Below are 72,089 nucleotides of genomic sequence, written 5' to 3'. Positions count from 1 at the left end.
CTAAACATGTATTTAATATTTATACACTAAACATGTAGTTATTATTTATACACTAAACATGTATTAAATATTAATACAGTAAACATGTATTTAATATTAATACACTAAACATATATTTAATATTAATACAAAAACATGTATTTAATTTTAATAAACTAAATATATATTTAATATTAATACACAAAACATGTATTTAATATTCATAAACTAAACATGTATTTAATATTCATACAAAAACATGTATTTAATATTAATACACTAATCATGTATTTAATATTTATACACTAAATATGTATTTAATATTCATACACTTAACATGTATTTAATATTTATACACGAAACATGTATTTAATATTCGTACACGAAACATGTATTTAATATTTATACACTAAAAATGTATTTAATATTTATACACTAAACATGTATTTAATATTCATACACTAAACATGTATTTAATATTTATACAAAAACATGTATTTAATTTCAATAAACTAAACATATATTTAATATCAATACACTAAACATGTATTTAATATTTATACACTAAACATGTATTTAATATTCATACACTAAACATGTAGTTATTATTTATACACTAAACATGTATTTAATTTTAATAAACTAAATATATATTTAATATTCATACACTAAACATGTATTTAATATTCATACAGTAAACATGTATTTATTATCCTCTAAATAAGGCACACTTGGAAATAATGAATTTCTTTATGAGTGCAGTTGCGGCAGAAGTCCACAGGAGGGCGCACGTTCCCTCTTAATAAGTCCGGTCCTCTCCGTCTCTCTATCTCTATTTTTCCTTTTTTTTTTGTTTCTTTTATTTTTTTTTTACATAAGTTTGGTTTCTCATACACTTATATTTATACACTAAACATGTATTTAATATTAATACACTAAACATGTATTTAATATTTTTACACTAAACATGTATTTAATATTAGTACAAAAACATGTATTGAATTTTAATAAACTAAACATATATTTAATATTAATACACTAAACATGTATTTAATATTTTTACACTAAACGTGTATTTAATATTTATACACTAAAAGTGTATTTAATATTAATACACTAAACATGTATTTAATATTAATACACTAAACATGTATTTAATATATATACACTAAACATGTATTTAATATTTATACACTAAACATGTATTTAATATTTATACACTAAACATGTATTTAATATTAATACACTAAACATGTATTTAATATTCATACACTAAACATGTATTTAATATTTATACACTAAACATGTATTTAATATTCATACACTAAACATGTAGTTATTATTTATACACTAAACATGTATTTAATATTAATACACTAAACATGTATTTAATATTTATACACTAAACATGTATTTAATATTAATACACTAATATGTAATTATTATATATCCACTAAACATGTATTTAATATTCATAAACTAAACATGTATTTAATATTCATACACTAAACGTGTATTTAATATTCATACACTAAATGTGTATTTAATATTCATACACTTAACATGTATTTAATATTCATACACGAAACATGTATTTAATATTTGTACACTAAACATGTATTTAATATTCATACATTAAAAATGTATTTAATATTCATACACTTAACATGTATTTAATATTCATACATTAAACACATATTTAATATTTATACACTAAGCATGTATTTAATATTCGTACACGAAACATGTATTTAATATTTATACACTAAACATGTATTTAATATTCATACATTAAACATGTATTTAATATTCATACACTAAACATGTATTTAATATTAATACACTAAACATGTATTTAATATTCATACATTAAACATGTATTTAATATTCATACACTAAACATGTATTTAATATTTATACACTAAACATGTATTTAATATTTATACACTAAACATGTATTTAATATTCATACACTAAACATGTAGTTATTATTCATACACTAAACATGTAGTTATTATTCATACACTAAACATGTATTTAATATTAATACAGTAAACATGTATTAAATATTTATACACTAAACATGTATTTAATATTCATTCAATAAACATGTAGTTATTATTCTTACACATAATATGTATTTAATATTAATACAAAAACATGTATTTAATTTTAATAAACTAAACATATATTTAATATTAATACACTAAACATGTATTTAATATTTATACACTAAACATGTATTTAATATTCATACACTAAACATGTAGTTATTATTTATACACTAAACATGTATTTAATATTAATACAGTAAACATGTATTAAATATTTATACACTAAACACGTATTTAATATTAATACAAAACATGTATTTAATTTTAATAAACTAAATATATATTTAATATTAATACACTAAACATGTATTTAATATTTTTACACTAAACATGTATTTAATATTCATACGCTAAAAGTGTATGTAATATTCATACACTAAAAATGTGTTTAATATTAATACACTAAACATGTATTTAACATTAATACACTAAACATGTATTTAATTTTTAATAAACTAAACATATATTTAATATTAATACACTAAACATGTATTTAATATTTATACACTAAACATGTATTTAATATTCATACACTAAACATGTAGTTATTATTCATACACTAAACATGTATTTAATATTAATACAGTAAACATGTATTAAATATTTATACACTAAACATGTATTTAATATTCATTCAATAAACATGTAGTCATTATTCGTACACATAATATGTATTTAATATTAATACAAAAACATGTATTTAATTTTAATAAACTAAACATATATTTAATATTAATACACTAAACATGTATTTAATATTTATACACTAAACATGTATTTAATATTCATACACTAAACATGTAGTTATTATTCATACACTAAACATGTAGTTATTATTCATACACTAAACATGTATTTAATATTAATACAGTAAACATGTATTAAATATTTATACACTAAACATGTATTTAATATTCATTCAATAAACATGTAGTTATTATTCTTACACATAATATGTATTTAATATTAATACAAAAACATGTATTTAATTTTAATAAACTAAACATATATTTAATATTAATACACTAAACATGTATTTAATATTTATACACTAAACATGTATTTAATATTCATACACTAAACATGTAGTTATTATTTATACACTAAACATGTATTTAATATTAATACACTAAACATGTATTTAATATTCATAAACTAAACATGTATTTAACATTCATACACTAAACATGTATTTAATTTTTAATAAACTAAACATATATTTAATATTAATACACTAAACATGTATTTAATATTTATACACTAAACATGTATTTAATATTCATACACTAAACATGTAGTTATTATTCATACACTAAACATGTGTTTAATATTCATACACTAAACATGTATTTAATATTAATACACTAAACATGTATTTAATATTTATACACTAGACATGTATTTAATATTAATACAAAAACATGTATTTAATTTTAATAAACTAAACATTTAATTATTATTTATACACTAAACATGTAATTAATATTAATACACTAAACATGTATTTAATATTAATACACTAAACATGTATTTAATATTAATACACTAATCCTGTAGTTATTATTTATACACTAAAAATGTATTTAATATTTATACACTTAACATGTATTTAATATTTTTACAATAATCATGTATTTAATATTCATACACGAAACATGTATTTAATATTTATACACTAAACATGTATCTAATATTCATACATTAAACATGTATTTAATATTTATACACTAAACATGTATTTAATATTTATACACTAAACATGTATTTAATATTCATACACTAATCTTGTATTTTTTATATCAATACACTAATCATGTATTTAATATTTATACACTAAATATGTATTTAATATTCATACACTAAACATGTATTTAACATTTATACAATAAACATGTATTTAATATTCATACACGAAACATGTATTTAATATTAATACACTAAACATGTATTTAATATTTATACACTAAACATGTAGTTATTATTTATACACTAAACATGTATTTAATATTAATACAGTAAACATGTATTAAATATTCATACACTAAACATGTATTTAATAATCATATATTAAATGTATATTTAATTATATACTAATCATGTATTTAATATTCATACATTAAACATATATTTAATATTTATACAAAAACATGTATTTAATATTTATACAAAAACATGTATTTAATATTAATACAAAAACATGTATTTAATTTTAATAAACCAAACACATATTTAATATTAATACACTAAACATATATTTAATATTTATACACTAAAAATGTATTTAATATTTATACAAAAAACATGCATTTAATATTAATACACTAAACATGTATTTATTATTTATACACTAAACATGTATTTAATATTAATACAAAAAACATGTATTTAATTTTAATAAACCAAACACATATTTAATATTAATACACTAAACATGTATTTAATATTTATACACTAAACATGTCTTTAATATTTATACAGTAAACATTTATTTAATATTAATTCACTAAACATGTATTTAATATTCCTACACTGAACATGTATTCAATAATCATATATTAAACATATATTTAATTATATACTAATCATATATTTAATATTCATACAGTAAACATGTATTTATTATCCTCTAAATAAGGCACACTCGGAAATAATTAATTTATTTGTGTGCAGTTGCGGCAGAAGTCCACTGGAGGGCGCACGTTCCCTCTTCATAAGTCTGGTCATTCATACACTAAACATAGTTTTTAATATTAATACACTAAACACATTTTTACTATTTGTACACTAAACATATATTTAATATTTATACACTAACCATATGTTTAATATTAATACAAAAAACATGTATTTAATATTAATACAAAAAACATGTATTTAATATTAATACAAAAACACGTATTTAATTTTAATACACTAAACATATATTTAATATTAATACACTAAACATGTCTTTAATATTTATATAGTAAACATTTATTTAATATTAATACACTAAACATGTATTTAATATTAATACACTAAACATGCATTTAATATTCATACACTAAATATGTATTTATTATTTATACACTAAACTTGTATTTATTATTTATACACTAAACATGTATTTAATATTCATACACTAAACTTGTATTTAATATTTATACACTAAACATGTATTTTATATTCATACACTAAACATGTAGTTATTATTCATACACAAAACATGTATTTAATATTCATACACGAAACATGTATTTAATATTTATACACTAAACATGTCTTTAATATTTATACAGTAAACATTTATTTAATATTAATACACTAAACATGTATGTAACTGTTGCGACTAATAATTATAATTTGTTTTATTTCTCTAAAAACAGAATAAGTTAAGTTCACAAAAGGGAATTTAAATCAAAACGTATAAAAGCTCATAAGAAGGCTTTATTTAAGTTACTATGGTTAAAAATGTAATTTCATGCCTTTTTGTTGGGTTTGTGGGCATGTGTTTGTTTTGAAGTGTCTCGATTGGTCTGTGAACGGATATAAAGAAGCTACTTCCGGGTATGAGGAAAATCTGTTTGATGCAATGAGAAGGGATAAAGAGAGCGACTGATGGTTACAAGGACTAAAAAGTGTCACAAGGACTTTCAGCGTTTGGGCCACAAGAGCCAGAAGATCACAATTTCCTCCTAAAAGAAGCATGCAGGCCAACGAGGTATTTGTCATTTGTGTTTGTATTTTACTTCGGTAAATGTTTGAGCCACATGCTGTGCATGTTATTTTTACATTTGTAACGTGCTTTATTTTATTAACAGTTTTCACGGTGAATTGAAGGGAAAGAAAGCCTTCAATAAATCAGTTCAAGAAAGCCATTGTGTCAGTGCTATGTGGAGGGAGTTACAATGTATTTAATATTCATACACTAAACATGCATTTAATATTTATACACTAAACTTGTATTTATTATTTATACACTAAACATGTATTTAATATTCATACACCCAACATGTATTTAATATTCATACACTAAACATGCATTTAATATTCATACACTAAATATGTATTTATTATTTATACACTAAACTTGTATTTATTATTTATACACTAAACATGTATTTAATATTCATACACTGAACATGTATTTATTATTCATACACTAAACTTGTATTTAATATTTATACACTAAACATGTATTTAATATTAATACACTAAACATGTATTTAATATTCATACACTAAACATGTATTTAATATTCATACACTAAACTTGTATTTAATATTTATACACTAAACATGTATTTAATATTAATACACTAAACATGTATTTAATATTAATACACTAAACATGCATTTAATATTCATACACTAAATATGTATTTATTATTTATACACTAAACTTGTATTTATTATTTATACACTAAACATGTATTTAATATTCATACACTAAACTTGTATTTAATATTTATACACTAAACATGTATTTTATATTCGTACACTAAACATGTAGTTATTATTCATACACAAAACATGTATTTAATATTCATACACGAAACATGTATTTAATATTTATACACTAAACATGTCTTTAATATTTATACAGTAAACATTTATTTAATATTAATACACTAAACATGTATGTAACTGTTGCGACTAATAATTATAATTTGTTTTATTTCTCTAAAAACAGAATAAGTTAAGTTCACAAAAGGGAATTTAAATCAAAATGTATAAAAGCTCATAAGAAGGCTTTATTTAAGTTACTATGGTTAAAAATGTAATTTCATGCCTTTTTGTTGGGTTTGTGGGCATGTGTTTGTTTTGAAGTGTCTCGATTGGTCTGTGAACGGATATAAAGAAGCTACTTCCGGGTATGAGGAAAATCTGTTTGATGCAATGAGAAGGGATAAAGAGAGCGACTGATGGTTACAAGGACTAAAAAGTGTCACAAGGACTTTCAGCGTTTGGGCCACAAGAGCCAGAAGATCACAATTTCCTCCTAAAAGAAGCATGCAGGCCAACGAGGTATTTGTCATTTGTGTTTGTATTTTACTTCGGTAAATGTTTGAGCCACATGCTGTGCATGTTATTTTTACATTTGTAACGTGCTTTATTTTATTAACAGTTTTCACGGTGAATTGAAGGGAAAGAAAGCCTTCAATAAATCAGTTCAAGAAAGCCATTGTGTCAGTGCTATGTGGAGGGAGTTACAATGTATTTAATATTCATACACTAAACATGCATTTAATATTTATACACTAAACTTGTATTTATTATTTATACACTAAACATGTATTTAATATTCATACACCCAACATGTATTTAATATTCATACACTAAACATGCATTTAATATTCATACACTAAATATGTATTTATTATTTATACACTAAACTTGTATTTATTATTTATACACTAAACATGTATTTAATATTCATACACTAAACATGTATTTATTATTCATACACTAAACTTGTATTTAATATTTATACACTAAACATGTATTTAATATTAATACACTAAACATGTATTTAATATTCATACACTAAACATGTATTTAATATTCATACACTAAACTTGTATTTAATATTTATACACTAAACATGTATTTAATATTTACACACTGAAATATTCGTACACTAAACATGTATTTAATATTCATACACTGAACATGTATTTAATAATCATATACTAAACACATTTAATATTCATATAATAATCATATATTTAATATTCATACAGTAAACATGTATTTATTATTCTCTAAATAAGGCACACTCGGAAATAATTAATTTATTTGTGTGCAGTTGCGGCAAAAGTCCACTGGATGGCGCACATTCCCTCTTAATAAGTCTGGTCATTCATACACTAAACATAGTTTTTAATATTAATACACTAAACATATTTTTACTATTTGTACACTAAACATGTGTACATTAAATACATTAAAAAACATGTATTTAATTTTAATAAACCAAACCCATATTTAATATATTTAATATTAATACACCAAACATGTATTTAATATTTATACAGCAAACATGTATTTAATATTAATACAAAAACATTTATTTAATTTTAATAAACTAAACATGTATTTAATATTCATACACTAAACATGTATTTAATATCCATACACTAAACATGTCTTTAATATTTATACAGTAAACATGTATTTAATATTAATACACTAAACTTGTATTTAATATTTATACACTAAACATGTATTTAATAATCATATACTAAACACATTTAATATTCATATAATAATCATATATTTAATATTCATACTGTAAACATATATTTAATATTCTCTAAATAAGGCACACTCGGAAATAATTAATTTATTTGTGTGCAGTTGCGGCAGAAGTCCACTGGAGGGCGCACGTTCCCGTTCCATAAGTCTGGTCATTCATACACTAAACATAGTTTTTAATATCAATACACTAAACATATTTTTACTATTTGTACACTAAACATATATTTAATATTTATACACTAAACATCTATTTAATATTCATACACTAAACATATATTTAATATTCATACACTAAACATGTATTTAATAATCATACACTAAACATGTATTTAATATTTATACACTAAACATGTATTTAATATTTATACACTAAACATGTATTTAATATTCATACACTAAACATGTATTTAATATTAATACAAAAACATGTATTTAATTTTAATAAACTAAACATATATTTACTATAAATACACTAAACATGAATGAATGAATGAATGAATGAATGAATGAATGAATGAATGGGTTTATTTTGAGCCATGCAAACAAAACAAGAGAATGACATAAAATACAAAAGAAATATATAGATACGTTATTTGTACACCTACATTGAAAACATTACATGTGACTAATCTTTTGTAGATGTCAAGATTGGCTCAAAAGGGAGTGGGAAGAAGTAAACTTATTAGGTCCCACCCCTATACATATACAATATATATATATATATACAATATATAATACAATAATATATATAATATAATTCAATTCAGTGGTTGCTGCTATATATTGTCTATATAAAATACATTTAAATTCACACACACTTACATAGATACACACACATATACACACACACATATATACAATTTATATATATATATACATATATATATCCATATATATATGTATATATATATATATATATATACAATCTATATATATACATATACACATACACACACAATCACATACATACACATGCATATACCCAAAATACATACATATCCATCACACACACACACACACACACACGCACACACACACACACACACACACACTTATATAAATACTATACATATAATAGTATATATAATATACACTTTTGTCTAAACATTATTAACAGTTTATGGTGCCTATGGGAACAAGCTTTCATTTTGACTGTGATATTAGTGGTTAATAGTGGATCTGTGGCTGTGGAGCTACTTCCCCTGATCAACAGGACCTGAGGACCACCCTTATTATGTGTCCTATGCTGTGCATTAAAAGAGACGAGGGGAGCCCCCTGCCAGAGGAGTTATCCACCAACATAAGATCCCCCACTCGCCTGCCCTGTACTCCAGATAGTGTACCCAAATCCCTTTTCTTAGTTTCCATCGGCACCAATTCTTTAGTCAGAATTCATATTTGTTTTTACATTTGCAGAATATTAGTATTACTCAAATTGCATATAGCATTGTTTTTACACACACACACACACACACACACACACACACACACACACACACACACACACACACACACACACACACACACACACACACACACACACACACACACACACACACACACACACAATTCAATGTATTCCTCTCGTTGATACTAATTCATATAGTTTAACTAGTTGGGTGATGTCATAGAAGTAATAATAATAATGGTAATATCAACAATGACTAAACAATAATAATATCGATAATGATAACAATAATAATAACAATATGAACAATAGCAATAGCAATGACAATAAATGATGACAATAATACATATAAAATAATGAAGATGATGATGATGATAATAACAACAATAATAATAATAATAACAATAATCCTTATTAGCCAGTGATGGAGTTTAACACTTAGGCATCCATGTTCACATTCATATACATTGCACATACCATTTTTTTGTATCTTGTTTTGAACTGATGGACATTTGAACATTGCTTGAGCTCCACATCCAATCCCTTCCAAAGTTTCACTCCACACACGGACACACACAAACTTTCCCTGGTAGTTCTTACTGTTGGAATAGTAAAGATACTACACCCTCTTAGATTATCAACTCCTTCTCTGTGTTTGAAATGTATTTGAATAATGGCAAGTAGAACCTTTTTGTTGGTTTTAAATAGTAATTGAGCTGTATTAAAATCAACTAGATCAGGCAGTTTTAATAATTTAGATTGTAAAAATAAAATATTTGTGTGGTCACAATATCCCACCTTGTGTAGAATTCTTATTGCAGGTTTTTGGAGTGTAACCAGGGGATGTAGTGAAGTTTTGTAGTTGTTTTGGAGTGTAACCAGGGGATGTAGTGAAGTTTTGTAGTTGTTTTGGAGTGTAACCAGGGGATGTAGTGAAGTTTTGTAGTTGTTTTGGAGTGTAACCAGGGGATGTAGTGAAGTTTTGTAGTTGTTTTGGAGTGTAACCAGGGGATGTAGTGAAGTTTTGTAGTTGTTTTGGAGTGTAACCAGGGGATGTAGTGAAGTTTTGTAGTGGTTTTGGAGTGTAACCAGGGGATGTAGTGAAGTTTTGTAGTTGTTTTGGAGTGTAACCAGGGGATGTAGTGAAGTTTTGTAGTTGTTTTGGAGTGTAACCAGGGGATGTAGTGAAGTTTTGTAGTTGTTTTGGAGTGTAACCAGGGGATGTAGTGAAGTTTTGTAGTTGTTTTGGAGTGTAACCAGGGGATGTAGTGAAGTTTTGTAGTTGTTGCCCTAGATTTCTATGCAGTAATTTAGATATGGCAAGACCAATGAACAATATAATAAATGCAGAGCTGTGTCATTTAAGAAGAATTTGGATTTATTGATAATAGAGATGGTTTTGGAGATTTTGCTTTGTATATGTCTTCTTATGTGTGGTTTCCAGCTTCATTTATTATCAATAGTGACTCCTAAGAATTTAATTTCTGACACCGTTTCTAGAATGACGCCATCTATATTTATTGCTGGTCCTGGATTGGAATAGCCGAATAACATAACTTTTGTTTTCTTTAAATTAAGGGATCATTTGTTTATATCTAACCATGTTTTTAATTTTGCAAGTTCATTATTTAGGGTGGGTACAAAATTTGTATAATTATCGTTAGATTAGAAAATATTAGTGTCGTCTGAGAATATGACTAATTTTAATACATTTGATACTGTAAATATGTCATTAATATATAAGTTAAATAACTTGGGACCAAGAACAGCTCCCTGTGGAACCCCACAAGCAATGTCCAAATGCCCAGATGTAAATATGTCATTAATATATAAGTTAAATAACTTGGGACCAAGAATGGCTCCCTGTGGAACCCCACAAGCAATGTCCAAATGCCCAGATGTAAATATGTCATTAATATATAAGTTAAATAACTTGGGACCAAGAACGGCTCCCTGTGGAACCCCACAAGCAATGTCCAAATGCCCGGATGTAAATATGTCATTAATATATAAGTTAAATAACTTGGGACCAAGAACGGCTCCCTGTGGAACCCCACAAGCAATGTCCAAATGCCCAGATGTAAATATGTCATTAATATATAAGTTTAATAACTTGGGACCAAGAATGGCTCCCTGTGGAACCCCACAAGCAATGTCCAAATGCCCAGATGTAAATATGTCATTAATATATAAGTTAAATAACTTGGGACCAAGAACGGCTCCCTGTGGAACCCCACAAGCAATGTCCAAATGCCCGGATGTAAATATGTCATTAATATATAAGTTAAATAACTTGGGACCAAGAACGGCTCCCTGTGGAACCCCACAAGCAATGTCCAAATGCCCAGATGTAAATATGTCATTAATATATAAGTTAAATAACAAGAACGGCTCCCTGTGGAACCCCACAAGCAATGTCCAAATGCCCAGATGTAAATATGTCATTAATATATAAGTTAAATAACTTGGGACCAAGAACGGCTCCCTGTGGAACCCCACAAGCAATGTCCAAATGCCCAGATGTAAATATGTCATTAATATATAAGTTTGATATTTACACACCAACATCTCCTTCTGTGGTCAGGTGGTGTTGTTTAGCTTTAGCGCACACCCAGACAGTGAAAGAAGGAACATAGAAAACGATGCTTTGGCTTCTCCAGGAGAGGAGTCCTCCATATCTGACCTGACCTCCTCCCAGGAACTGCAGTCCTGTGTAAATCACGCTCTCTGGTAATTAAGCGACTTTTGTTTCAGTAAAGCGTCTCCGACGTCTGTTTGGATCCAGTCGCTCTGCCGTGTCGCCCTTCTGGCCGCACGAGGATGACAAGACCAGAAATACACTTCAAAAGCTCCAGAGTTTTACCTCAAAAATAGAGAGATAAGACAAAGTCAGAGTCAGTTGCACAAAACACCGAAAGGGATTGGCGCGGTTGGGAGAGTGGCCGTGCCAGCAACCTGAGGGTTCCTGGTTCGATCCCCACCTTCTACCAACCTCGTCACGTCCGTTGTGTCCTTGGGCAAGACACTTCACCCTTGCTCCTGATGAGTCGTGGTTATTGCCTTGCATGGCAGCTCCCGCCATCAATGTGTGAATGTGTGTGTGAATGGGTGAATGTGGAAATAGTGTCAAAGCCCTTTGAGTACCTTGAAGGTATAGCAGTATGAACCTTTCAAGTCATGGCTGCAAACTGCCAGTAAGAAGAAGAAGTAATAGAGCTGGTTGCTTGTTTCTCTCGTGAGATCTGACAACATTAATAGTTTAAATTGAACAATTGACAGGTTGACAACATCCAAACAAACCAAGTCATCTCCAATACATCTCAACATTACACACATCCTCCAGGCTGAGTTAGTCTACATGATGAAGTAAGCTGGAAACTACATGTAAGTCATATAAAGAAAACATTTAAAAATTGACTGCGATAACAAATAGAATAAAAAACATCCCCACAAATATTAACTACATTTATTGTACCCAATTGTATTTGAATCATACATTGTTTATTGCATAAAGGTCCAGGGACATACAAACCCTGTTTCCATATGAGTTGGGAAATTGTGTTAGAGGTAAATAAAAACAGAATACAATGATTTGCAAATCCTTTTCAACCCATATTCAATTGAATGCACTACAAAGACAAGATATTTGATGTTCAAACTCATAATTTTTATTATTTTTTTGAAGATAATTAACTTAAAATTTCATGGCTGCAACACGTGCCAAAGTAGTTGGGAAAGGGCATGTTCACCACTGTGTTACATCACCTTTTCTTTTAACAACACTCAATAAACGTTAAGGAACTGAGGAAACTAATTGTTGAAGCTTTGAAAGTGGAATTCTTTCCCATTCTTGTTTTATGTAGAGTTTGAGTCGTTCAACAGTCCAGGGTCTCCGCTGTTGTATTTTACGCTTCATAATGCGCCACACATTTTCCATGGGAGACAGGTCTGGACTGCAGGTAGGCCAGGAAAGTACCCGCACTCTTTGTTTTACGAAGCCACGCTGTTGTAACATATGTTGAATGTGGCTTGGCATTGTCTTGCTGAAATAAACAGGGGTGTCCATGAAAAAGATGGCGCTTAAATGGCAGCATATGTTGTTCCAAATTATTATGTCACACATGTTACTTGTGCTGATGTTACTTAAACTTAAAGTTTTTACAGTTTATTTCAAATCCTGCAGTTTCATTTGCTGCTGCTGTTCTCACCAGCACACTTGTGTTTCTTACACTGGTACTTAGAAGACAATCTTTCACCACACACACTGCAACTCAACACTTTCTCACCTGGGTGTCTTCTCATGTGTACTTTTAAACTTCGATTTATGACATAACTTTTACCACATTCTGAGCAGGAAAAAGGTTTCTCTCCCGTGTGTATTCTCATGTGTGCTTTGAATTGGTACCTTTGAGTAAAATCTTTACCGCAGATTGAACATGTAAAAGGTTTTTCTCCAGTGTGTGTTCTCATGTGTGCTTTAAAATTGTGCTTTTGAGTAAAATCTTTACCGCAAATTGAACATGAAAAAGGTTTTTCTCCAGTGTGTGTTGTCATGTGTAGTTTTAAACTTTGATTTAATACAAATCTTTTACCACATACTGAGCAGGAAAAAGGTTGTTCTCCAGTATGTATTCTCATGTGTACTTTGAAATTGTGCTTTAAAGTAAAACATTTACGACAGATTGAACATGAAAAAGGTTTTTTCTCCAGTGTGTGTTCTCATGTGTCTTACCAGACGACAATGGTACTTAAAAGTTTTGTGACAGTGAGAACATGCGAAGTGAGTGTTGTCCGTGTGACATGTCTTATCATCTTTAGAGTCTTCATCATCAGTGTCAGGAGAGTGTGACGTTGTGTCCTCACTATCTGATAGTGGAGCTAAGAGCTTGTCTGCTTGTGATCCTCCACAGTGGTCTCCATCAGCTTCTGTTGTCATGTGTTGTGTTGAGCTGCTGCTTGGAGGCTCCCCCCCTCCCCTCTCCTCACTTTCACCTTTCACCTCATCATCTTCACTCTTCACAATCAAATGGAACTTCTCCAACCATTCTTGACTGATGCTGTGTTCCTCCTCTTCCTCTTTAAAATGCGGGGTCAGTGGGTTATTTTCTTCCCTTTGCATTTGCAATGTATGTGGCGCCTTCTCTTCCTCCTTAATGTGGAAGGGCTGTGGCTCCTCCTTGCCCATCCTGAAGCTCCACTTCTGTTGCTCAGAGAGAAGATGTTCTTCACAGACGTCTGCAGGACACAGGAAGACAAACATGGTCGAGAGGAGTCCATCTTTTTTTCAGTCACATGTCAGGAGCGATATTGATAAGATTTTACCAATTCAGATTTCATTTTCAATTCTGCTTTACGATTCGGTTATTTGTGGACTCTTTTGCTTTCAAATTCGGTAAAAAGGTGAAGAAACAGGTCGATTAGCACCTACAGTGAGGTCTTAAGAGGCCCAGACCTTACGGGTCCCCTATGGGGTGCCAGAGGACCCTAAGGAAATGTTTCTGCTTTGAAAATATCTATAAAATAAAAACATTTTTGGCTATAAATTAACAAGACACTACAAGTTATTTTGGGGTATTTCACAGAACTTTCCTCCAGAAGATCTTAGCTCCGTCCATGTCAGATGAATATCAAATTGAGCTGTTTGGCCACAATACCCAGGAATATGTTTGGAGGAGAAAAGGTGAGGCCTTTAATCCCAGGACCACCATTCCCACCATCAAGCATGGTGGTGGTAGTATTATTCTCTGGGTCCGTTTTGCTGCCAATGGAACTGCTGCTTTAAATGGGACAATGTAAAAGGAGGATTATCTCCAAATTCTTCAGGACAAGCTAAAATCATCAGCCTGGAGGTTGGGTCTTGGATGCTGTTGGGCGTTCCAACAGGGCAATGACCCCAAACACGTCAAAAGTGGTCAAGGAATGTCTAAATCAGGCTAGAATGAAGGTTTTAGAATGGCCTTCCCAAAGTCCTGACTTAAACGTGTGGACAATGCTGAAGAAACAAGTCTATGTCAGAAAACCAACACATTTAGCTGAACTGCACCAATTTTGTCAAGAGGGGTGGTCAACAACCAAAAGCGCCTTATTGCAGTGAAACTTGCCAATGGACATGCAACCAAACTGCCTTCTGTGGGTCAAAACTCCAGTTTGCTTGTTTTTTTTTTTAACGAATATCACTTTCCGCCAGTGTTTTGTTTTGTTTATTGTGACGGTGCGTTCTTATCACGCCGTCACTTGAAGACCGGCATGTCAGCGGGAGCGAGCGCTCTGTCGGTTGGAAGTGTGGCCGTGCCAGTAACTTGAGGGTTCCAGGTTCGATCCCCGCTTCTGCCATCCTAGTCACTGCCATTGTGTCCTTGGGCAAGACTCTTTACCCACCTGCTCCGTAACTGTCCGGCTTGCCCCTGACAGTTTGGTTGTGTTTTAGTTTTTCCTCTGTGTGTAGTATTTCCTGTCAGCGCCATTATTTATCTGTTTCCTGGTTGTTTCCCTGAGTGCTTTGTCTCCCCAGCTGTGGCTGATTGGCACCTGGCCACACCTGGTGTCAATCAGCCAGATACTATTTAAAGCTGCCTTCCCCACCAGTCAGTGCTGGATTATTGTCGTGTCGTGTGGATGTCACCACTACCTGTCAATGTCATTTATACTAATCGTTGTAGCTGTGTCTACTTCTGTTCACTCTGCTCATGTCATAGTTCCTTCGTGTCACAGTAAGTGTTTTTGCTTTTAGTCCCCAGTTAGCCTTTGTGCTAGTTTTGTTCATAGCCAAGTTTGTTCTCCGCCTTGTGCGCGCCTTTTGTTTGTACCCTTTTGTTTGTTCAGTTTTAGTGTTAAATTAAATCATGTTTTCCTGCACAATGCCTGCCGCCATCTCTGCATCTTGGGGTTCAGCAACAACACCCCCTGACAGTAATTCAGATATTAGGTTTCACTATGTAAAAACGCTTTGAGTCACTAGAGAAAAGCGCTATATAAACATAATTCACATGATTGATAAGCATTCGTTTTTAAATGGTGGTGTTAAAGGCCTACTGAAAGCCACTACTAGCGACCACGCAGTCTGATAGTTTATATATCAATGATGAAATATTAACATTGCAACACATGCCAATACGGCCGCTTTAGTTTACTAAATTGCAATTTTAAATTTACCGGGAGTTTCGTCTTCAAAACGTCGTGTATTGATGACGTGTACGCAAGACGTCACGGGTTTTTAGGAAGTATGAGCGCTGCACACACACACAGCTAAAAGTCGTCTGCTTTAACCGCATAATTACACAGTATTTTGGACATCTGTGTTGCTGAATCTTTTGCAATTTGTTCACTTAATATTGGAGAAGTCACAGTAGAAAGATGGAATTGGGAAGCTCTAGCCTTTAGCCACACAAACACACGATGAGTCCTTGTTTAGAATTCCCGGAAGTGAAACTTTCCTATGGATCACAGCGAACATGGATCCCAACCGAATGTCAACCAACAGGTTTCTCTGAGAAAATTGTGGTAAAAAGTTGCTTCTTACCTGGAGAAATGCTGAGCTTGTGCCATCCATAAAGCTGCCGTCGACTCCCCTTAGACACAGCGCGTCAAGACACCCGTGGACGTACACCTCCGACTATCAGGTACTATTTAACTCACTAAAACACTAGCAACACAATAGAAAGATAAGGGATTTCCCAGAATTATCCTAATAAATATCTCTAAAAACATAACTTTTTTTTAAAATTATTATTATTTTTCTAGTCCGTCGCTATTAATATCCTCAAACACAAATCTTTCATCCTCGCTCAAATTAATGGGGAAATTGTCGTTTTCTCGGTCCAAATAGCTGTTTTTGTTGGAGGCTCCCATTAAAATCAATGTGAATATTTGAGGAGCCCCCACACTTGTGATGTCATCGTCTGCACCAAAAGTTGCAAACTTTATCGTGGATGTTCTCTACTAAATCCTTTCAGCAAAAATATGGCAATATCATGAAATTATCAAGTATGACACATAGAATCTAATTTTAGCAGGCCTTTAAAAAGCAAGTATATCTCCATCTTTAGTGATAAATGTGTCCCCCGGATGAACATGTGTCACAAACATTGTATTAGATGATATGTGGATGTTGTGCTTACTTGGACTGTGATGAAGCTGTGAGGACTCAGGTGGTTTGTCTTCATGCTCTTCAGTCTTCACAGAGACAACAGTCAGTGGAAACTTGCTGACATCAGCCTCCTCCTGCCCTAGAAGACACTCTCCCCCCTGACTGATCCACACTTCCTCCTATTCCTCTTTAATGTGGGGGGGCTGTGGATCCTCCTGCTGCTGAAGGGGACGTTCTTCTTGACGAGCGTTCATCTGTTGGACGTCCGCAAGACAACACAAACAAACTTCAGCTCAGATGTGTCAAATATGTTTTGTCTATCAAATATAATATTTTCCAAGTGGACTGACACCACTTTGTGGTGATGTTCTTCTACACATGGAATAATCATCAGTTATTGATTATTATGAATTGTGTTATTGATCCTGTTTCCTGCATTTACATTAATTATTGATTAAAAAGTAACAACTTATAGAAAACCTCCTGCTGGGATTTTAATACCGTCATGACTGCATGAAGTCAGTCTGCACGTATAAAAGTGTCATTGTGCTGCAGCATCAAGTGACGCCAACTGGCTCCTCCCACTACCAACCTACCAGCCAACCTTGACGTGCACCTCCAAAATAGTCCCACCTCACGTCAACGGTGACCAGGACTACAGAGCTGTGGTCGGTTGGCTTTACTTTTACGCGCAATATCCTCTCCTTGTTCTTCCTTCTGCGAAAGCAACATTCTTAAAACCAACGGAAAAAAAACAGAAGTGCAGTGAAGCACGTGTAACAATTGCCAGCAAGTATATATATATATATATAGATATATACAAATTTATAAATATCAACATATTTTTAGAATATTTGGGTACCTCATGATTCGACTACAAACAAAATATTGATGCAAATTCATTTTGTGTGCAGTATATTAAAGCTATTTTTAATATTTAACATTTATTTAATTAAATATTTATTTTAGTCTGACTGAATAAGCATTATCAATCAATCAATCAATGTTCACTTATATAGCCCTAAATCACTAGTGTCTCAAAGGGCTGCACAAACCACCACGACATCCTCGGTAGGCCCACATAAGGGCAAGGAAAACTCACACCCAGTGGGACATCGGTGACAATGATGACTATGAGAACCTTAGAGAGGAGGAAAGCAATGGATGTCGAGCGGATTAATCACTTACAATTGTGCAAATAGTGTATTCGTAATAACAAACATCAGTTGATTTAATTTCCATGATATGTCCACCCAATGCAGCTGAGCTATAGGCTCCAACACCCCCCACCCCCTCTCGCAACCTCAAATAGGGACAAGCGGTAGAAAAGGTATGGATGGATGTTATCAAGGGAATAGAAGTGCGTGCAAATATCATTTGTATTTATTGCTAATAAAGTTGACACCAATATAAAGCAGACCACTGCAATAATACATTATATTACACTGTCATTACAATAACAATAATATTTTTTGTTCATCCTGTAAAGCATCTTTGAGTACACTGAAAAGCGCTATACCAAATAAAATGTATTATTATTATTATTATTATTATTATACCATGTGACTTATTCCAGACTTAAATTTCGAGACGTTCGTTTCTTTCTAGTAACAAATATTCAATGATGTTAAGCGTGACTGTAATATACAACAAAAAAACAGTTAAAGTATTAAATAAGTCAATATAATTCTCATAGAGAACATATAAAATACACTCCTAAAAAAAACAAAAAACAGTTAAAGTATTAAATAAGTCAATATAATTCTCATAGAGAACATATAAAATACACTCCTCAAAAAAAAAAACGCTCGCATTTGCTACAAAGGCCTGCTAGCGGGCTATAGCTAGCACGTTAGCTTCGAACAACATATGAGGTAAATAAGATAAATAATATGAAAATATATCATGTATATTACCTCATAAGCCGCGTGTACAAGAGAGGAGTGGAATATATTCTTCCTATTGTTACACCAGCAACTCTTTTTTGTCTTCTGTGGCCGGGCGAAGGAAGTGTGCGCCACTCACTATTGTCCCAGTGAAACACGTGTTTGAAGGAAGTGTGTACCACTCACTATTGTCCCAGTGAAACACGTGTTTGAAGGAAGTGTGCGCCACTCACTATTGTCCCAGTGAAACACGTGTTTGAAGAAAGTGTGCACCACTCACTATTGTCCCAGTGAAACACGTGTTTGAAGGAAGCGTGCACCACTCACTATTGTCCCAGTGAAACACGTGTTTGGCCAACATTTGTTCCGCGGTTGACAACACCTCGATGACGTCACACAGGAGGAAGCACAAAACAAGATGGCGTCTGGCGGAGAATACGTTGTTTTGGTTATTATGGTTTCTAGGTCTTAATTACAACGTACATGTGCACAGGTGTGTCGTTTAACGCGGTAAACGTCCTTATTAATTGTTTGTATGCGGATACATTAGTCTGAGTGCACTTTGACGTGCTAGCCTAGCCTGCTGGTTAGCTTAGCTTGTTAGCTGCTAACAAAGAGAGGCGGAAGTGATCGACACATCAAAGCAGAGATCCAATGTAAGTGTAAAGTGTTTTTATTGTGTGAACATGTCTACGTTACAAATGATGTGAGTGTTGGTGACTCAGCGACTAACTGCTGCCGTTGAAGAAATATTTGTGATGTAAAAAAAAAAAAAAAAAAAACGACAACAGAATAAGAGGAGGAACTTTGTTCAACAAAAGAGGAGAAGGAGCGACAACATCAACTACTGGACACAGTTTTCTAGAAACATCAAATTGTGTTACACATCCATCCATCTATCTTCTTCTGCTTATCTGAGGTCGGGTCGCGGGGCCAGCAGCCTAAGTAGGGAAGCCCAGCCTTTCCTTTCTCCAGCCACTTCATACAGCTCTTTCTAGGGGATCCCGAGGCGTTCCAAGGCCAGCCAGTTTCTAACATAATAGTGAGAGTCCAGTCCATAGTGGGGCCAGACAGAGACCATCCCGAGCGCAGACAGGTCAGTAACGCAGAGATGTCCCCAACCGTTGCACAGTTGAGCGGTCCACCCCAGGTTCTGACTCTGGACAGATATACATAGATATATAGATATATATATATATATATATATATATATATATATATATATATATATACATATACATATACATATATATATATATATATATATATATATATATATATATATACACAAAACCTTTCTACATATAAAGTGTAACATTTTCACGTATAAAGTGCAACATTAAACTGCTTCAAGTTGTTGCTCAGATTAAATACAATGACAAAACTTTACTTCTACATACAAAAAGTGCAACATTAAACAGTTTAAAGTCAACTCAGCCTCAGATTAACTTTTCTTCAGCCATCCCCACCATTTTACCCTGGTGACTTTCACTCAATTTTCATGTTTTCTGCCAGAAAAATCCGTTTATCCACATTGTCTGCAGAAAGAGCAGACCTGCTTGCAGTTACAATGTCCCCAACTGTGAAAAATACCCTTTCGCTGGACACGGAGGTCGCAGGTATGGCAAGGTAGTACCTGGCTAACTTGGCAGTAAGAGGATAAATGGGCTCATTGTTTCTCCACCATAGAAGTGTGTCAAAATCTAGTTTTTAATGCAATATGGTCTTAAATCTGCTGCTGTAAAAACATCAACGGCATTTGTTATTGCTTTAGCCCTGCCTGAGTTGCCGAGTAGAAGCTGCTTGAATGCAGTGGGAGCTGCGTTTGTTCGTCTTTCTCTTCGTTGAAGCCATGTTATCCATTGTTGTATCGCACTGCGTAGCCGAAGTGTTCCCAAACGGGAGATCTTAACGAGGCAGGAGTGTCTTTCAGCTCTGGATTTTACACTTTGTAGTAGCCCGGTCATTGCTAGCATGCCGTGTGTTGTGCCTCAGTGTGCATTGTTGACACAACGTGTGGTGCGCTACTTAATATGTCCATGTGGAAACTTGTTCGATACACCACCGGACCGAACCCAAACCCCCGTACCGAAACAGTTCAATACAAATACACGTACCGTTACACCCTTAATACACACACATCTGAAGATTATAAAAAAATAAATATATTTGGTGGGCTAAACAAAATGACTCGGCAAACCAATGTTTGGTATGAGCGATATGACCTCAAATCTATATCCTAATAACAATATATGTCACGATATATCATTTGGTATATGATTGATGATAGAAGAATTTCAAAACTGTTTACAAAGGCTCTTAATTTGGCAGCTGACATATGCAGTGACATATTGTGTCATTTCTAATTGTATTATTTTGTCAAAACAATTATTATTAATGTACTTGTTTATTTACTGTTAATATCTGGTTACTTTATTTGAGAAAATAATCCTGGGAATGATGTAATAATAGGGACGGCGTGGCACAGTGGGAGAGTGGCCGTGCGCAACTCGAGGGTCCCTGGTTCGATCCCCACCTAGTACTAACCTCGTCACGTCCATTGTGTCCTGAGCAAGACACTTCACCCTTGCTCCTGATGGGTGCTGGTTAGCACCTTGCATGGCAGCTCCTTCCATCAGTGTGTGAATGTGTGTGTGAATGGGTAAATGTGGAAGTAGTGTCAAAGCGCTTTGAGTACCTTGAAGGTAGAAAAGCGCTATATAAGTAAAACCCATTTATAGAGGTGTAACAGTACACAAAAATTTCGGTTCGGTACGTACCTCGGTTCAGAGGTCACGGTTCGGTTCATTTTCGGTACAGTAAGAAAAAAACAAAATATACATTTTTTAATTATTTATTTAACACATTTGCTAAATCTTCCACCAAAAATATTTTTCTTAGTGGAATATTTGATGTGAAGTATTGGGAAACTTGGATATAATTCATAATAAAATAGATTTTGATTCAATATTATGTTTTAAGCAATGACAGTTTGAAAGAAAAAAAAACAGCTTAGTTTTATTAGTCAACGTTGCAACTTTTTCTAAATTACATTTAGCCTTTAAGCTCTTTTATTTCACTTTTGTTTATGTTTTTGTTTATTTTAATAGTATTTTTAGAATGTGCTGTGGGCCTTTAAAACATTAGCTGTGTACCGCAAATGGCCTCCAGGGCACACTTTTGACACCCCTGCTATAGATAATAAAAAATTAAATCTGATTAATCAAAGGATAAAAATCAGAGCCTGGCGACGAATGCGCGTTTATCATAACTCTCTCGCTCTCTCTGGCCCTCCCTCACGAATGCTGCTGCGTGCACCACTTTTTGTTTTGTTTTTAACCCCTTCTTAACCCTGAACGTACATTGAAAATACACGCAACCATAACTTAAAATGCCGGACATTCGAGGCATTTAAGAAACTCCACCTGGACACCTCCATAAAGAGGACATATCTCGTGAAAAGAGGAGGTGTGGTCAGTCTATCATATCCCAGTCGTTGCTAGCATGCCGTGTGTTGTTGTTTTTTTGATTGATTGAAACTTTTATTAGTAGATTGCACAGTACAGTACATATTCTGTACAACACCCGAATAAGTTTTTCAACTTGTTTAAGTCGGGGTCCACGTAAATCAATTCATGGTGCCTCGGTGTGCATTATTTACACAACGTGCGCCGCTACTTATATGTCCGTGTCGGATCGGTTCACCTCCGAACCGAACCGAAACCTCCGTACCACAACGGTTCAATACAAATACACGTACCGTTGCACCTCTACCCATTTATCATTATTTATCATTTAATATTTTACTGCATATTTCAGCAACTAAATTAGGAGCCTGTGTAGTCTGTTTTAAAATTGTTCTGTTAATATTTATATGTGAAATAATATATTACAAAATCCCTTTAAACTATGTTGTCTATCCATATGAAAAAGTTCTGTCCATGAATTGATTAACGTGGACCCCGACTTAAACAAGTTGAAAAACTTATTGGGGTGTTACCATTTAGTGGTCAATTGTACGGAATATGTACTGTACTGTGCTATCTACTAATAAAAGTATCAATTAATCAATCAATCAATCAACCTGGTTTGTTTTTCTTTTCCTGTGAATAATGTTGTAAGAGCAGCGTTTTTCTGCGTCACTGAGATTTCAAGACAGTTCATACGATAACTTGTTTTTCCTAAGTGGATGTAAAAGTACTGAACGCATTGTGTGACTGAGCAGAGATGCTGTGTTTGTCTTGCAGACGTCTGTGAAGAACATCTTCACCCTCAGCAACAGAAGTGGAGCTTCAGGATGCAGACGGAGGAGCCACAGCCCTCCCACATTAAGAAGGAAGAGGAATACCTTCAGATCTCCCATTTTAAAAAGGAAGAGGAAAACCCACTAATCCCCCAGTTTAAAGAGGAAGCGGTGGATCCACAGAGCCCACACATTAAGGAAGAAGAGGAGGACCCACTGACCCCTCACAATAAAGAGGAAGAGGAAGAACACAGCATCAATCAGCAGGGAGAGCATCTTGAAGGACTGGAGGAGGTTGATGTCACCAAGATGCCAGTGACTGGTGTCCCTGTGAAGAGTGAAGGTGATGAGGTGAAAGGTGAAAGTGAGGAGAGGGGAGGGGGGGAGCCTCCAAGCAGCAGCTCAACACAACACATGACAACAGAAGCTGATGGAGACCACTGTGGAGGATCACAAGCAGACAAGCTCTTAGCTCCACTATCAGATAGTGAGGACACAACGTCACACTCTCCTGACACTGATGATGAAGACTCTAAAGATGATAAGACATGTCACACTGACAACACTCACTTCACATCTTTTCACTGTCACAAAACCTTTAAATACCATTGTCGTCTGAAAAGACACATGAGAACACACACTGGAGAAAAACCTTTTATCTGTTCAATATGTGGTAATGGTTTTACACAAAGTTGGAGTTTGAAATTGCACATGAGAATACACAGTGGTAAAAAACATTTTGTCTGTTCAACCTGTGGTAAAGGTTTTACACAAAGTACAGATGTGAAAATACACATGAGAACACACACTGGTGAAAAACCTTTTTCCTGTACAACCTGTGGTAAAGGTTTTACAGAAAGTCAAAATTTGAAAAGACACATGAGAACACACACTGGTGAAAAACCTTTTTCTTGCTCAGAATGTGGTAAAGATTTTGTTCAAAGTAAACATTTGAAAGTACACATGAGAACACACTGGTGAAAAACCTTTTTCTTGCTCAGAATGTGGTAAAGGTTTTGTACAAAGTCCCCTTTTAAAAGTACACATGAGAACACACACTGGTGAAAAACCTTTTGTCTGTTCAATCTGTGGTAAAGGTTTTACAGAAAGTCGATGGTTGAAAGTGCACATGAGAACACACACTGGTGAAAAACCGTTTTCCCGGTCAATCTGTGGTAAAGGTTTTACAGAAAACTGGTGTTTGAAAGTACACACTAGAACACACACTGGAGAGAAGTCCCATTCCTGTTCAATCTGTAACAGAAGCTTTTGTGAAGGATCAAACCTTGTAGCACACATGAGAAGACACCCAGGAGAGAAAGTGTTGAGTTGCAGTGTGTGTGGTGAAAGATTGTCTTCTAAGTACCAGTGTAAGAAACACAAGTGTGCTGGTGAGAACAGCAGCAGCAAATGAAACCGCAGGATTTGAAATAAACTGTCCAGACTTTCATTTTGACTTTCTAACAACATCAGCACATATAACATGTGTGACATTGTTGTTTGTGTAACAATCTTTTTAATATGCTTCCACATTTATAGATTAGATATTTTATATTAATGATTTTATCAGTCAAGCACATGCATTAATATGCAACATTGTGTACTTTTATTAAAAAATGGACAGAACAATTTGAGTAGATTAGATAGTAAACAGTACAATACATATTTTACATGCAATAAACATTTTGTGTGTATGTATACACACACACACACACACACACACACACACACACACACACATATATATATATATATATATATATATATATATATATATATATATATATATATATTTATATATATATATAATTATATATATCCTGTATATTCATCATAAAATTTTATATGAAATATTGTATTTGTAATTGTTAATAATCCCATAGATTATCACCTTTATATGATATACATATGTACTGGTTCACATCTGAAACATCTTCTGGACCACTTCAGGAAGCATATTATTATTTACTTTATACATCATTTGAACAGTTGTCTTTCATACAATTTTAAAATGTGTCTTTTTAAACCATTTGTTGGGTCTCTATAATCATTTTTATTCATTATCGTCATTACTCTGTATTATGATGATTGTGTTGTGATTGTTTTATATGTATGTCCCCAGACCTTTATGCAGTATAAAAGTGAGAGAAAATGGCAGAATTTTTTTTTTGTGAAATGATGGTTTTGTTTTTACAAACTTACATTTGTGGATGTATTATATATATTGTGTTTTAAACATTTGTTTTACTGTTTTTTATGTTCTTTTTTAACATCCCCAAAACAACATCAATATCAGTCAAAGTTTGGAGTGTCAGACAAAAGCCAATATTGTACATCATCCCACAGAGATTTACTTTGCATACATTCTTAAAATAAACTTTATTGTGTTTCCCAATCACAGATCGAACAAGTGTTGTCTTCAATTGCAAAACAACATCCAAAATATTACTTTAAGTGGTCAATTCCGTCTTTTTTTTTCTTAAATTAAGTCTTTTGCCTTAGAAAGAATGGAACATTTTAAGTTATGAGTTTTTTTCTTGTTCCAGGTTGTACTTAATGAAATCTTCAAATAATAAACTATTTTTATCAGTCAATAAGTACATCAGTGACCAAATGCCTTTTTCAAACCATTGCTGTTCAGAGATGGATTTGTTTCTCATTTTAATATAAGAACAATTCCATAGTGGAGTATTGTGTGTGATGAAGTTGTGTTTGTAAATTAGTTTCCAATACAACAACACTTGCTGGTAGGGATGGGTACTGTTCACATTTCAACTGATTCGGAACACATTCCACTACCTCCAAATCAATACCAAGCCTCAACAGTACGACTTTTTGGTACTTTTGTGTGTGTTAATCATTTTGATTGTGATAAATTTATATTGCAATGTTTAAAAATAAGATTATTATTGATAATTGCGGTCCTTTCGTTACCCTTTGTTTTGTTTTTTTTGTTTTCATATCATCATTTACATGTAGCTTTATTTACATTTGCAAGTCCAGTACGCTAGATGGCTGTAGTGTAAATTCATAATGTTTTTTGTTGCGCCCAAAAAAGTGTTAATACTGTATATATTGGATTTATTATGCACCAGCTGTCTGATACTAACATTCATCTTAGTTATAGTTTTAATTAACTCATTTGGTGGGTGTTAACGTCATGAGAAATTGCTAATGCTAATCAGTAGCATGTCAATAGCAAAGCCAATGTATATTAGCATCAAGCTAACATAACTTTAATAGCGTTTTTTGAGTCCATTTCTTTGTTGGCATTGACAATTGCAACATTTATCTAAAGGTAGTTTGACTCAGACTGCTCTCAGTGCTGCTGGAGTGACCTCCAAATGCCAAACAGAGGTCAAATGAGTTTCCAAGTTGGATATTCAACAGACATTCAACATCCAGCCAGGCTGACTGTTTGTCCCCGGCACTGAAAACTCATGCCACGTCTGTCAGTCCCTGCTGACAAGTGCTTTAGTTTAAGGGACCGTCAATAAAGTACTTGTCATTAGCTCACTAAGAACATTTCAATTGTCAGTAGCTTTAGTCATGTGACCGAGAACCTCAAACCTACTTTCATATTGTTTGTTCATCACTGCTGTAGTCGGCTCATGCCTTGAATTGTCCAGTTTTAAGGGATAAACAGTAGAAAATGGATGGATGGATGGATGTTTAGTGACAGAGTGGAAACTGTCAAACCTCAAGCCCACCAAGTGCTTGAACCCAAAGCAGTTTTGGGAGAAAAGTTTACTGGTCAGATGAGACTTTGCCTCACCTCCAATCAAGAGTGAAAAGGCTGATCTTTGTACACAAGCAGCTTTTCCAACAAGACAACAATATTAAACACACATAAAAACTGTTTTCAAAGGGTTTCAGGCAGGTTTCTGGAATGTCCGTTCCAGAGACTGGACCTTAACCCTGCTAAACATTTGAGAACATTGCTTTGAACTGGCTCTGTTTCAAGAAAGCAACACATTTCAATCAAATCTACGAGTATTTCCAAGAACGGGGTCAAATATGCAAGTAAAATGTTGCCAGAAGCATCTTGCTTCATTTTTATTTATTTTTACGTGTTGTGAAGAAACCCTTAATTGCTCCGTCGTAAGAACATCAGACTTTCATTCTGACTTCCAGGATTCAAGTCCATAATTTTTATGGACAGAATTTCGAGGCACAGTCAGGGCGTTGAGGGGATCGCGTTTGGTGACTGCAGGATTAGGTTCCTGCTTTTTGCAGATGATGTGGTCCTGATGGCTTCATCTGGCCAGGATCTTAAGCTCTCACTGGATCGGTTTGCAGCCGAATGTGAAGCGACTGGGATGAGAATCAGCACCTCCAAGTCTGAGTCCATGGTTCTTGCCCGGAAAAGGGTGGAGTGCCATCTGCGGATTGGGGAGGAGACCCTGCCCCAAGTGGAGGAGTTCAAGTACCTCGGAGTCTTGTTCACGGACATGATGTTTAATGTGAAATGGTATGAAATTGTCTGATGTATTATGTTGTAAGTATGTTCAATGAAATAAACACAAGAAAGAAATAAAAGAAAGAAAGTATAGATCGACTGACTGAGTTTATAATGCAATTTTACCAAGTGATAAAGTAACAGCACAAAGCACACATCAGTCATATTAAATGATGCATCAAGGACAATACTGTAATGACATCAAATAGATATTTTTAATTCCACCAGAGTACCTGGTTGGTTTCACATCTTGTTCAACCACTTACCAGAGGGAACAAGATACCTCTTTTTTCAAAAATCATCATCAAAAAAGTATAGCTTGAAGAAAGGCTAAAGTGCCATGACACGGAGTCGAACTGGGATTGCAGCGGCCACAACACAGAGTACTAACCACTATACCATCACAGATATAACTGAGAATGTGTTTGCTTCCCTGTTCATGTTCATAGACAGAATAGTCACATCTAGTTTGAATGCTAGTGACCAAGCCCCAACAATTTTTACTCTAACAAGAGGAAGGCGTGCTCAGGTAAGATTTGTTTTGTTTCACCTTTTTCCTCACCCACTTTGTTCTGATTGAATGTCCCGAGTATACCAACAGATACAACGTCCAGTTATCTATTCACAATGATAACAAGACAAAAAATGCATGTTCCAGTTAGTAGGTATTTATTTTAAATGGAGAAAAACACTCTCAAAGAAACAGCACTGAATTTTGTTTCAGTTCAATTAACGAAAACCAATGAGCTACCCAGGAGTTGAACCATGAATATTCTGCTTCGTAGTCAGACACGTTATCCATTGCACCACTAGCCCTATGTGAAGAAATGTTTTACTGTAGTACAAGTTGTATATCGTAAACATCTTACGCCAAAGGAACACACAGTTTACATGAGGCTTACTACCAAAACAGGGCTTTACTGACTGCTTATGTTGGACTTTAAAATCTAGTGACCTTCTATTTGTTGCAGCCTGGGCCTTCACCAACTCTACCTGTTGCAGCTAACCTCCACTAAAAATTAAAGCAAAATGCTTCTGGCAAAATTCTGGGGAGCATCCAAGTTAAATGCAGCTCAGAGTTGGCAACTTTGGAAGAGGAGCTTCTTTTTTGGTCAAAACCTTCTTTGTTGATGACGATGTAAAACTGGCCTATCTGTCAAAAATGAGCTTTGGGTTCAAGCACTTGGGGAGCTTGAACTTTGACAGTTCCCAGCTTGTCACTGAACATGCTGACTAATTCACTTTCACCTGAGATTGCCAATATGCATGTTATCTCAGATATTGGACAAATCAGTGTTGACAAGGTCCTGGGTAGCTCAGTCGGCAGAGCATCAGACTTTTAATCTGAGGGTCCAGGGTTCAAGTCCCTGTTCAAGTGGCTGATGCTGACCTCCATACGTTTCTCAAAAAATGTCCCTTTGCCCCACTGCAGCAGTCCTTCGAATTTATATTTAATTTTAATAGTTTTCAACAATTATTGTATTTCCTCTATTTCATTTGAAAAACTGATATTCAAAAACATCCCTCACATCCACTTTAGTTCAGGTGGGAGAGCGTTAATGTGATCATCTGAAGGTTTAACCGCAATACCTTAAACACAAATTGTTAGACAGTGTATCTGTATGAAAAAGTTGTGGTTAATATTTTGCTGTAGGTGTGTTAGATGCACCTTCACCTCACACTGAGCTCAGCTTTATTACTCTCAGTTTCAAGTTATACAGTCTAAGACAAACCCCTAAGGCAAGAAATTTGTGTTTGAAACAGCCCGATGTAAGGCTCAGTTAAAGACCAAACTTTGGCTTAAGGAACGATACACCGTTAAACCACGTAACGGTTGTCCAAATTACAAATGGAGGAAAGGTGTGTCACTACTGATACTAGGATTCCACCAGCAAGGCTGGCAGGTCAGGGAGACCATTTCAGTATTCTAAGAGCCACAGAAGGGTTATTAGTAAGAAGACTTGATTCAGAAACTCAGCGAGTTGTGCTGAAACCCGGGATCGAACCAGGGACCTTCAGATCTTCAGTCTGACGCTCTCCCATATGAGCTATTTCAGCTATACAACATCTTCATGGGTTTATACATTCAAATGTAACCAAGGTCTGCCCTATTGGTGACTTTTGAGGGGTGGAAGGAGGTCTTTCCAAGGGGGTCTCAAAGTCTAGTATTGGTCAGCAGAACAGGTACTTGAATCCCGGAAGCTCAAAAAGAATGTCTTACGCTCCATGACTGAGCATATCAGGGTCTCTAAAAAATGTGCCAAAATGCTTCTGGAGAATGTTTTACTACGGAGAATGTTATGATTATTGCAAACATTTGGCAGATTTTTCAGAAATGTTCAAAAGTTCTTAGCTGGCTAATAATTAAGTCTTCAAGTGTAGATGAACCATGCTTAGAAGAAAGGTAGTTTAAACGGTATAAGAACAGATACAACTACCGGTTATACATTCGCAATAATAAAGAGAAAAAAAACACGTTTCAGTTAGTAGATTTAAAAAAAAAGAAAAAAAAAAGAAAAATAAACTCCCCCAAAAATTGTACAGAATACTGTTTCAGTTCAGTTAACAAACAACAGCACGCTGGCCAGGAGTTGAACCTAGAATCTTCTAGTCCGTAGTGAGACACATAATCCATTGCATCACTATCCCTACAGAAAGAAGCATCTTACTGTAAGACAGGTTGTGTTTCGTAAATATCTTACGCCAAAACAACACACAGTTTACATCCTCAGGATGTAAGACATTATTTGGATTCTTATTTGAACGACGTCACACAGAAATGTAATGTATGAATGAGTGAGAATGAGGGAGGGACGTTTTGGGTTGGTGCACTAATTGTAAGTGTATCTTGTGTTGTTTATCTTGATTTAATAATAATAAATAAATAAATGATAAATGGGTTGTACTTGTATAGCGCTTTTCTACCTTCAAGGTACTCAAAGCGCTTTGACACTACTTCCACATTTACCCATTCACACACACATTCACACACTGATGGAGGGAGCTGCCATACAAGGCGACAACCAGCACCCATCAGGAGCAAGGGTGAAGTGTCTTGCTCAGGACACAACGGACGTGACGAGGTTGGTACAAGGTGTGATTTGAACCAGGGCCCCTCAGGTTGCGCATGGCCACTCTACCACTGCGCCACGCCGTCCCAACATCTTTAAGGAAAATGTTATTCTAGGGAATATTAGTTCATGTGCATCTCATAGTTACAAACCCCAAAACCAGTAACGTGTAAATAAAAACAGAATACAATGATCTGCAAATCCTCCTCAACCCACACTCAACCGAATAGACTGCAAAGACAAGATACGAACTGGAAAACTTTGTTGTTTTTTACTAATATTAGCTCATTTGGAATTTGATCCCTGCAAAATGTTTCAAAAAATCTGGCAGAAGAGGTAAAAAAATAAGTTGAGGTATGCTAATCAAACACTTATTTGGAACATCCCACAGGTGAACAGGCTAATTGGGAACAGGTGGGTGCCATGATTGGGTATAAAACCAGCTTCCATGAAATGCTCAATCATTCACAAACAGGGATGGGGTGAGGGTCACCACTTTGTCAACAAATGCGTGAGCAAATTGTCTAACAGTTTAAGAACATTTCTCAACAAACTATTGCAAGGAATTTAGGGATTTCACCATCTACAGTCTGTAACATCATCAAAAGGTTTTGAGTGTCTGGAGAAATCAATGCGCGTAATATTGAATGACCGTGATCTTTGATCCCTCAGGTGGTACTGCATCAAAAACCGACATCAGTGTGTAAAGGATATCGCTACATGGGCTCAGCAACATTTCAGAAAACCACTGTCAGTAACTAAAGTTCGTCTCTACATCTGTAAGTGTAAGTTAAAACTCTACTGTTCAAAGCGAAACCTATTTATCAACAACACCCAGGAACGCCGCTGGCTTCGCTGGGCCCAAGTTCATCTAAGATGGACTGATGCAAAGTGGAAAAGTGTTCGGTGGTCTGACGAGTCCACATTTCAAATTGTTTTTGGAAACTGTGGACGTCATGTGTCCTCCGGAACAAAGAGGAAAAGAACCATCCGGATTAATCCACGTGCAAAGTTCAAAAGCCAGCATCTGTGATGGAATGAGGGTGTATCAGTGCCCAAGGCATGGGTAACTTAAACTTCTGTGAAAGCACCATTCATGCTGAAAGGTACATACAGGTTTTGGAGGAACATATGTTGCCATCCAAGCAACATTATCATGGATGCTCCTGCTTATTTCAGCAAGACAATGCCAAACCGTGTGTTACAATAGCGTGGCTTCATAGTAAAAGAGTGCCTGCTACTAGACTGGCCTGCCTGTATTCCAGACCTGTCTCTCATTGAAAATGTGTGGTGCATTATGAAGCCTAAATTATGACAACGGAGGCCCCGTTGAACAACTTAAGCTGTACATCAAGCAAAAATGGGAAATAATTCTACCTGAAAAGCTTTAAAAATTGGTTTCCTCAATTCCCAAACGTTTACTGAGTGTTGTTAAAAGGAAAGGCCATGTAACATAGTCGTAAAAATGCCACTCTGCCAACTTTTTTGCAATGTGTTGCTGCCATTAAATTTTAAATTAATGAATATTTGCACAAAAAAAAAGTTTCTCAGTTCGAACATTAAATATATGGTCTTTGCAGTCTATTCAATTGAACATAAGTTGAAAAGTCTCTGCAAATCATTGTATTCTGTTCTTATTTACAAATTACACAACGATTGTAGCTGAGATAGACACCAGCGCCCCCCGCGACCCCAAAGGGAATAAGCGGTAGAACATGGATGGATGGATGGACAACGCGCCAACTTCGTTGGTTTTAGGTTTTGTACTTTAAGAGTGCTGGTACTGTCGTACGGTACCCTTTCCAATAGTTCTTTCTAATAATAAGGGCCGCTCCTCCCTACACAGATATCAGGCACTGTGCATGTGTGAAGAAGTGCATGCAAAAATCAATCATATCCCCAGTTGCATGTCTTTGGAAGTGTGAGGAAGTAACTTGAGGGAACCCACGCATTCACGGGGAGGACATGCAAACTCCACACAGAAAGATCCCGAGCCCGGGATTGAACCCTGACAACTCAGGATCTTCGTATCGTGAGGCAGACGCACTAAACCTTCTGTCACAGTGAAGCCCCGTGTCATACCAAAGACTATAAAACTGGGACCCATTAGGAGCGGCATAGCTGGGTTGGTAGATGGGCCGTGCCAGCAACCCCAGGACTCCAGGCTCGATTCCCGCCTCCGCCATCCTAGTCACCGCCGCCGTGCCCGTGGGCAAGACACCCCACCCACCCGCCCCCAGTGCCACCCACACCGGTCCAAATGCAACCCAGACAACGGGGCCTCACGATGTAAAGAGCTCTGAGTCACCAGAGAAAAGCGCCATATCAATACAATTCACCTCACTAAGTCCCTGCTTGGCACTCAGCATCAAGGATTGATTGATTGACTGAAACTTCCACTAGTAGACTGCACGGCACAGCACACACTCCGCACAACCGACAACCAAATGGCAACACCAAAATAAGCTCCCCAACTTGTTTAAGTCGGGGTCCACGTTAATCAACTCATGGCAAAAAAAAAGACATGCCGTGACCCGGTGTTGGAAGGGTTGGAATTGGGGGTCAAATCACCAAAAATGATTCCCAGGCGCGGCCACCGCTGCTGCTCACTATTCTCCTCACCTCCCAAGGGGTGATCAAAGGATGATGGGTCAAATGCAGAGAATCATTTCACCACACGTAGTCTGTGCGTCACAATCATGGGTGCTTTAACTTTAAATCCTGCACATTTTATTTACATGTGACCATCACTTCATAATTCATAACGCCGGATTGTAGTCAGCTGGAGGCGTGTCTTAATGAAATTAAACAATGGATGTCCGCTAACTTTTTGCAACTCAACGCCAAAAAAACGGAAATGCTGATTATCGGTCCTGCTAGACACCGACCTCTATTTAATAATTCAACTTTAACATTTGACAACCAAACAATTAAACAAGGCGACACGGTAAAGAATCTGGGTATTATCTTCGACCCAACTCTCTCCTTTGAGGCACACATTAAAAGCTTTACTAAAACGGCCTTCTTTCATCTCCGTAATATCGCTAAAATTCGCTCCATTCTGTCCACTAAAGACGCTGGGATCATTATCCATGCGTTTGTTACGTCTCGCCTCGATTACTGTAACGTATTATTTTCGGGTCTCCCCATGTCTAGCATTAAAAGATTACAGTTGGTACAAAATGCGACTGCTAGAATTTTGACAAGAACAACAAAGTTTGATCACATTACGCCTGTACTGGCTCACCTGCACTGGCTTCCTGTGCACTTAAGATGTGACTTTAAGGTTTTACTACTTACGTATAAAATACTACACGGTCTAGCTCCATCCTATCTTGCCGATTGTATTGTACCATATGTCCCGGCAAGAAATCTGCGTTCAAAAGACTCCAGATTATTAGTGATTCCCAAAGCCCAAAAAAAGTCTGCGGGCTATAGAGCGTTTTCCGTTCGGGCTCCAGTACTCTGGAATGCCCTCCCGGTAACAGTTCGAGATGCCACCTCAGTAGAAGCATTTAAGTCTCACCTTAAAACTCATTTGTATACTCTAGCCTTTAAATAGAGTCCCTTTTTAGACCAGTTGATCTGCCGTTTCTTTTCTTTTTCTCCTATGTCCCACTCTCCCTTGTGGAGGGGGTCCGGTACGGTCCATGTACTGCTTGCCTGTGTATCGGCTGGGGACATCTCTGCGCTGCTGATCCGCCTATGCTTGGGATGTTTTCCTGCTGGCTCCGCTGTGAACGGGACTCTCGCTGCTGTGTTGGATCCGCTTTGGACTGGACTCTCGCGACTGTGTTGGATCCATTATGGATTTAACTTTCACAGTATCATGTTAGACCCGCTCGACATCCTTGCTTTCGTCCTCTCCAAGGTTCTCATAATCATCATTGTCACCGACGTCCCACTGGGTGTGAGTTTTCCTTGCCCTTATGTGGGCCTACCGAGGATGTCGTAGTGGTTTGTGTTGTGGTTTGTGCAGCCCTTTGAGACACTAGTGATTCAGGGCTGTATGAGTAAACTTTGATTGATTGATTGAATTCCAACGCTGTGGTAATGCATGCATGTGTGTGCACGCTGGGACCGGGGAAGCGTACTGCGTTTGAGTACGAGTCGAAGTCACCACAGTCTACCTATAGTAGTGAGAGTGTGCAGGCTAGGGGCGTGTCTACAACGTCAAACCAGGTTGAAGAGTTGTTTGACACTTACTCATCAAGCCATTCATTTCAGTTGCTGTCAGCACGAAATCAGGAAACAGTTATGCTGTTCATATTTTTACAAGCTGTGCTCTCTGTGCAGCTAAAGTGAATCATAGCTGGCTAATCACTGCCAGCTGCCCTTCCCCTTCCCCCTCCGCTCCTTGCCCTGCTAGAGTCTGCGGCTGGCAGGCAAACTCAGGCCTCAGGCTGCAGGAATGAGGGAAATCTTTCATGTGCCACATCAGCATTTATCTTCACTGACCATCGTGCACTTTGCCAGCCAGCTAAAGCCCACCCACTCGTGTCCCGCTGCAATGACAGGACCACTCTGACACACTGGAGGTGGTTCTGGAGTAGGGCTGCAGCTATCCGTTATTTTAGTAATCTATCGATTTGGTCGATTAATTGAGTAATCGGATAAAAAACACTTTATAGCTTCAATTTAATTGAAATGAACATGAACATTTCTGCCTGCCATAACCGTCCCACACCCATGTTTGAAGTTCAAGGTACTCCATGCGGTTTGCACTGTTTTTAATTCTTTTCCAGGGCGACTCTGGGCATAAACAGTGGTAGTCATATTCTTTCAAACAGAAATGCAGTAAAAAACAATACAGTATCAAAAACAGGTGGTCTACTATTTGCAACGTTTCGTGGCTAAGAAATACTCTCATTAATTGTCAACAACCTACAGTCCGATCAGAAGTTTACATACACTTCTCAAGAACATAATGTCATGGCTGTCTTGTGTTTCCAATACTTTCTACAACTTTCTTTTTTTCTTTGTGATAGAGGGATTGGAGCACATACTTGTTGGCAGAGGTGGGTAGTAACGCGCTACATTTACTCCGTTACATCTACTTGAGTAACTTTTGGGATAAATTGTACTTCTAAGAGTAGTTTTTATGCAACATACTTTTACTTTTACTTGAGTATATTTATAGAGAAGAAACGCTACTTTTACTCCGCTCCATTTATCTGCAATCAGGTCGCTACTCGCTACTTTTTTTTTTATCTATCTGTTAATGCACGCTTTGTTTATTTTGATTTTGTCAGACACGCATTCAAAGTAGGAACTACGCATGCCTGCGTTTCACCAATCACATGCAGTCACTGGTGACGTTGGACCAATCAAACAGAGCCAGGTGGTCACGTGACCGTCATACGTAGAACCCGACTTGTTGAAAAACCTATTGGGGTGTTACTATTTAGTGGTCAACTGTACGGAATACTAATAAAAGTTTCAATCAATCAACCAATCAATCAAAAGTGTAAAGGAAAAAAGACACTTTTTATTTCAACCGTACTTCCCGTCAAAAGCCTAAAGACTGATCGCACAGTTCCTGTCTTCACAATAAAAGCGCCGCCCCATCGCGCCTTCGCTAACAAAATAAGAGTCTCCGAAAGCCGGCGCAAACAAGCTAGCAAGCTACGGAGTTTGCCGCCAATGTATTTCTTGTAAAGTGTATAAAAACGAATATGGAAGCTGGACAAATAAGATGCCAAAAACCAATGACTTTCATGTGGTATTAGACAGGAAGGAGCAACTTTTTTTCTCCTCCATTTGAAAACCGGGACGTTATCAGCACTATACTGTCTGATTCCAATCAATGCAAGTGATCAGAATCAGGTAATACACCAACTTATATTCTTGTCTTCATGAAAGATAGGAATCTATATGTTAAACATGCATGTATATTCATTAAAACACTTTAACATGTCAACAAAAACGGCAAAATAAATAAGTATAAATTATATACTGTATATATAAAGGTATGTATGTATGTATATATATATGATATGTGTGTATGTATATGTATATATATATATATATATATATATATATATATATATATATATATATATATATATATATATATATATATATATATATATATATATATATACATATATATATATATATATGATGTGTGTGTATGTGTATGTATATATGAGGTAGATCACCTCAACATGGTCATTTATTAAGTAATTGACTAACGTTGAAAAACTTATTGGGATGTTACCATTTAGTGGTCAATTGTACGGAATATGTACTGTACTGCAATCTACTAATACAAGTTTCAATCAATCAATTAATCAATCAATCAATCAATCAATAAATGCCTACTGAGCCTACGGTGCTGTTAAGTTATTGTGGCTCAATTTGCCTTAATTTTTTTTAATTTTAATGTGTTATTATTTAATATATAATATTGTTTTAGTTGCTTAAGAGATATTCCTGGCTCTGAATTTGCTCATTGCTATTTTTATGTTTTTGTGCATTACTTGTTGCCGTCATAATTAAACTAACAGGTTACTCATCAGTTACTCAGTACTTGAGTAGTTTTTTCGCGACATACTTTTTACTTTTACTCAAGTAAATATTTGGGTGACTACTCCTTACTTTTACTTGAGTAATAAACCTCTAAAGTAACAGTACTCTTACTTGAGTACAATTTCTGGCTACTCTACCCACCTCTGCTTGTTTGTCACAAAAAAACATTCATGAAGTTTGTTCTTTTAAGAATTTATTATGAATCTACTGAAAATGTGACCAAATCTGCTGGGTCAAAATTATACATACAGCAATTACCTTGAATTGATTAACGTGGACCCCGACTTGAGTTGAATAACTTATTCGGGTGTCCCCATCCAGTGGTCAACTGCACGGAACATGCACTGCACCGCGCAATCCACCAACAAAAGCCTCAATCAATCAATCCATCCATCAATCAATTTTGATATTTGGTTACATGTCCCTTGGCAAGTTTCACTGCAATAAGGCGCTTTTGGTAGCCATCCACAGGCTTTTGACCACTTCTCTTCACAAAATTGGTGCAGTTCAGCTAAATTTTTTGGTTTTCTGACATGGACTTGTTTCTTCAACATTGTCCACACAAATTGACTTTGGGAAGGCCATTCTAAAACCTTAATTCTAGCCTGATTTAGCCATTCCTTTGCCTTTTTTGATGTGTGATTGGGGTCATTGTACTGTTGGAACACCCAAATGCGCCAAAAAACGCATCCTCCGGGCTAATGATTTTAGGTTGCCCTGAAGAACTTGGAGGTTTATATGAATAGATTGAAAATTTACACCAATGAGTTGACTGATGAACATTATCACATCATTTATTCAGAAAATATAAATAACAACAAATAAATTATTAACCGCAACATGTAAGTGTAAAAAATGTGTACATTTTCAGAATGTGCTTGTTCTATTTTCAAACAAAGAAAACAATCTGAAGTTGTCTTTATTTTTAAGTTATCAGGCCGTGATTTCACCACTTGTGAGTAGATTTTTCTCCATGTGGCCCCCGATCTAAAATGAGTTTGACACCACTCTCATAAACATAACACCAGAAGTAAACCAGAAGAAAATCCTCATCTAACATGTACAAGCTTTCCGGCAGAGGCCAGATAATGTGGAATGAGATTGATAGCCCTAAAATGCATTTTAAGCTAAATTTATTGCTAAGTTAAGCTTAATATATTTAGTACACTCCTCATGGCTGAGGACTTCACATTAGTCGCATGGTTTTGGTCTTGACCTCTGATAAGATTATGGCCAATCTTCAAAATGCAACCATCCATCCATCCATTTTCTACCGCTTGTTCCCTTTCGGGGTTGCGGGGGGCGCTGGCGCCTATCTCAGCTACAATCGGGCGGAAGGCGGGGTACACCCTGGACAAGTCGCCACCTCATCGCAGGGCCAACACAGATAGACAGACAACATTCACACTCACATTCACACACTAGGGCCAATTTAGTGTTGCCAATCAACCTATCCCCAGGTGCATGTCTTTGGAAGTGGGAGGAAGCCGGAGTACTCGGAGGGAACCCACGCATTCACGGGGAGAACATGCAAACTCCACACAGAAAGATCCTCAGCCTGGAATTGAACCCAGGACTGCAGGACCTTCGTATTGTGAGGCAGACGCACTAACCCCTCTGCCACCGTGAAGCCCCAAAATGCAACCTTTTAATCAAATTTGAATAATAGGATATCGAGACTGATTTGGTGGATTTAAAGATTCGTTATGTATAAATGTCAACCTATTGGTATGTCGGTATTAAATTGTAAATGGGTATTGGGTGGGTAGATGAAATTAATTGTATTGTACTGTATTTTGTATATAATATGACAATGTATATTTTAACTATGGGTCCCTATCCATAAACTGTATGCTTCTAGGAATACCTGAATAAAAAATATTGAAATTCAACGATTTAGTGCATTTGCAAACAGCTAAAATTATGTACAAAGCAAACTATAACCTGCTACCCAAGAATGTACAACAATTCTTCTCAACAAAAGAGGAGAAATATAACCTTAGAGGAAAATGTAATATTAAAAAAAAGTATGCTCATACACCACTTAAAACCTTTAGCACAGCCGTATGTTGAATTAAATTATAGAATGGATTAACCAAATAAATCAAACAAAGCACCAATATGACAGAACAAGAATTATGATGAATATCTTGAACGCCTTTTATTTTAGATAAAGATTATTTATGTGTGTAATATTTGTTTGCTTACTATGGTATATTATTTATTTATGTTCAAAATAAACGAAAACTGAACTGAAACTTTTTGCAGAACGGACTCTGATATTAACATAAGAAAAAATAATGTAATATAAAAGTATGTCTTCAAAGATATAAATAAACACGTAAAGGGAAGAATATCTAGAGTCGCGTGTCACAACACAGAGGAAGGAAAATGTCACCTTCGTTTTTATAAGTTAACTCAGGGGTGGGCATTACGTCGATCGCGATCGACTGGCCGATCCCGGAGGATGCGCCAGTCGATCCCAAGCCAGGCACCAAAAAACAGACACAAAAATGAGCAATCATCAATCACACCAAGACCCCACCCCCGTCAGCCGTCCGACACTCTCGGCACCCGAGGATCCCGTGAGACGACGCTGGCCGCCGCGAGCCCACACCCAAGAAAAAAATCACCAACAGGGCGGACGCAGAGAAACACATCCCACCTCCAGAGACCCCGCACCCACTGTCAAAACTCCAAAGACCGACCGCACAGCTCCCGTCCCCACCACAAAAGACCTGCCCCATCCCGCCCGCGCCAACAAAACAAGAGTCCCAGAAAGCCAGCGCGCACAAGCCAGCGAGCCACGGAGCTCGACGCCAATGCACCTCCCCCCCGCCCCCAGCGACCGCCCCCCCACCAGCCTGCCCACCCGCACAGCCACCGACGCCACTCACCCGCCGCCAGACACCAAAGGGCCACACACACATGCCACACCCACAACAAAGTGCCCAAAAACGAGCATGCAAGCCGGACAAATGAGATGCCAAATCCAACCACCCCCATGTGGCACTGGACAGAAAGGAGGACCCTATCTTCCTCCCTTTGAAAATGCGGACGCCATCAGCACCACTGTCCAACTCCAACCAACGCAAGTCACCAGAACCAAACACACCAACCTACACTCCTGTCCTCATGAAACAAAGGAATCCATGTGTGCCAAACACGCCTGCACCATCATCAAACACCACCAACCCGTCAACAAAAATGTCCCCCCCACAAACAAACAAACACAAATTATAAATAGGAACGAGCCAGATCTCCACGACCCCGTCAACTGAAAAGTAGCTCACCCGCAGAAAAAGTGCGAGCGCCCCTGAGTTAACCCTTTGTTCATCTATGTTGTCTCCCAAGCATAAGGCAGACTAAAAAACAAAAATTATTAAAAAATAAATTAAAAAAAAGTAAATAAATGCAGACCAAAATTAGCCACATGCTTGGTGTAAGACTCCTGCAATCATCAAGGATTAAGATTAAACATGTAAAAGGATCTGCTACTGTGCAACAGTTATAACTAAGCAGTGTTGTGGTTAATGGGTTATACTTGCATAACCCTTCTCTACATTCAAGGTACTCAAAGCGCTTTGACACAATTTCCACATTCACCCATTCACACACACATTCACACACTGATGGCGAGAGCCCTAACCACGACCCATCAGGAGCAAGGGTGAAGTGTCTTGCTCAAAGACACAACCGATATGACTAGGATGGCGGAAGCCGGGATCGAACCCGGAACCCCCAAGCCGCTGGCACCACGCCGTAATTACTGAGAGTTGAGGACCATCTCTAATTGGAGGACGTCAATGCCAGCGTTTAGTGTGAAGTTTAAAAAGATACTTTTCTGAGCGCGACCATTGCTTCCAGCACAACAGTAAAGCAAGTATCAGGAGTTGAACTGGAAACAAGAAGTCTCCTGCCTGGGTTACGGCTCAGAGACTTCAGCTGAAAGGGGAGAATTGCTGGGTCAATATTATCCATCATCCATCCATTTTCTACCACTTGTCTCTTTCGGAGTCATGGGGGGTGCTGGAGCCTATCTCAGCTGCATTCGGGAAGAAGGCGGAGTACCCCCTGGACAAGTCGCCTCCTCATCGGAGGGCCAACAAAGATAGACAGACAACTTTCAATATCAGTGTTTGGCAAATTGCTTTTGAAAAGTAATTAATTATAAGCTCTTGTTACTTTGTCAAAAAAGTAATTAATCAAAACCTAAACAAAAGTCTGCTTGAAATGGAGCCAATGAGTGCCAGCGCTAACAATACTCCATTTGCATGTTTTGATCTGAATATTAACTAAGTATTAGCAATAATGTTATTATGAGCGCTAACGTTAAGGACCTACATTTAGCGGCGCATTGTTTTCCCGGGATGCAATCGGACTAGACCAGTCATGCCTTGAAGGTAGGAACATTTTTAATTTCTACTCAAAAAAGGGTACAAACAAAAGGCGCTTGTAGCGGAGGCAAAAAACTTAACGCAGGGAAGAAAAAAGCACTTTGACGTAAACTAAGGACATAAAACAGAAGACACTAACTTTGGCATAAATAAACAAGAAAATTACTTGCGGTGACGTGAGCAGGGCAGCATGGACTATGAAATTGCAAGAAAGAGTAAACATGGCATGAGGCAGAGTGTGAAAAGATCATGAAACAATGACGCGGCGTTGCTCGGTTGGTAGAGTGGCCGTGTCAGCAACTTGAGGGGTTGCAGGTTCGATTCCTGCTTGTGCCATCCCAGTTACTGCCGTTGTGTCCTTGGGCAAGACACTTCACCCACCTGCTCCCAGTGCCACCCACACTGGTTTAAACATGTAACTTAGATATTGGGTGTCACTATGTAAAGCGCTTTGAGTCACTTGAGAAAAGCGCTATATAAATATAATTCACTTCACTTCACGCCAGAACGACCAACTTAAAAACCAGGTATAAATAATAAGGACATGATTGAAACGGGTGCGTGAATCCCATACGTGAGACAGGTGAATCTAATGAGTCGCCATGGTGACAAAACAAGGGAGTGAAAAAAACAGGAAGCAATGGAGTCTTGAACAAAACAGAACATAACTAAACAAAATATGATCACAAGACATGACACGCATTGTCACAGAGTGGTGACTAGCTTATGCTGCACTGACGTTGTGAGCTGTTGAGTTACTTTCTCTCCTTGGAACTTGTGAAAGTTTATTCTGAATTATGAATCTTGCCTTTTACCTGGAAAATAAAATTATGTGATCATAAACTGAGAAGTTGGTCCATTTTGACAGCCAATTTAGACAGAGTGATGGCAAGACGGACTCGAAAAGACGCTTCGTTACGCTTTTTTTATTTGCGATAATTACGAGTCATCCTTCATCTAAAACATTGACAACCAAACAGTCGGCATTGCAGTGAGAGCGAACATTGTGCAGTAAGTGATGTTTTATTATGTTTGCTGGCTCACATGAGGTCTGCTGTGAGTAGTTATCAGTGATGTTGAAGAGAAAAAGTGTTTGTGAAACCAATGTGCCGCCATATTAGCAAAATACGAAAATATTATATTTTATTAAGAATGTGCCCGTTACTACAATACATATATACTTACAGCATGGAAAGGTGTTTGGAATAGAGCGACTCCCATGGGCTCCATTGTAAGCGGGCTTTTGCTCGCATGGATTTACGAGTTTGAATGCATAAAAAGAAAAAACATGTTGGCTTGTTTTACATAAGGATTGTAAATGATAGGCACAATTCCCCCAAAAAGTGCAGTTTTCCTTCAAACAAAGTAATACAGACTGTTTTAAATTGCAGCATTAATGCTAATAACAATAATTATTTGAATATTATGATGGTGGGGCGGGAGGGCGGGGTGAGCGAAACCTATTCCAGCTGCACTCGGACATCCTAAACCATGGGCGCTCACACTTTCTCTGCAGGCGAGCCACCCCCCAACCGACCAAGTCGAGGAGATCCACCTCACTCCCACCTACAATCTACATCCATTTATTTATGAAAGAGACATCCCCGCCAACAAGTCAATGGCGTTCAATGACAACACAAGCATGTTCAACACACATAGACTCCTTCCTTCCATGAAGACAAGAACACAAGCTGGCGCACTTGATTCCGACGACCCGCACCGACTGGAACCAGACAGCGGCGCCGACAACGTCCGCACCCCCAAACGGAGCAGAAAAAAAAAAAAAAAAAGTCCTCCTTTCTGTCCAACACCACATGAAAGTGGTTGGACCCGGCATCCCACCCGTCCCCAAACACCCCGTCATGAGAGCAGCACACGTGCGCGGCCCCCCAATGCCCGGCAGCAAGCGAGCGACGCCAGCGAGTGCGCGGGCGGGCAGGCAAGCGAGAAAGCGGTCGCTGAGGGCGGGGGAGAAACACATCGGCACCAAACTCCGCAGCCCGCCAGCCCGCGCGCGCCAGCCCCCCCGAGACTCCCACCCCGCCAGCACAGGCAGGACGAAACAGGTCCCCCACGGCGAAGACAGGAACTGCGCAGTCGGTCCCCAGAGCCCCGACAGCAGGCACGGAGTCCCCAGAAACAAAATGTGCCTCTCCGCGTCCGCCCCGCCAGCGATCCCCCTCCTAAATATGAGCTCGCAGCAGCCAGCGCCACCCCACAAGACCCTCGGGTGCCGAGAATGCCAAACAACTAACGAAAGTGAAGTCCCGGCACGACCGGTGACCGCCCATCCCCATGTCCACTCTTCAATGCCTGGCCTGAGATCGACCGACACACCCCCCGAGATCGACCAGTCGACCGCGACCGACGCAATGGGCACCCCTGCCCTAAACAAATCGCCACCTCATCACAGGGCCAACACAGATCGGTGGAGTCTAGCCCAGTCTTGGAATTGTAAATGCATGCAAAGTCTACTACTTGTTAAATAGACTCAGAAGTGTAATACATTAATATAAACCAAATGTTATATGTAAAAAGAAACAATAATAAAAAAAAGAGTAATCCTTCAAGCCGGATTTGAACCAGCGACCTAAGGATTTCAGCATGAGCAACTACAGTCCTGCGCTCTACCAACTGAGCTATCGAAGGTTAGTATCACCTCATACTAACTCTGATTTTTGAGTCACTTTATTATCAAACAATCAAAATTTACTTATATAGCCCTAAATCACAAGTGTCTCAAAGGGCTGCACAAGCCACAACGGCATCCTGGGCTCAGATCCCACATCAGGGCAAGAAAAAACTCAATGGGATGACAATGAGAAACCTTGGAGGGGACTGCAGATGTAATTAGAAATATACCTAAATGAGACCACGTCATTGAAGAATGTTTTACTACCATAAATGTTAGGAATATTGCATACAATTAAACTTCATTTAACCTGCCTGAAACCCTTTGAAACCATCTTGTTTGAATACTCTGTTGTGTACCTTGTTCAGCCATTTTGCTGTTGGTTGGTCGCTGACTATTTGTCTCAACTGACTATTAAACTTGTGTCCCCAAGGCATTTGGCTCCAACATGTGGGGAACATCCAAGATAAATCCAGCTCAGAGTTGGCAACTTTGGGAGAGTAGCTTCTTTTTTGGTCAAAACCTTCTTACTTGATGAGGATGTAAAAGTGTCTTAATTGTCAATAATGAGGTTTGTGTTCAAGCAATTGGTGAGTTGAGCTTTGACAGTTCCCAGATTGTCACTGAAAATCCTAACTAATTCACATCTATCTGAGGTTGCCAATATGGCTATTTTCTTAGATGTTGGGCAAATCAGGTTTGAAGAGGGACTGGGTAGCTCAGACAGCAAAGCATCACACTTTTAATCTGAGGGTCCAGGGTTCAAGTCCTTATTCAGGCAACTGATGCTAGCCTCTTTACATTTCTGCAAAGACTTCACTTAGCAGTCCTGTAACCTGTATTTAGTTTGAGTAGTTTTCAAAAGCAGCCAACAAGATGCCTTACAACCACTTTAGCTCAGGTGGGAGAGCATTAAACTGATCATCTGAAGGTTGAGACGCAAAGTGTTGAAGTGAAGTTGTTAGACTGTATGAAAGTTGTGCTTCATCTCTTGCTGTAAGTGTGTTGGATGCACCCTCACGTCACACTGAGCCCCGCTTTACTACTCTCACTTTCAACTCATACATGTTTGTTTACTTTGGACTGTAAGTGTGTTGGATGCACCCTCACGTCACACTGAGCCCCGCTTTACTACTCTCACTTTCAACTCATACATGTTTGTTTACTTTGGACTGTAAGTGTGTTGGATGCACCCTCACGTCACACTGAGCCCAGCTTTACTACTCTCACTTTCAACTCATACATGTTTGTTTACTTTGGACTGTGTGTTGGATGCACCCTCACGTCACACTGAGCCCCGCTTTACTACTCTCACTTTCAACTCATACATGTTTGTTTACTTTGGACTGTGTGTTGGATGCACCCTCACGTCACACTGAGCCCCGCTTTACTACTCTCACTTTCAACTCATACATGTTTGTTTACTTTGGACTGTAAGTGTGTTGGATGCACCCTCACGTCACACTGAGCCCCGCTTTACTACTCTCACTTTCAACTCATACATGTTTGTTTACTTTGGACTGTAAGTGTGTTGGATGCACCCTCACGTCACACTGAGCCCCGCTTTACTACTCTCACTTTCAACTCATACATGTTTGTTTACTTTGGACTGTAAGTGTGTTGGATGCACCCTCACGTCACACTGAGCCCAGCTTTACTACTCTCACTTTCAACTCATACATGTTTGTTTACTTTGGACTGTAAGTGTGTTGGATGCACCCTCACGTCACACTGAGCCCAGCTTTACTACTCTCACTTTCAACTCATACATGTTTGTTTACTTTGGACTGTAAGTGTGTTGGATGCACCCTCACGTCACACTGAGCCCAGCTTTACTACTCTCACTTTCAACTCATACATGTTTGTTTACTTTGGACTGTAAGTGTGTTGGATGCACCCTCACGTCACACTGAGCCCAGCTTTACTACTCTCACTTTCAACTCATACATGTTTGTTTACTTTGGACTGTAAGTGTGTTGGATGCACCCTCACGTCACACTGAGCCCCGCTTTACTACTCTCACTTTCAACTCATACATGTTTGTTTACTTTGGACTGTAAGTGTGTTGGATGCACCCTCACGTCACACTGAGCCCCGCTTTACTACTCTCACTTTCAACTCATACATGTTTGTTTACTTTGGACTGTAAGTGTGTTGGATGCACCCTCACGTCACACTGAGCCCCGCTTTACTACTCTCACTTTCAACTCATACATGTTTGTTTACTTTGGACTGTAAGTGTGTTGGATGCACCCTCACGTCACACTGAGCCCCGCTTTACTACTCTCACTTTCAACTCATACATGTTTGTTTACTTTGGACTGTAAGTGTGTTGGATGCACCCTCACGTCACACTGAGCCCCGCTTTACTACTCTCACTTTCAACTCATACATGTTTGTTTACTTTGGACTGTAAGTGTGTTGGATGCACCCTCACGTCACACTGAGCCCAGCTTTACTACTCTCACTTTCAACTCATACATGTTTGTTTACTTTGGACTGTAAGTGTGTTGGATGCACCCTCACGTCACACTGAGCCCAGCTTTACTACTCTCACTTTCAACTCATACATGTTTGTTTACTTTGGACTGTAAGTGTGTTGGATGCACCCTCACGTCACACTGAGCCCAGCTTTACTACTCTCACTTTCAACTCATACATGTTTGTTTACTTTGGACTGTAAGTGTGTTGGATGCACCCTCACGTCACACTGAGCCCCGCTTTACTACTCTCACTTTCAACTCATACATGTTTGTTTACTTTGGACTGTAAGTGTGTTGGATGCACCCTCACGTCACACTGAGCCCAGCTTTACTACTCTCACTTTCAACTCATACATGTTTGTTTACTTTGGACTGTAAGTGTGTTGGATGCACCCTCACGTCACACTGAGCCCCGCTTTACTACTCTCACTTTCAACTCATACATGTTTGTTTACTTTGGACTGTAAGTGTGTTGGATGCACCCTCACGTCACACTGAGCCCCGCTTTACTACTCTCACTTTCAACTCATACATGTTTGTTTACTTTGGACTGTAAGTGTGTTGGATGCACCCTCACGTCACACTGAGCCCAGCTTTACTACTCTCACTTTCAACTCATACATGTTTGTTTACTTTGGACTGTAAGTGTGTTGGATGCACCCTCACGTCACACTGAGCCACGCTTTACTACTCTCACTTTCAACTCATACATGTTTGTTTACTTTGGACTGTAAGTGTGTTGGATGCACCCTCACGTCACACTGAGCCCAGCTTTACTACTCTCACTTTCAACTCATACATGTTTGTTTACTTTGGACTGTAAGTGTGTTGGATGCACCCTCACGTCACACTGAGCCCCGCTTTACTACTCTCACTTTCAACTCATACATGTTTGTTTACTTTTGACCGGCTTTGAGATTGATAGCAAGGTTTGCAGTATCACCAACAGTGACCCACGTGCCATCAAGGCACTTCAGTGCTAGCAGTGGCGTAAACGTCCAAAGAGTTGGAGAGGCTGAGAAAAAGAGCACCTTGCTCATTGCAGAAAGGTCCTGTCAAGCAGCTTGTCACATTTAACAATCTGATGTTGAGGTTATTTGCTCAGTTTACGGCCAGACTACACTGAGCATGCCGGATCTGGTCAGCTCTGAGAATGTAAGCCCGGTCAGGCCTGGTTAGTATTTGGATGGGAGAGTGAGCGGGAATACCATGTGCTTTACGCCTTTGGCAATGCACCCTTTTGCTTTTCTTACAACGCTTACAGGAACTTGCCATACTTGTCAATACAGCTACATATTGCTCGTCCAAACAAAACCTTGCTCTTCTGACAGAAAAACATGATACAACCTGCCTATCATGTGATTCTACCATGTTGGCAAAATACAAACACACAATATATTGACATATATAACACATAAAACATGGAATTAGAAGTGAACAGTACCCATCCCTACCAGCAAGTGTTGTTGTACTGGAAACTAATTTACAAACACAACTTCATCACACACAATACTCCACTATGGAATTGTTCTTATATTAAAATGAGAAACAAATCCATCTTTGTACAGCAATGGTTTGAAAAAGGCATTTGGTCGCTGATGCACTTATTGAATGATAAAACTATTTTATTACTTGAATGTTTCATTAAGTACGACCTGCAAACAGACACAATATTTTAAACAATTATAAAGGCTTTTGTTCAAAATATTGTAATTCCTGTAAATCTTTTTTTTTTTACTTCTTTACTATTTCTTCTTTACTGTATTTTCTCTGGAACAAAAAAAAATAGAAAATACCCATAATTTGAAAGTTTCCATTCTTCCAAACGCCAAAGGGTTAATTTAAGAAAAAAAGCCCCGGATTGATAACTTTAAATAATTTTTAAGATGTTGTTTTGCAATTGAAGACAACACTTGTTCATTCTGTGATAGGGAAACAAAATAAACACTATATTTTATGAATGAAATGAATGAATGAAATCCCTGTGAGACGATGTACAATATCGGCTTTTCCCTGACATTCCAAACTTTGATTGATATTAATATTGTTTTGGGGATGTTGAAAAAGAAAAAAAAAAAAAAAAGTCTAAAACACAATAAGGGATCTTTCTGTGTGGAGTTTGCATGTTCTCCCCGTGACTGCATGGGTTCCCTCCGGGTACTCCGGCTTCCTCCCACCTCCAAAGACATGCACCTGGGGATAGGCCCCTCCCACCTCCAAAGACATGCACCTGGGGATAGGCTCCTCCCACCTCCAAAGACATGCACCTGGGGATAGGTTGATTGGCAACACTAAATGGTCCCTAGTGTGTGAATGTGAGTGTGAATGTTGTCTGTCTATCTGTGTTGGCCCTGCCATGAGGTGGCGACTTATCCAGGTTGTACACTGCCTTCCGCCTGATTGTAGCTGAGATAGGCACCAGCGCCCCCCGTGACCCCAAAGCGAAAAGTGGTAGAAAATGGATGGATGGATGTTTTTAATTCACAAATGTATGTTTGAAAAACAAAACCATCCTTCCACAAACAATTCAGACATTTTCTCTCACTTTTTATTGCATAAAGGTCTGGGGACATACATTTAAAATAATCACAACACAATTATCATAATACAAAAGAGAGTAATAAAGATAATAATAAAATGGATTACAGATTCCCAACAAATGATTCATAAAATCACACATTTTAAAATTGTATAAAAGACAACTGTTTAAATGATGTATAAAGTAAATAATAATATGCTTCCTGAAGTGGTCCAGAAGATGTTTCAGATGTGAACCAGTACATATGTATATCATATAAAGGTGATAATCTATGGGATTATTAACAATTACAAGTACAAATAAGTAATAATTTTATATTTCAAACTATGTTATCTATAAATGTAAAGATCATATTAAACAGATTGTTAGACAAACAACAATGTCACACATGTTATATGTGCTGATGTTGTTAGAAAGTCAAAATGAAAGTCTGGACAGTTTATTTCAAATGCTGCAGTTTCATTTGCTGCTGCTGTTCTCACCAGCACACTTGTGTTTCTTACACTGGTACTTAGAAGACAATCTTTCACCACACACACTGCAACTCAACACTTTCTCTCCTGGGTGTTTTCTCATGTGTGCTACAAGGTTTGGTCGTCGACAAAAGATTCTGTTGCAGATTGAACAGGAATGTGATTTTTTACCAGTGTGTGTTCTCATGTGTCTTTTCACATCTGTACTTCTTGTAAAACCTTTACCACAGATCGAACAGGAAAAAGCTTTTTCACCAGTGTGTGTTCTCATGTGTCTTTTCACATCCTGACTTTGTGCAAAACCTTTACCACAGGTTGAACAGAAAAAAGGCTTTTCACCAGTGTGTGTTCTCATGTGTACTTTCAATTTCTGACTTTCTGTAAAACCTTTACCACAGGTTGAACATGAAAAAGGTTTTTCACCAGTGTGTGTTCTCATGTGTACTTTCAAATGTTGACTTTCTGTAAAACCTTTACCACATATTGAACAGGTAAAAAGGTTTTCTCCAGTGTGTGTTTTCATGTGTCTTTTCAAATTCTGACTTTGTGCATAACCTTTACTACAGATTGAACAAGAGAAAGGTTTTTCTCCAGTGTGTGTTCTCATGTGTCTTTTCAGACGACAATGGTATTTAAAGGTTTTGTGACAGTGAGAACATGTGAAGTGAGTGTTGTCAGTGTGACATGTCTTATCATCTTTAGAGTCTTCATCATCAGTGTCAGGAGAGTGTGACGTTGTGTCCTCACTATCTGATAGTGGAGCTAAGAGCTTGTCTGCTTGTGATCCTCCACAGTGGTCTCCATCAGCTTCTGTTGTCATGTGTTGTGTTGAGCTGCTGCTTGGAGGCTCCCCCCCTCCCCTCTCCTCACTTTCACCTTTCACCTCATCATCTTCACTCTTCACAGGGACACCAGTCACTGGGAACTCCTCCAACCATTTAGGCTGACTGATGCCCTCTTCCTCCTCTTCCTCTTTAATGTGCGGCGCCTCTTGGTCCTCCTCTTCCTCTTTAATGTGCGGCACCTCTTGGTCCTCCTCTTCCTCTTTAATGTGCGGCGCCTCTTGGTCCTCCTCTTCCTCTTTAAAGTAGGGGGTCAGTGGGTCCTCCTCTTCCTTTTTAATGTGAGCGGTCAGCAGGTTCTCTTGCTCCTTAAAGTGAGGGGTCAGTGGGTCCACCTCTTCATTTTTGATGTGTAAGATCAGTGGGTCCTCCGCTTGCCCTTTAATGTGAAGGGTCAGTTTAACATTATGGGTCTGTGGCGTCTTGCCTTCCTCTTTAATGTGGGGGGGATGTGGCTCCTCTCCTCCCTCTTTGCTGTGCTGGGAATGTGGTACCTCTTCTTTCTCGCGTATGTTGGGGGACTGTGGTTCCTTCTCCTGCTCATGGGGTAGAGGTTCTTCTTCAACGTCTGCGGGACAGGAGAAAACAAACATTCTTTAGAAAAGTCCAGCTTTGCTCAAATCAAACCAAATCAACTTTACTTATAAAGCACATTTAATATTTACCACAAAATGCTGTACAATAGGCAGGTTAAAAGATAACACAAGGGAAACTAGCAAACACACCACAACACAAACAAAGCACGATAGATAATAAATAAATAAATAAAACATAGAAACAGGTTCACAGCAGGTGCATAATGGGCTGCCATAGCAAAATGGAGATCACAGAATGTTAAAGGCCATGGAATAAAAGTGTGTTTTTAAGAGTGATTTAAAAACAGGAAGAGAGGAGGCCTGTCTAACACTCAAAGTTAAGTTGTTCCAGAGCTTGCGAGTAGCAGCGGCGAAAGCTCTGTCACCGCTTAGCTTCAGCCTTGTGTCAGGGACCGTCAACAGCAGCTGACGTTACTGCCCCCCCCCCATGATCTAAGGGATCAGGAGGGGGTGGGGGGGCGTGTTCAGCAAGGCCGAAGGAGGTCGGAGATGTATGTTGGAGCGATGTTGTTTAGACATTTGAAAACAAATAGTAGTTCTACTAATTGATTCGGTAGAGCCCAGGGAGCCAGTGAAGGGACGCTAGTATGGGGGTGATGTGCTCACGCCTGTGGGTCTGTGTTAGCAGACGAGCAGCAGAGTTCTGCACGAGCTGCAGGCAGGCGAGGGAGGCCTGGCTAATGCCTACATACAGGGCGTTGCAGTCGTCAAGACGAGTCGAGATAAATCCCTACGTACAGTAGTTGTAAGTGCCGAGGGGAGGGAGAGCGACTTGGACTAAACAACATAAAATCACAGGGCCAACACTGATAAACAGACAACATTCACACTCACATTCACACACTAGGGCCAATTTAGTGTTGCCAATCAACCTATCCCCAGGTGCATTTCTTTGGAAGTAGGAGGAAGCCGGAGTACCCGGAGGGAACCCACACATTCACGGGGAGGACATGCAAACTCCACACAAAAAGATCCCGAGCCCGGGATTGAACCCTGACTACTCAGGGCCTTCATATTGTGAGGCAGACGCACTAACCCCTCTTCCATCCTCTAAACTCTGCTGGTACTATTCCAGAAGAGAGGCTACTATTGATAATGTTAAGGACGCTTGATCCAATAGTAGCAAGTACCTCCTTAAACACGCGAGGTGGGAGGGCATCTGCAGGAGAACCAGAGGGCTTCATATGACTAACCGTGTCCTTTAGAAAGGAAAAGGACACCGGCTCAAACTGATGGAAAACAGAAGAAAAGTGCAGAGGAATAGAAAGGTCCTAGGAAAGCTGAAATAAACTGGCTCTAGTTGATACAATTTAGTCAGTGAAAAAGTGGACAGAATTTTCACAGAATTCTGAAGAAGCATCAAAACCAACAGATTTGGGAGCGTCAATGACAATGCTAATGGTCTTGAACAGAACTCTGGGGTTGTTACAGTTAGAAGCTATAATCTCAGATAACATGCTCTCTTTAAAAATGGCAAAGGACACATGCAGCCTGTCTTTTTTCCATTGTTCTCTCTGCTCTCAGACATTCGCGCCTGGCCGCACGAGTGACGTCATTCAACCAGGGCTCAGGTGTGGGTTTGGCGCGGCGGAACTTGAAAGGAGGAATAGTATCCAATGTTTGTAAACAAATAGAGTTGAACCCAGAAACCAACTCTTCAGTATTCAGACACACAGAGGCTGCAGAATTATCATCACAAAGATTCTAAAAAATGGAAGAGAAAACAGAGCAGGAGACCAAGAATTAAACATGCGAGAGCGTTGAGGCGGAGCGCACAATGTAACGGACACTGAGTGGGAATATCAAACAGGATCGGCATATGATCAGAGAACACAGCGTCGCAAACCATACGAGAGCACTAAATGGAGTTTATGCCTGCGTTCATGTGTGGAACCACACACAGACTGTACAAAGTTAAATGAGTCAGGAAGCTCCTGGAAAGCGACTCGTCTGGGCTTAGGTGTGAATATTAAAATCACCAGCAATAAGGACAAGATTATATTTAGGCAGGATTTCAGCCCAAATTTCAGAAAAGTCAGTTATAAAGTCTTTGTGGTACTTGGGTGGTCGATGGACGACGGCACACAGGACGACATCAGAAAGACCCAGTTCAAACTTGCTCAGTTCCAAGCTTGAAAAGGAGGATTGCAGGCGTATCAGACGGCATTTAAATTCATTTTTAAAAACCACTGCTAATCCTCCTCCTTTTCGACCAGACGACCGCGGAGAATAAACGTAGGAACACTCTGGAAGCAGAAGTTCATTAAGAGGGGCGGACTCACCGGCTCTCAGCCATGTTTCCGTCACACAGAATTGGTCAAGTCTGCGGGAAGTTCAAGATAATCGTTTTGTTTGTCAAAGATTTTGCGTTCACAAGACTGAACCTGGCAGGGGCCACCACGTCCAAGGCCGCAGCTATTCCAGGTGGGGCCCGACAGACAGCCCGCAGGTGGCGGGAATCCACCCCGCGCCTCCGGGGGCGGGGACAGCAGGAGCAACGGCGGCAAGTTTCATCCTCCAAACCAACGATATAGGAACAAGCCAGGAACTGATGGGATCCAGCGAGCATGGGTGCAGGAGGAGACCGGATACCGCACCATTCCTCCTTCGGGAAGCCATGGGAAGCCGGGCCAGGAGTGCCCTAAATTTCACCAGCTGGCCGCCACGTTTACCACGGCGCCGGAGACACTGCCGCTGGGGGAGAGGAACCAGGGGGCGGGAAAGGAAGGCAGGAATCCATGCAGGTGAAAAAGCTGACTGGGACGGTGAGAAGAGTCAGCTGTGATCTGACCCACACGCCTCCTGGTCCTGGAGGGATGGGAGCTTGCAGCCAATCACCTTCTCAGCAGCACATACGATGCGCTGCAGTCGATGCTTGTCCTGGACTGTGGCGCCGGGGAACCACACAGTGATGGAGGAGGTGAGGATGGACTCGATGATGGCTGAATAAAACTGCACCAGCATCTTGGTCGGCACCTTAAGTTTCCTCAGCTGCCGCAGGAAGTACATCCTTTGCTGGGCCTTCTTCGTCATACACAAGCAGTGAGCTGACAGAGACGAAAATAGACGCAAACAACACAAAAACGAACAGAGCTGACAGCGAGACACAGCAGGCCAAAGCACATACTAGCGCCATCTTTGAAATACCTAAAACTCATTATTATATCAACGATCAGAGACAGAAACTCTTCATTTAACATAATGTCCTTGTTTGATGCTTCAAAACAGCTCAATTAATACATAAAAAGGAAAAGTTAAATAACAGACGGACAGGGCTTTGCTGTTTGTAACACACACACACACACACAGCAAAATGCGCTAACGTTAAAAGCTAATTAGCCTTCACCTCAAGCCAGGACTGCGAGCGAGCTGAGCTGCTGTTTGTTTCTAGAACGTCAAAGGGCTCATAGTGATGTTACTAGTACAAACCCTGTTTCCATATGAGTTGGGAAATTGTGTTAGATGTAAATATAAACGGAATACAATGATTTGCAAATTATTTTCAACCCATATTCAATTGAATGCACTACAAAGACAAGATATTTGATGTTCAAAGTCATAAACTTTATTTTTTTTACAAATAATAATTAACTTAGAATATCATGGCTGCAACACGTGCCAATGTAGTTGGGAAAGGGCATGTTCACCACTGTGTTACATCACCTTTTCTTTTAACAACACTCAATAAACATTTGGGAACTGAGGAAACTAATTTTTGAAGCTTTGAAAGTGGATCATTTTTTACCATTCTTGTTTTATGGAGAGCTTCAGTCGTTCAACAGTCTGGGGTCTCCACTGTCGTATTTTACGCTTCATAATGCGCCACACATTTTCCATGGGAGACAGGTCTGGACTGCAGGCGGGCCAGGAAAGTACCCGCACTCTTTTTTTACGAAGCCACACTGTTGTAACACTTGTCTTGCTGAAATAAGCAGGAGCGTCCTTGATAACGTTGTTTGGATGACAACATATGGTGCTCCAAAACCTGTATGGACCTTTCAGCATTAATGGTGCCTTCACAGATGTGTAAGTTACCTATGCCTTGGGCACTAATACACCCCCATACCATCACAGATGTGTAAGTTACCCATGCCTTGGGCACTAATACACACCCATACTATCACAGATGCTGGCTTTTCAACTTTGCGCCTACAACAATCCGAATGGTTATTTTCCTCTTTGCTCTGGAGGACACCACGTCCTCTGTTTCCAAATATAATTTAAAATGTAGTTACAGACATTGGTTTTATGAAGTATTCCTGAGCCCATGTGGTGATATCCTTTACACACTGATGTCGCTTTTTGATGCAGTAACGTCTGAGGGGTCAAAAGTCCGTAATATCATCGCTTACGTGCAGTGATTTCTCCAGATTCTCTAAACTTTTTGATGATTTTACGGACCGTAGATGGCAAAATCCCTAAATTCCTTGCAATAGCTCGTTGAGAAATGTTGTTCTAAAACTGTTCGACAATATGCATACAAATTGGTGACCCTCAGCCCATTGTTGTTTGTGAATTACTTAGCATTTCATGGAAGCTGCTTTTATACCCAACCATGGCACCCACCTGTTCCCAATTAGCCTGCACACCTGTGGGATGTTCCACATAAGTGTTTGATGAGCATTCCTCAACTTTATCAGTATTTATTGCCACCGTTCCCAACTTCTTTGCTTCTTTGTCACATGTTGCAGGCATCAAATTCTAAAGTTAATGATTTGCAAAAAAAAAAAAAAAAAAAGGTTTATCAGTTTGAACATCAAATATGTTGTCTTTGTAGCATATTCAACTGAATATGGCTTGAAAATTATTTGCAAATCATTGTATTCCGTTTATATTTACATCTAACACAATTTCCCAACTCATATGGAAACAGGGTTTGTAGTTGACTGGGAGGTGTTTACTATAATTTGGGGAGAGTCCGCTGGCTGATGCTTACCTGCTAAACACCTACCTGCTCATGACGACGGTGGAGCACTAACTCCTTGCACTGTGAATACACACTGCTGATTGGCTGTTACTGCTCTGTCTGTAACCAATCAGATGGTTGTGTGGGTGGGACAATGCTGGGTGCTGTGTAGAGTACTGATGGAAACAGGCAGAACGAAGCGGCGCAGCTTGTTAAGACTTTAGATTAATATGTTCGTGTGGAAACTCGTTCGTTACACATCCGAACCGAACCGAAACCCCCATACCGAAACGGTTCAATACAAATACACGTAAAATGATAAATAATAAATGGGTTGTACTTGTATAGCGCTTTTCTACCTTCAAGGTACTCAAAGCGCTTTGACACTACTTCCACATTTACCCATTCACACACACATTCACACACTGATGGAGGGAGCTGCCATGCAAGGCGCTAACCATCAGGAGCAAGGGTGAAGTGTCTTGCTCAGGACACAACGGACATGACGAGGTTGGTTCCAGGTATACGTATACACAAATACATCCCCAATCTTCACTACTAAACCTTTGAAATGTGCTGACATATGTGCTGCTAAAGGTAAATAAACAGTAGCCATATTGAATGTTTGCCTTCATTTGACCACGTGAGGTAAGGAGGACGGCCTCTAGGTCACATGGTTACACCCCAGCAATTACACTGTTGATGATTGATGAGCAATCATTTTTAAATGGTGGTGTTAAAAAGCAAATTTATCTCCATCTTTAGTGATAAATGTGTCCCCCGGATGAACATGTGTCACAAACATTGTATTAGATGATATGTGGATGTTGTGCTTACTTGGACTGTGATGAAGCTGTGAGGACTCAGGTGGTTTGTCTTCATGCTCTTCAGTCTTCACAGAGACAACAGTCAGTGGAAACTTGCTGACATCAGCCTCCTCCTGCCCTACAGGACACTCTCCCTCCTCTTCTTCTTTAAAATAAGAGGGCTGTGGATCATCTTTGTCCCCTTTAAAATGTGAGGGCTGTGGATACTCTAAAGTGAAACTGTCCCCCTGCAGATGAGGGAGACATTCTTCTTGGTGTCCAATCAGCTGATGGATGTCTACAGGACACAAACAAATCACATTTTAACTCCTACATGCTATGAAATAATGTGCTGTGGCTATTGAAAATGTTATTAATCAAGTGTTCCACTGGGAACGTTTTCGATTAATCGAGTAACTGGATAAAACATAGTGTTGCTTGGTTAAAAACGAATTTAAGCGACTATAAGACACTTCACTTAATAATGAACGGTGAATTAGTCTGAGATGGTATGAGATCAAGATGTCATCTTTAGATCAGGCTTGGTTTTTCCACAATCACTGCCACGTTAAAAAGTTAAAGTACCAATGATTGTCACACACACACAAGGTGTGGGGAGATTATTCTCTGCATTTGGCCCATTACCCTTGATCAACCCTTGGGAGGTGAAGTGAGCAGTGAGCAGCAGCGGTGGCCGCGCCCAGGAATCTGTTTTATGGGGATTCAACCCCCAATTCCAACCCTTGATGCTGAGTGCCAAGCAGGAAAGTAATGGGTCCAATTTTTATAGTCTTTGGTATGACTCAGGTGGGGTTTGAAATCACAACCTACCCATCTCAGGGGAGACACTCTAACCACTAGAACACTGAGTAAGTGGATGTAGAAGGTGTTGTAGTAGGTTAATGGCTGCACCAATATGAAGGAACTAATAGCTTTGACACACATATATAACTTGTCAAACCTGCCAGCTAGCAGGCTAGGTTTACAGAGTCAGTCACCATGGTAACTGACTCTGACTTTGTCTTACCTTTCTTATTTTTCGAGGTAAAACTCTCGAGCTTTACATACTCAGGACTTTGCACTTAACCTGCTCTCTGGAATATTCCCCCGGTGACTGTGTGAGTTTTGTGTAAACATGTTGATACACATTGTTACAAACATCAACCTCTCATGAATATTGTGTGTCTGACAAATTCTCCTTCTTATGAACAATGTAAAACAATCAGTGCATCATCCTCACATGACAATTAATCTTCCTGTAGACAATCTATTTAAGAATAGTGTTAATAATGAATTATAAAGTTAGTAAAGATGTGAGAGTAAGAAGTAAACAAACCTGTTCTGTGTAACACAACTTGAGGTTTTTCATGTTGTCGCTCCTTCTCCTCTTTTGTTGGACAAAGTTCCTCCTCGTACTCTGCTATGGTTCTTTGGCACATTTTCACACAATCACAACACTTTACACTCACACTTGATCTCTACTTAGTGATGTGTTTTGATCACTTCCGCCTCTCTTTGTTAGCAGCTAACAAGCTAAACTAACTAGCAGGCTAAGCTAGCTCGAGAAGCATCAAAGTGCGCTCAGACTAATATAACCGGATGCAAACAGTTATTAACGATGTTTACTCTATTTACTAGAGTGCAATAAAGGACATATATGTGTACATGGAGGCATAGATTAAGAACATTGAACTGTGACGACTGCAATAACGTCTTCACCGTCAGACGCCATCTTGCTTTGTCCTCGCCGTGTTTGGTTCGCGCGCAGTGTTGTCAGATCTCGCGAGAGAAACAAGTAACCAGCTCTTTTCCAAATATCGCGAGAGGAATAAGTACAACCAGCTTTCCACCCCCGGTTTACTTCTTGTGAAAATAAAAGTAAACTTGTCCATTTCAAATTAACCAAAAAAAAAAAAAAAAAACATAAAACCTATTTCCATAAAAATATTTAAATATTTGAAAATGTTTTGAAACAACAGTAGCATAAGGAAAGAAAAACAAGAAACAAAATAAATATTACACTCATGGTATTATTTTTGTCTTTGATGGTAATCGTTTTTATAATGTATTTTAGAATGTGGGAGGTTTTCATGTCCTTTTAAAATGTCCTTTGTCGTTATTTATATTATATCTAGCTATATATCTATATATCGATATATATATAGGTATATATATATATATATATATATATATATATATATATATATATATATATATATATATATATATATATTAGGGCTGGGCAACAATTTAAAATTGTAATCAAAGTTAATCGCACTATTTCTCCGATTAATCGCGATTAACTGCATTGTATACGCAAAGCCCAATAATGAATTCAAAAGTAGTGTGTAGTGCACCTTTATTGGAATATTCTCTCACATGAACAAAAGCGCCAAAACATTTGTTGTGCAAACACAATTTAAATCAGTCCTTGTTAAACAGTAGCAGTTAAATAGCATATTTTATGAAAATCAACTCAAAAAATTTAAATACAAACATTTAAGCTAATTGCCACTGCCAGGGTATTTAAGTTATCCTGTTTGTTATGGAAAATAAATATAATCTACATACAAATCTCTGAGCCACAATCATAACATCTGAACAGGCAATTTCTGAGGTAACAGCAGAAACATTTTTTTTTTATCAGAGTCTTATGTTTAAAAAAACTATATTATAGGTAGTGGGCTGTTTTAGGGAATGTTTGATCAAATTATCCATAGTAGCAATATTAATAATGTTGTGTTTATTCTGCGTAGTGCACTTAAAATAATTAAGACCATATCTAGGAATTGATATGATGGGAATTTTCCGATTGTTTGCTTGGTGCTTTAATAAACTGAACGCATCATATACATGGTACTATATTGTGATGTTATGAGCCAGGGAAAAAAAGAACTACCCTACCCAGCATGCAACAGGAGTGACGAGCATGCGCGGTAGCCCGGTATAGGTTGTGTGTCGCCATGACAGCATCTTGTATGTTGTGATATGCACACTCGGAAAGCAAACGTTAAGAACTCAGCCAACACTCCTGGTCTGCATTATTCATAAATAGACAGACAACACATATACTCCGCTGCTTCACAGGCCGCTGGATGTAGCCGGCAAAGTATTCCCATGCTAGCTAGCCGGTCTAGCAAGCACGCGTCATTCAGTCCAAAACGGCCCGATCTATCCACATTCAGAATTGTCTGGCGGTCGTAAGTGATCCCGGAGTGACCACGCTGTAAGCCAGCCATGAAATTTGCAGAATCGTCCGGTATTTTTGCCAAATGTTCCATCTTTACCAAGAGCCCATCGACGCCGAAGTACATCCGGGAGTTGCCATCTTGTTAAGAAAAGGCGTTAACAAAATAAAAGCATGCAAACAACATTCGCAAATGTGAGATAAAATAATTGTCGGCGTTAATAGATTGATGAGTTAACGCATAATTAACCCATTAATTTGCCCACCCCTAATATATATATATATATATATATATATATATATATATATATATATATATATATATATATATGTATATATATATATATATATATACATATATATATATATAGTTTTTTTATATAAATAGTTGGCAGCAGAGGCTCCATGTATTACCTGAAGAAACATTTGACTTCTGACCTTTCCACATTATTTCTCTCATCTTTACTGCTGAAGTTCAGCTCACTGAGGGTGTAAGCTCTGTTTTTTGTATTTTAATTATCTTTAATTATTCATAAACAGGCTAAAAACAAACCATTATTATGACTACTTCCTCATTTGTTTCACTCTCTACTAATTAAAACTATTCCAGCATGAAAACATTCAGGATGTTCATACACACAATATTACACATCCCCAAACGTACCATTTTATTATTGTATTAATATCATACAATATTACATTGAATATTCACATGTTAATGAAAATGTTTATTTCCACTCAGGGATTAATAAAGTATTTCTGATTCTGATTCTGATCATTACATCACTCTCATAAAGCCTTCAAAGCTGAATATGTTTTTACCATAGCTCAGCTTCACAATGTTGGAATATTGACTGCGGATATTGATATTCTTCTATTGTTTACAATATTACACTTTACTCTCTTTCTTTGCTCAAATGAACAGGATGAAAGTGTTTTTAATTGTCACTACTATCTATATATAATTATGTATATAATAATCTTCCATTCTTCACCTTCATTACCGCTTGATTTAACTCTCATCTTATTTTATCCAGAGAGAACTTGTCCATAAAAAGATGGCTTAACATCAATAAACTGTCACTAAACTTCAATAATCCAATCAATCCACTTTATTTATATAGCACATTTAAACAACAATAACGTTTCCAAAGTGCTGCACAGCCATGTTAAAAACAATATTATGCTCCACCAATGACTGAACAAAACAAAAATAAATACAAATAAAACCAATAAAAACAATACAAAAACAAATATGATTAAAAACTATTTTAAAGGGTAAAATCAATTAAAACTGTAAAATAGAAATCAAAGTGTATAAAAAACACAGAGGACAACAGAGGACAGAGGACCACACAACTCACATAGTGTTAAAAGCCAAAGAATAAAAGTGGGTCTTAAGACGAGACTTAAAACACTCCACTGTAGAAGCAGTTTGAACATGGAGGGGCAGAGTGTTCCAGAGCTTAGGGCCGACCACAGAGAGGGCCCTGTCTCCCCTGGTCTTAAGTCTGGTCTTGGGCACCACGAGCTGGAACTGGCTCTCGGACCTCAGAGCGCGCGCAGGAATGTAAATTTGGATGAAGTCCGAGATATATTGAGGTGCCAGTCCATGTAAAGATTTAAAAACAAACAGCAATGTTTTAAAATCAATTCTAAAATGAACAGGGAGCCAGTGCAATCTCAGAAGAATTGGGGTTATATGCTGGCGCTTCCTGGCCCCTGTTAAAAGTCCTGCTGCCGCGTTCTGGACTAACTGCAACCGGGAGAGAGCTTTTTGGCTAATGCCAGCATAAAGTGCATTGCAGTAGTCCAGGCCACTTCAAATAAAAGCATGCACGACTTCTTCAAAAAGGTTAAAAAATAAAAACGGTTTAACCTTTACTAAAAGACGAAGGTGATAAAAACACGATTTTAAAACGCACTTGACTTGTTTGTCTAGTTTAAAATCGCTGTGTATAGTGACGCCAAGGCTGGTGACTTTGGGACACACATCATTTTGCAATGGTCCCAAGTCAGTGAGGGCCGGACCAAAAACTAAAATTTCCGTTTTTCCCTCATTCATTATTAAAAAATTCTGGGCTAACCAAGCCTTGACCTCACATAGACAGTTAAGGAGGGGTGTCAGGGGGCCGTGGCCTTTTGAAATCAGCATATAAATTTGGCAGTCTTCTGCATAAAAGTGATAAAACACTCCATGTTTCTTAAAAATATCTCCAAGAGGGAGGAAATAAAGAGCGAACAGGATGGGGCCTAAAATAGATCCTTGGGGGACACCACAGTAAAGCGGGGCAGAAGAGGAGGTGGCGTCCCCCAGCCTGACAGAGAAGGACCTCTCAGACAGGTAAGATCTGAACCACTCTAACGCAGTCCCCCTGACACCCACACAGTCTCTCAGGCGCTCTAAAAGAATTGTGTGGTCGACTGTGTCAAAGGCAGCTGTAAGATCTAAAAGCACTAAAATGGCAGAGCTGCCAGAATCAGACATTAAAAGCAAGTCATTAAAAACCTTTAATAGTGCAGATTCAGTACTGTGCAAAGCTTTGTATCCAGACTGAAATGGATCTAAAGTGCTATTTTCATCTAAAAAAGGCTGCAGTTGTGCCAGAACACATTTCTACAAAATCTTTGACACAAAAGGTAATTTGGAAATGGGCCGATAATTTGACAAACTTGTCGAATCAAGACCTGGTTTTTTAATCAAAGGCTCAACAACAGCTCTTTTACAAAAGGAGGGGACACAGCCAGAAATCAAGCTGCTGTTGATGATGTTCCTAACAGACACATCAATAGTGTCCCAGATTTCTTTAAAAAAGCGAGGGGGGACTGGGTCTGTGGAACATGACGAGGGTTTTAGCTTGCCGACTATTCCTGTAAGTTCAGGCATGGACACAGGCTCAAAGTGACAGAACACAGTCGAGCACTGAGTGGCCACATTAAAACTTAATGGAAAACGAGAAAGATTTGCCAGAATAGAAGCAACCTTATCATTAAAAAAGGAGAGAAATTTTTCACAAGTTTCACTTGTCATCTCCAGTGAAGTGGCTGGATTCGGTTTAAGAACATTACTGATGTTATTAAAAAGAACAAATGGCTTACTGATGCTACTTAAAATTAAGTCTGACAAATATTTAGTTTTCTCAGCTTTAACCACACTTTGATAATTTCAAGTTTTCTTTTAAAATTTGATAGGAGACTTCCAATTGATCCCCTTTCCACTTGTTTCCACTTAAAACTAAATATACCATATTTGGAGATTGTAAAAATGTAAAACACAAATTATGATGGATAATATTGAAATGAAAGGAATAAAGGTCATCACATTTTTAGGAGTTAATATAGATGATGAAGTAAGCTGGACACTACATGTAAGTCATATAAAGAAAACATAAAAAAATGGAGTGCAATACGAAATAGAATAAAATACATACTTATGAATATTAACTATAATTATTGTACCCAACTTTAGTTGAGTCATACATTGTTTATTGCATAAAGGTCTGGGGACATACATATAAAACAATCACAAAACAATATTCATATTACACAAGAAAGTAAAAAGGACAATTAATAGAATGGATTATAGAGACCCAACAAATGATTCATAAAGTCACACATTTTAAAAGTAAATGATCTTGTATAAAAAAACAATTGTTCAAATGATAGATAGATAGATAGATAGATAGATAGATAGATAGATAGATAGATAGATAGATAGATAGATAGATAGATAGATAGATAGATAGATAGATAGATAGATAGTACTTTATTGATTCCTTCAGGAGAGTTCCTTCAGGAAAATTTAAAATTCCAGCAGCAGTGTACAGAGTTGAGATCAATTTAAAAAAAAAAAAAGAAAGTAAAAAGTAAATAATGGGGGTTTAAAAGGAAACAAAATAGAGAAATATTACAAAAAGAATAAAAACAATGGGAACAACAATATAACAGTAAAATAAGAATATAACAAGACAAAGTAGGCAGTAGTGACCATGTTATGAAAACGTATTGCACTGTTATTGTTTTGCATCCCCTGTCATCCTAGTACCCCCCGCCCCCCGTCCCAGCGAGGAGTTGTACAGTCTAATGGCGTGTGGGACAAAGGAGTTTTTGAGTCTATTAGTCCTGCACTTGGGATGAAGCAGTCTAGAACTGAACAGGCTCCTCTGGCTACTGATAACACTATGCAGAGGGTGACTGGCATCATCCAGGATGCTCACTAGTTTGTCCACAGTCCTCTTCTCTGCCACCCTCACCAGTGAGTCCAGTTTCATTCCGATTGTAGAACCGGCCCGCCTGATCAGTTTCTCAAGTCTGGAGCTGTCCTTCTTAGATGTACTGCCCCCCCCAGCACACTACCATGTAGAACAGAACACTGGCAACCACAGACTGGTAGTACATCCACAGGAGTTTTCTACAAATGTTGAAGGAGTGCAGTCTCCTGAGGAAGTACAGCCTGCTCTGTCCTTTCTTGTACTGGTGGTCCGTGTTAACAGTCCAGTCCAGCTTATTGTCCACCCAAACCCCGAGGTACTTGAATGAGTCCACGGTCTGTACCTCAACTCCCTCGATCACAATAGGTTGTGACCGTGGACTCGACCTCCCCAAGTCAATGACCAGCTCCTTGGTCTTTGACGGATTGAGCTGCAAGACGTTCGTGTGGCACCAGACAACAAAGTCCCTCACCAGGTTCCGAAACTCCTCCTTTCTGCCGTCCCTGATGCACCCGACGATGGCTGTGTCATCCGCGTACTTCTGGATGTGACACAGCTCTGAGTTGTAGCAGAAGTCAGCGGTGTACAGGGTGAAGAGAAGAGGGGCCAGCACCGTTCCCAGCACCAATGATGTATAAAGTAAATGATAATATGCTTCCAGAAGTGGTCCAGAAGATGTTTCAGATGTGAACCAGTAAATATGAACTAAGAGGGATTTATGTGTACTCAAAAGCAAAGGTATGAACACATGTAAAACAAATATGTACATCATATATAAGAGTTCATCTATGGAATCATCTACGATTAGAAAATAAAATATGCAACTCTTCATTATTACAAAAAACATATGAAACACGATTATGAATAAGTATAAAAGTAAATTATGGATATCTACACTTAAAATGTTTACTGTAAGTAACATATTTTATATACTATTTATTCTCACCTTTTCAGTCAAATTGTTGTGTTCATTTCAAAGTACACAAATGTGTATATTAACTCATGTACTTGACTGTAATAAAAGCACTAATCTGAAGTGTCTAATCTATAAATGTAGAAGCATATTAAAAAGATTGTTAGACAAACAACAATGTCACACATGTTATATGTGCTGATGTTGTTAGAAAGTCAAAATGAAAGTCTTGACAGTTTATTTCAAATCCTGCAGTTTCATTTGCTGCTGCTGTTCTCACCAGCACACTTGTGTTTCTTACACTGGTACTTAGAAGACAATCTTTCACCACACACACTGCAACTCAACACTTTCTCTCCTGGGTGTCTTCTCATGTGTACTGTGAAAGATTGTCGGTGACGAAAGCTTTTGTTGCAGTTTGAACAAGAGTATGGTTTTTCACCAGAGTGTGTTCTCACGTGTGTTTTTAAAAGGGGCCTTAGAGTAAAATCTTTACCACAGATTGAACCCGAAAAAGGTTTTTCACCAGTGTGTGTTCTCATGTGTGCTTTTAAGGTTTGATTTGTTACAAAACTTTTACCACATTCTGAGCAGGAAAAAGTTTTTTCTCTAGTTCGTATTCTCATGTGTACTTTTAACCTTTGATTTATTACAAAACTTTTGCCACATTCTGAGCAGGAAAAAGGTTTTTCACCAGTATGTATTCTCATGTGTGTTTTCAAATTGTGCCAATGCGTAAAATCTTTACTGCAGATTGAACATGAAAAAGGTTTTTCTCCAGTGTGTGTTCTCATGTGTCTTTTCAAATTTTGTCTTTTAGTAAAATCTTTACTACAGATTGAACATGAAAAAGGTTTTTCCCCGGTGTGTGTTCTCATGTGTCTTTTCAGACGACTTTGGTATTTAAATGTTTTGTGACAGTGAGAAGATGTGAAGTGAGTGTTGTCAGTGTGACATGTCTTATCATCTTTAGAGTCTTCATCATCAGTGTCAGGAGAGTGTGACGTTGTGTCCTCACTATCTGATAGTGGAGCTAAGAGCTTGTCTGCTTGTGATCCTCCACAGTGGTCTCCATCAGCTTCTGTTGTCATGTGTTGTGTTGAGCTGCTGCTTGGAGGCTCCCCCCCTCCCCGCTCCTCACTTTCACCTTCGACCTCATCACCTTCACTCTTCACAGGGACACCAGTCACTGGCATCTTGGTGACATCAACCTCCTCCAGTCCTTCAAGATGCTCTCCCTGCTGACTGATGCTGTGCTCTTCCTCTTCCTCTTGAATGTGAGGGGTCAGTGGATCCACATATTCCTCTTTAAATCGGGGTGTCAGTGGGTCCTCCTCTTCCTTTTTAAAATGGGGCATCAGTAGGTATTTCTCTTCCTTCTTAATGTAGGAGGGCTGTGGCTCCTCCGTCCGCATCCTGAAGCTCCACTTCTGTTGCTCAGGGTGAAGATGTTCTTCACAGACGTCTGCAAGACAAACACAGCATCTCTGCTCAGTCACACAATGCATTCAGTACTTTTACATGCACTTAGGAAAAACAAGTTATCGTATGAACTCTCTTGAAACCTCAGTGACGCACAAACACGCTGCTCTTTACAACATTATTTACAGGAATAGAAAAACAAACCAGGACGACAGGACTTTCTACTATGGATAGACGATATGGTTTAAAATGTATTTTGCGATACATTATTTCATATAGAATTACTAATAAAACCATTTTAAAACAGGCTACATGTCAGGTTCAAACACTGATGACATCAATTAAACAAGACAAGATGCAAAGAATCAAACAGAGACATAATTCAATTTGGATTCAATTGAGGAGAAACGTGTCGACCTCTAACTTTTTACAGTGTCACCCACGCTCTGGCGAAAGATTGTACTCCCCCTTCTTTATTTTACTTTCTTCGACCACATGACCACAGCTACTTCGAGAGGGAAGTGTGTCGTAAACAGCGTTGCCTTTGGTTACGGAACAGTTCAAAAGAAAATGTCGTAAATGAGTTCAAAAAGAGGTTCGTAAAACAGTTCAAAAAGACGTTCGTAAAACAGTTGAAAAAGGAGGTTCAAAAAGAGGTCCCCTGGAGGGGACACTGGTTCTGCTTCCTCTTTGCTTTTGTAGTACTTGGGTCAGACAATATCTTTATGTTTGATTATAATACATGAAAGAAAAAAGGAACACCTTCATCTTGCTTTCCCCAACACAGTGGAGTTTTACGAGCCTTACTCTTGGTAGGTTTCAAAGACAGCTTTTGCTTCTCACCAGTCACTCAATGCAACACAAAGTTTTTGTGATAACTTAGAAACAATTATTCTAACACTACACAGGCTCCTAATTTAGTTGCTGAAATATGCAGTCAAATATTACATAATTTCCAGAATTATTTTGTCAAATAAATAAACCAGATATTAATAGTAAATAAACAAGTACATTAATAATAATCGTTTCGACAAAATAATACAATTAGAAAAGACACAATATGTTACTGCATATGTCAACTGCCAAATTAGGAGCTTTTGTAACCCGCTTTGAATTTTTTCTATCATCAATCATATATCAAATGATGTATCGTGACATATATTGTTATTAAGATATAGATTTGAGGTCATAGCACTCATACCAAACATTGGTTTGCCGAGTCATTTTGTTTAGCCCACCAAATATATTTATTTTTTTATAATCTTCAGATGTGTGTGTATTAAGGGTTTAACGGTACGTGTATTTGTATTGAACCGTTTCGGTACGGGGGTTCTGGTTCGGAGGTGTATCGAACAAGTTTCCACACGGACATATTAAGTAGTGCACCACACGTTGTGTCAACAATGCACACTGAGGCACAACACACAGCATGCTAACAACGACCGGGCTACTACAAAGTGTAAAAGCCAGAGCTGGAAGACACTCCTGCCTCGTTAAGATCTCCCGTCTGGGAACACTTCGGCTTTGCAGTGCGATACAACAATGGGTAACATGGCTTCAACGAAGAGAAAGACGAACAAACACAGCTCCCACTGCATTCAAGCAGCTTCTACTCTGCGACTCAGGCAGGGCTAAAGCAATAACAAATGCTGTTGGTGTTTTTACAGCAGCAGATTTAAGACCATAGTGCATTAAAAACTAGATTTTGACCCACTTCTGTGGTGGAAGAACAATGAGCCCATATATCCTCTTACTGCCAAGTTAGCCAGGCACTACCTCGCCATACCTGCTACCTCCGTGCCCAGCTAAAGGGTATTTTTCACAGTTGGGGACATTGTAACTGCAAGCAGGTCTGCTCTTTCTGCAGACAATGTGGATAAACTGATTTTTCTGGCAGAAAACATGAAAATTGATTGAAAATCATCAGGGTTAAAGGCTGGAGGATGGGAAAAAGAAAAGTTAATATGAGGCTGAGTTGACTTGAAATTGTTTAATGCTGCACTTTTTGTATGTAGAAGAAAAGTTTTGTCATTTTATTTAATCCGAGCAACAACTTGAAGCAGTTTAATGTTGCACTTTATATGTGAGAATGTTGCACTTTATATGTAGAAAGGTGTCATGACGCGGAGTCGAACCCGCGTTACCTCAGCGGCTGGAGCTGCGTGTGCCTCTGCTGACAGTGAGCCAAGAGGCGCCTCTGCTGACAGCGCACCAAGAAGCGCCCTCGCTCGTGCTGAGGGCACCACGCCCACGCAGCAACGAGCCTACACGCTATCAATAATCAACACACCTGGACTTGATGAGAGGGAGCAGCATAAAGACCAGCAGACCCGAGGACCCTTTGCCAGAACGTCGCTAACCTTCCAGTAAGCATCATGTCTGACATTCCCTGTTTTCCCAGTGAATTTCTTGCCCTTGTTTTACTCTATCTCTCTGTTTTCCCCTGGTTCATGTCCTTTTGTATTTCCTCAGTGACTACGCTATCCTTCCTTATTTGTGCCTTGTCACTCAACTCGCATCCGGATTCCTGACTGCTCTCCTCGATCCACGACCTCCCTGCTCGGACCCAGACCACGCTGCCCTGCTCTTGCCCATGACCTCTTGCATGTCCACGACCTGCCTCTTCGCCTTGCCCTCTTGGATTACGACGAAAGATACAACCAACATTTACAGACAACAACCCTTGGTAACATTTACATATTTAATATTACACATAGTGAAGTGAAGTGAATTATATTTATATAGCGCTTTTCTCTAGTGACTCAAAGCGCTTAACATAGTGAAACCCAATATTTAAGTTACAGTTAAACCAGTGTGGGTGGCACTGGGAGCAGGTGGGTACTCATTCACTTTGAGTAGCATACACACGCCACGCATTCATCAAAGGTTTTAAATGAACCTTGTAAACCGCAGTCCTGCCCTGGTTGTTGCCTCCTTCCCTTCTCTGGTACACAACAAAAGGTTTGGTTAAGAAACCAATTCTGAGCCTTATCTTATTTAGTTTTTATTGTGTGTGTATATATATATATATATATATATATATATATATATATATATATATACACACAGACGAGCAGACCACCCTGGATCCCGACTCTAGGCAGATATATATATATATATATATATATATATATATATATATATATATATATATATATATATATATATATATATATTTATATATGATATATCTGCCCAGAGTCGGGACCCGGGGTGGACTGCTTGCCTGTGCATCGGTTAGGGACATCTCTGCGTTACTGACCTGTCTCCGATCGGGATGGTCTCCGGCTGGCCCCACTATGGACTGGACTCTCACTATTATGTTAGAAACTGGCTGGCCTGGGAACGCCTCGGGATCCCCCGGGAAGCGGCTGGGGAAAGGAAAGGCTGGGCTTCCCTTCTTAGGCTGCTGCCCCCGCAACCTGACCTCAGATAAGCAGAAGAAGATGGACGGATGGTTGGATGGATGGAAGGATGTGTAACACAACTTGATGTTTCTTGAAAACAGCGTCCAGTAGTTGATGTTGTTGCTCCTTCTCCTCTTTTGTTGGACAAAGTTCCTCCTCGTACTCTGCTATCGTTTTTTTTTTCTAACATCACAAATATTTCTTCAACAGCAGCAGTTAGTCGCTGATTCAGCAACACTCACATCATTTGTAATGTAGACATGTTCACACAATAAAAACACTTTACACTTACATTGGATCTCTGCTTTGATGTGTCGATCACTTCCGCCTCTCTTTGTTAGCAGCTAACAAGCTAAGCTAACCAGCAGGCTAGGCTAGCACGTCAAAGTGCACTCAGACTAATGTATCCGCATACAAACAATTAATAACGACGTTTACTCTGTTAAACGACACACATGTGCACATGTACGTTGTAATTAAGACCTAGAAACCATAATAACCAATACAACGTCTTGTTTTGTTCTACCTCCTGTGTGACGTCATCGAGGTGTTCTCAACCGCAGAACAAATGTTGGCCAAATACGTGTTTCACTGGGACAATAGTGAGTGGTGCACACTTCCTTCAAACACGTGTTTCACTGGGACAATAGTGAGTGGTGCACACTTCCTTCAAACACGTGTTTCACTGGGACAATAGTGAGTGGTGCACACTTCCTTCAAACACGTGTTTCACTGGGACAATAGTGAGTGGTGCACACTTCCTTCAAACACGTGTTTCACTGGGACAATAGTGAGTGGTGCACACTTCCTTCAAACACGTGTTTCACTGGGACAATAGTGAGTGGTGCACACTTCCTTCAAACACGTGTTTCACTGGGACAATAGTGAGTGGTGCACACTTCCTTCAAACACGTGTTTCACTGGGACAATAGTGAGTGGTGCACACTTCCTTCAAACATGTGTTTCACTGGGACAATAGTGAGTGGTGCACACTTCCTTCAAACACGTGTTTCACTGGGACAATAGTGAGTGGTGCACACTTCCTTCAAACACGTGTTTCACTGGGACAATAGTGAGTGGTGCACACTTCCTTCAAACACGTGTTTCCTTGGGACAATAGTGAGTGGTGCACACTTCCTTCAAACACGTGTTTCACTGGGACAATAGTGAGTGGTGCACACTTCCTTCAAACACGTGTTTCACTGGGACAATAGTGAGTGGTGCACACTTCCTTCAAACACGTGTTTCACTGGGACAAT

At 38.1% G+C, this 72,089-nt stretch overlaps 4 protein-coding genes and 3 non-coding genes across 8 annotated transcripts; 2 read left to right on the top strand and 5 right to left on the bottom strand.

The window, feature by feature from the left end:
- Positions 1-13,190: 13,190 nt before the first annotated feature.
- Positions 13,191-17,996, bottom strand: LOC133546533 (oocyte zinc finger protein XlCOF22-like). Its single transcript, XM_061892301.1, has 2 exons — positions 17,858-17,996; positions 13,191-14,975 (listed from the first exon to the last, which is right to left on the bottom strand). The coding sequence occupies exon 2, from the start codon at positions 14,923-14,925 to the stop codon at positions 14,413-14,415; it is 513 nt and encodes a 170-aa protein (XP_061748285.1). The 5' UTR covers positions 14,926-14,975; positions 17,858-17,996; the 3' UTR covers positions 13,191-14,412.
- A 2,084-nt stretch (positions 17,997-20,080) lies between these two features.
- LOC133546532 (oocyte zinc finger protein XlCOF8.4-like) lies at positions 20,081-25,072 on the top strand. The gene is made up of 2 exons (XM_061892300.1): positions 20,081-20,368; positions 23,960-25,072. The coding sequence occupies exon 2, from the start codon at positions 24,010-24,012 to the stop codon at positions 24,934-24,936; it is 927 nt and encodes a 308-aa protein (XP_061748284.1). The 5' UTR covers positions 20,081-20,368; positions 23,960-24,009; the 3' UTR covers positions 24,937-25,072.
- Positions 25,073-29,719: 4,647 nt separating this feature from the next.
- Positions 29,720-29,792, top strand: trnak-uuu (transfer RNA lysine (anticodon UUU)). Its single transcript has one exon. It is a non-coding gene; the product is annotated as a tRNA-Lys (tRNA).
- A 607-nt stretch (positions 29,793-30,399) lies between these two features.
- On the bottom strand, positions 30,400-30,472 carry trnaf-gaa (transfer RNA phenylalanine (anticodon GAA)). The gene has a single exon. It is a non-coding gene; the product is annotated as a tRNA-Phe (tRNA).
- A 14,503-nt stretch (positions 30,473-44,975) lies between these two features.
- Positions 44,976-45,062, bottom strand: trnay-gua (transfer RNA tyrosine (anticodon GUA)). The gene is given in 2 exon segments: positions 44,976-45,011; positions 45,026-45,062. It is a non-coding gene; the product is annotated as a tRNA-Tyr (tRNA).
- Positions 45,063-50,054: 4,992 nt separating this feature from the next.
- LOC133546547 (zinc finger protein 239-like) lies at positions 50,055-59,422 on the bottom strand. Its single transcript, XM_061892315.1, has 3 exons — positions 59,027-59,422; positions 57,722-57,988; positions 50,055-51,950 (listed from the first exon to the last, which is right to left on the bottom strand). Exons 1-3 carry the CDS (start codon positions 59,127-59,129, stop codon positions 50,527-50,529), a joined length of 1,794 nt encoding a protein of 597 aa, XP_061748299.1. The 5' UTR covers positions 59,130-59,422; the 3' UTR covers positions 50,055-50,526.
- Positions 59,423-61,944: 2,522 nt separating this feature from the next.
- On the bottom strand, positions 61,945-71,377 carry LOC133546551 (gastrula zinc finger protein XlCGF8.2DB-like). 2 transcript variants are annotated; one of them, XM_061892323.1, is made up of 2 exons: positions 71,123-71,377; positions 61,945-67,466 (listed from the first exon to the last, which is right to left on the bottom strand). In XM_061892323.1, exon 2 carries the CDS (start codon positions 67,414-67,416, stop codon positions 66,259-66,261), a length of 1,158 nt encoding a protein of 385 aa, XP_061748307.1. In that variant the 5' UTR covers positions 67,417-67,466; positions 71,123-71,377; the 3' UTR covers positions 61,945-66,258. The 2 variants fall into 2 exon arrangements, 1 of the variants encoding a protein (XP_061748307.1); XR_009805235.1 differs by lacking the exon at positions 61,945-67,466 and adding an exon at positions 70,692-70,845.
- Between the last annotated feature and the right edge of the window lie 712 nt (positions 71,378-72,089).

This window comes from Nerophis ophidion, unplaced genomic scaffold (genome assembly GCF_033978795.1).
Source record: "Nerophis ophidion isolate RoL-2023_Sa unplaced genomic scaffold, RoL_Noph_v1.0 HiC_scaffold_31, whole genome shotgun sequence".
NCBI classification, from domain to species: Eukaryota; Metazoa; Chordata; class Actinopteri; order Syngnathiformes; family Syngnathidae; genus Nerophis; species Nerophis ophidion.
This window is presented reverse-complemented; position numbering and strand designations above follow the sequence as displayed.

Bases quoted from the DNA above. Each gene is read 5' to 3' on its own strand.
- LOC133546533 (XM_061892301.1), bottom strand. From the start codon at position 14,925: ATGGGCAAGGAGGAGCCACAGCCCTTCCACATTAAGGAGGAAGAGAAG.
- LOC133546532 (XM_061892300.1), top strand. From the start codon at position 24,010: ATGCAGACGGAGGAGCCACAGCCCTCCCACATTAAGAAGGAAGAGGAA.
- LOC133546547 (XM_061892315.1), bottom strand. From the start codon at position 59,129: ATGTGCCAAAGAACCATAGCAGAGTACGAGGAGGAACTTTGTCCAACA. The intron at 57,989-59,026 runs GTTTGTTTACTT...TGTGTCCTGTAG, and splicing joins AGTTGTGTTACACAGAACAG to ACATCCATCAGCTGATTGGA. The intron at 51,951-57,721 runs GTAAGCACAACA...CCTGTCCCGCAG, and splicing joins ACAGCTTCATCACAGTCCAA to ACGTTGAAGAAGAACCTCTA.
- LOC133546551 (XM_061892323.1), bottom strand. From the start codon at position 67,416: ATGCGGACGGAGGAGCCACAGCCCTCCTACATTAAGAAGGAAGAGAAA.